This window comes from Nicotiana sylvestris, chromosome 10, assembly GCF_000393655.2.
Source record: "Nicotiana sylvestris chromosome 10, ASM39365v2, whole genome shotgun sequence".
Classification (NCBI taxonomy): domain Eukaryota; kingdom Viridiplantae; phylum Streptophyta; class Magnoliopsida; order Solanales; family Solanaceae; genus Nicotiana; species Nicotiana sylvestris.
The window spans coordinates 160,474,362-160,546,450 of record NC_091066.1 but is presented as its reverse complement, the minus strand read 5'-3'; the positions used below and the strand labels follow the sequence as shown (position 1 = coordinate 160,546,450).

Here is a 72,089-nt window from a genome sequence, read left to right as displayed (position 1 = left end):
AGTTCAGTTCTTTCATTAAACCAAACGACGCCGTGTGATTGTATTTAATCGGGACCGTTCATTGCTTTTGATCTAATGGCTCCCAGGCCTTCCCTCATGACCCGACCCACTCCCGTCTGAGACCGACCTAAACCCCCTGTTTAAACAAAATGACACTGTTCCCTTAAGTGAAGAGATCATGGCCATCAATCTCACATGATCCAACGGCCAGGATCCATCCCTCCCCTATGTATATAAGCCCCAATTCTCACCCCAAACCAAACACCCCCTTGCCCTATTCATCATCGTCTCAAAGACGAAGCCCCCCAAACCCTAGCCGCCTTAGCTCCCCTTCGCTTGAAACCCGGCGGCAACTACGCCGTCGGCCACCACCTTAACACCATAAGACCATCTGACCACCCCCGTTCCAAATATATTACTTGTTTGGTTCGAATCTTCCCCCATCTTCTCGAATCTTCATTTGAAGATTCGAGCCAAACGGAAACCTACACCAACCAACCCCAAATTCATACCAGGCAACCCCCAGACCTCCCTCATACCATAAATGACTTTGGTTCTGTTCAAATCTGTCTAGAAATGTCCGAACCTTAAATCAAAAACCAGGAACCCTAGAAATTCCAAATCATGGAATCCATCGAAATTAAGTGAGGATTTGGGGTCTGTTCGACCTTAATCGAAGTGTTCTCAGTTGAGAACACTTCGACTAAGGTCTATTCGACCTCAAAGTGTCCGAGTCCGAGTTTCGAGCCTGGGTCCGTATAGTTCTGGTATTCTGAGGTATTTTTCTTCTTTCCTTTGTCTGTGTTTATGTTTTTTATCTATGTATCTGTTTATTTGTTAGTTTAGTTTTATTGTTTTAAAATTCTTTTTGTCAATTGATTCTGTTCATCTTCAGTGGACTTTTTTATTTGGTCTGATTCTGTCATTTGTTTATGTTTGCTGTAATTATTATGTGTTATAAATTATGTAATCGATTAATAAGTTGCGTCGATTAATTAATTTCCTGTTAGTCTATGATTCTGTCAATAACACTGATTGCCTATTGCTTTGTTGTTGATTTGTTCAGTGTCAATTGTAATATATAATCGGTTAATTAAGCTTCGTTGATTAGGTCGTTCGTATAGTTTGAATCATTCGACATTCTGTTGTTTATAGTTTTCAAATTGTTAGTTATCCGATTAATTCAAATTTTGTTTTGATTATGAGCATTGTTCTGAATCCCTGGAACCTTTATATTTGATGTATTTTCTGCCTTAAAGTACTAGCTGAATTGGTTATAGCTGTAATCAAATCAGTTTTGGTTAATTGTTAGTTAAACAGATTTGAGAATTAAGATTTTAATACAATTGAATACTTGTACTGGGAGGCAATAATATTAAGGGGGGTTTTTAGGGCTGATTTAGTAATGAAATAGTTAGGATTATATTTTAGTATTAGTGCTTTGTTAGTGGGGTATTAATTGATACACTAATGGGGAAGAAAAGGGAATGGGGGGTTGAAAATAAGGAAAAGCTTCCTTAGTGGGATTTAAAGTGAAAAAAATCAGATATTTAGTGAAAAATTCTGATTTGAATAAGGAAAGGATCGGGCAGTATGTTTAAGGGGGGGGGGGGCAGATTTGTATAAAAGGGTGTTGGGGACTGATTTTTAAGGAGGGAGAATTTAAGAAAGAGAACTAAAAAAAAGGGCAAAAAGAGAATTAAGAAAAAGAGGGAAGAAGACTGAAAAGCCATCTTCTGAATAATATTAGAGGGGAATTTTGATGAGTTTAAGAGTGAATAAAAGCTGAACTTTGAAGAAACAAGAAACATTCATAGTTCAAGTTAAAAATTTGCTGGATTTTATCATCAAAATTCAGTAATTTTAGAGTTGAATAGGCTGAATTTTAAACACCTAAAAGTTCAGTAATTGGAGAAAGTTAAAAGAGAGGGTTGAGAGATAAAACAAAACAGAAAAGTGAAGTCTTTCTTCCACTATTAAAAATCAGTGCCAGTTTGCTACTATGTCATTAAAGCTTCAAGCTTCTTTTCTTTGAGTGTTTGAAAACCAGAAAATCTACTGTTCTATCGCATTCCTGAATACATTCTGTTTCTGCATGTGATTGCTGGTGGTGTTTCTGGTTTTATTCCTGGGTTTCTGGTGTATCTGTGTTGCTGTTTGGTACTTCTGAAATTGCAACTTGTGGTCCTGAACTTGCTGTTGGTTAAAACTGTTCCATTGGTTTTATTCCTGGAAAGTGCATGAGTTGATCCAGTCCTTGCAATTATTAAAAACAAATGTAGTGGTCCTATATGTAGCACATAAAAGCAGCAATCTAGACAACTAATCATCAAATATGAGAAATGAGAAGCAATTTTGTTTCTTTGCTACATATTGTTGAGGTCTGGTCATTCACTAAATGACAAGAGCTATTATATTAGCGGAAACCCATCGTGCATCAACTTTGGGCAAGAGAAGCAAGAGTTGACATGTCCATATAAATGACAAAAATAAGTTTGTGTCAGTTGCATTCTCTGCACAAAGAGTATATCCTACTTCTTTTTTAAGTGTCTTATGGGAAATCTGATAAACATGATAGGTTAATGCATCCCCAACACTATTGTTATCTTAGAAACTGTAAGCAATACAAAAAATAACCACAGTGAGGCCTAGATCAAGATGTGTGCATGTAAAATTCGATTCTGCATCAAAAAGATTGTACCATTTCTTCCAATTATTTCCTTCTCAACTAAGGCTAAATCATAATATGAGCAGTTGGAAATATCTAAAAAAAAAAAGAAGGGAGAGAATTGATATCCTTTCAAGTAGAATAAGTCATGTCCTCTTCAATTGAAACCAAGACAGATTCTAGGCACCTAATTTGGAAAATTAACATTAGGAAATTTCATAACTAGGCACCTAATTTGGAAAATTAACATTAGGAAATTTCATAACTTTAGGAGAAAGAGGCTAGATAACGTTCTTGACATCTAAAGTACTGAAAGAAAATTATTAACAGATTGCAGTTCCAAAAATAAGATATGGTTTCTTTAATTTAGAGAGCCTTGTTTCATATTTCCTGTAATTAATACCGAGGGAAATATACCATGTCCAATGCTCCAGTATTAAAACTTATCTTAGTAATTAAGGTAATTTTTAGTTTAATCAAATTAAAGTGCACAGTTGGGAAGATGAAATCATAGTCTGCAATTTTATAGCACATGAGAGTTCTTTGAGGGAGTCAACTACTTATCGTACCTGGAATTATTTCACTTCAATCCTTTTTACCTTTATGAGGCAAACAGAGTAGAACAACATTAAAACATGATTAATAAGAAAGTGCAATACTTGCCTTTTTTACTGTAACGAGGCAAACAAAGTAGAAAAATGAAATGCTTACATTAAAATGCAGCATGAAGTTAACCATACAGCAGGCATGAAAATTAAGATAACTGATATAATATGTTAATAATGCATTCTTGCTATTCATAGTGGCAGCAACATAAGCAAGTAAAGGATGAAAACGATAACCAAATGAACAGCTCAATTCAAGATGCATATCTATATCTTGCCTCTAGGTGAGCCTACAATAGTGCTATTATCTCCATTTTAATTAAAAAGGTAAAATATGAAGCAAAAAACAAACAAAAATACAAATGCAAATATAGAATAACGAAACTATAATAATCAAAGTATGAATTTAAGATGAAGACCATGAAGCTAATAGCTATTTCAGTGCTATCAGTATCAACAGTTGTCATAGTCATACATTGGGATATTCCTTGTCCCTTTTGTTTAGCTTCTAACTGCATTTATTTTCGTTATATATTTTTCACAAGTTAGCTTCTACGATTGTTATTCACGGCATATCGATCACAAATCGCAAATGTCCAATGTTCAATCACTAAACAAACTATTAAAAATTAAGGTCCCTTTGAATGTATCAGATATTAATAAAGTATTGATGAATTTTTGTGTGCCTGCACATCTATTTCTCTTTGACCCATATATTCTTTCTTTTAGGCTTTTTTAGAATGAAAGATCCATCTCACATGCAAAATTTATTTAACAGAGAAGATCTTCAATTAGTGCTGATCCACAAAACATAAAGCAGACTAAATGGAATAGTTCTGCATAGAGTTTAAAACAAGAAATTTTACCCTTCTCCACCAAATCAAGCAAAAAATTCAGCCAAAAAATCAAAGTAAACACAAAACAATATAACTCCAATGATCGTAAAAGAGATACAAGGAAAATACAGAAGAGACCAACTATACTAAAAAGTTAAGAAAAGCAAACAAACGGCAAGAAAGCTACAACACAACCAATAGTGAAATCGTAAAGCAGGTAATGCAGGAAAAAAGAAAACTAAAAGAAATATGAAATACGCATCACAAATAAAGGGGGAAAAAATAGAAGCAAAATTCCAGTGCAACAAACAACAAAAAAAGAAAAACAAATTAAAAAGAGAGTAAATACTAACCTGAACATTGTGAGACCCAACAGAGACGCTAGAGAATTCTAGATGAAGAAGAACGATAAAGAATTTGAGAGTTCGATGAGGTGCCGGGCTGCCAGCCAATAAAAGGACACGTCTATTATAAGTTATGAAAAGTCAAAACTGCCCTCAGATGGTTGACCATTCGCTTTTCTATATTATAGACTAGATGAATGTTGGCCCGGAGCAAGTGAGATTTGCGTTGCTTTGCATTGCATCAACTGAAACACAATTGAAATTCTTAAACAATACTAAGTGACACAATAAAATGACTATGCTTTCAAAAGAGATTCGACATCGGAGCATTCAAGCAGTGAACGGTCTTCTTTCTCTTCTCCAATTACATTAATAAAGATGTCCAACAAAATACTGTTGCGCTTAAATGTATATACATGCAGTTTAAAACACCCAACATGGGTGTGTTAGCCATGAACTTGATTTTAAAAAAAAGGCATAAATCCAGGTTATTTTCAAAGATATATCTGTCACCTTAATTATATGCACCACCCTTGAAGATATCTTTATTTAGAACAGGTCTTGAACTTTATGTTACAAGCTAGACGTGATTACATGAAATCAACACCACTTTCTTAGTAGAGACAGATGACATGTGTCATTTTAAGAAGGAAGAACTCTTTCAATGCTTTTTCATTGGTATTCATGGACATTCTCAACATATGCTCCAATTTTTTTTGCTCTAAATTGGTCTTTATTCCTTTCAAATTCATGTTCATCATAAACCTCTCAAATAATATTGTCCATTGTTTCTTCCACTTGTTTATGTGTGCTTTAAGTTAAGAAGGAAAAACTCTATTTTCAAATAAAATTTTCATTTTCTAACAAATAATTGACGTTAAAGATAACTTCAGACAATATTTTGCCTCTATTTAGGTGGCTCCTTCCACTTTGTATGAGTACTTCTCTCTTCACTTTATCTTTTGAATTAGAGATACTAAACCTATCAAGCTTCACATTCTTCTTTCATATAGACTGTTCTTGTTAACAGAAAGTTTCATCGTATCATCTTTATTAGTTTGTTGCCATAATTAACTCGTATTATTTGTGAATCTTGATGTAGCTATTTAAGAGACACAAGAGAATTAGCAGTTCACTAAGATAAGAATTAAAAAGACTAAATACTGTAGACATCTCCCTAAGACTAAAGATGAACAACACATTATTTTTATAAATGAAGTGAGTGATATCCCAAATAGCAGTTCATCTCAACCGGTTATAAAGTAAAAAGTCCTATTCAGTGGGAAATTCTTTATGTAAAGCTGTTTGATTTGAGCATGCGTGACCACGTATATAAAAAAGAACTTTTATGATATCACCATTTTACCATTGCATATTTGGATAAATATCTCTTTTGCCCTTGGTTGACCTACACTTGGCTGAAATTACCTTTCTAATCAATTGAAACAAAAAATTGAAATTCAAAAAGTAAGTCAAAAGCAAATGAAATTACTATATAATCTTTTTGTTCATCGTTTCTACCCCAATCTTCCAACTACATTTTGCGCATAGAAAACCATTCGAAACTCTACCTCTAACTCCGACGTGACAGGGATACCACCGGATGTGATGACTCACAAACTAAATGATGACCCATCCTTCACACCAGTAAAGCAAAAGAAAAGAAAGCAAGGAGCTTTCAAAAATCAAGTGATTCAAGATGAGGTCCAAAAGCTATTGAAAATTGGGTCAATCTGCGAGGTAAAGTATCCTAATTGGTTAGCAAACACAGTTGTTGTACCTAAGAAAAACGGTAAGTGGCGGGTTTGCGTGGATTATACAGATCTTAACAAAGTCTGCCCAAAAGATTCTTTCCCTTTACCGCATATAGATCAGTTAATTGATGCAACTGCACGACATGAACTTTTGAGTTTTTTAGATGCATATTCGGGGTACAACCAAATTAAAATGGACCCTAGTGATGAAGAAAAAACTTCTTTCATCACAGACATGGGGACTTACTGTTATAAAGTAATGCCCTTTGGTCTCAAAAATGCTGGAGCAACCTATCAAAGATTGGTCACCAAAATATTCCAAAAACATTTAGGAAAAACCATGGAGGTACACCAGCATTCTCATTATCATATTTCTCATTTATCTGTTACATTTGAAATTTTACGAAAATTTAATATGAAACTCAATCCAGAAAAATGTGCATTTGGGGTTGCCTCGGGCAAATTTTTGGGTTTTCTCGTTTCTAACCGTGGTATTGAGGTAAATCCTTCTCAGATCAAAGCAATAGAGGAGATCCCTGATATCCTTACGAGTAAAAAATAAGTCCAAAGGCTAACGGGAAGAATCGCAACCTTGGGGAGATTTATTCCCAATTCTTTAGAAAAATGTTTTAAATTTTTCTTCGCACTCAAAAAGCAAGATCATTTTGAATGGAACGAAGATTGCCAACAAGCCCTTAGAAATTTAAAAGCTTACTTGTCAAATCCACCACTTTTGGCAAAACCAAAGGAAGGAGAAAAGCTACTCATCTATTTGGCCGTGTCAGAAGTTGTGGTAATTGTTGTTTTAATCCGTGAGGACCGAGGTAAACAATATCCTATCTATTATGTAAGCAAGTCTTTACTAGATGCTGAAACACGATATCCACAACTAGAAAAATTAGCATTAGCTTTGATCATGGCATCTAGAAAATTAAGACCTTATTTTCAATGTCATCCCATTGTTGTAGTTACTGCTTTTCCATTACGAAACATTTTGCATAAACATGAATTGTCAGGGAGGTTAGCAAAATGATCTATAGAATTAAGTGAATACGAAATCATTTATCAACCTAGGACTGCTATAAAATCTCAAGTATTAGCCGATTTCGTAGCTGATTTTAGCCAGGGGATGCATTTAAAAGCAGAAAAAGAATTACAAGTTTTTAATGGTGCAAACCCGGGGATTTGGATTTTATTCACTAATGGTTCGTCTAATTTAAAAGGAGCAGGCCTAGGGATAGTTCTCATACCACCTACGGGTGAGATTATTAGACAAGCTATAAAATGTCATTCTATAACTAACAATGAAGCAGAGTATGAGGCTGTAATTGCAGGTCTAGAATTTGCACGAGAACTCGGCATAACACAGATTATAATCAAGAGTGATTCTCAACTCGTGGTCAATCAAATGCGGGGGACTTATATAGCCAGGGAGACACGAATGCAAGAATATCTCGAAAAAGTACGGGAACTAATAAAGTAATTCTAAACTTGGAAGGTAATGCAGATCCCAAGAGATGAGAATGTGGAGGCAGATGCTTTAGCTAATCTCGCATCTGCAACAGACGTAGCAAACGACGCAAATGCTTCAGTCGTACATTTATTTCATTCTGTTCTCGAACCTGATAAGAACGAGGTAAATTTTAATCATTTAACATGGGATTGGAGAAACGAAATTATTGCTTTTTTACAGCGCGGAACCGTGCCTGATGACAAAAGAAAAGCTTATGCACTTCGCAAAAAAGCTGCTCGTTATTGTTTACATCAAGGAAATCTTTATCGAAAGATGTTCGATGGACCATTAGCAAGGTGTCTCGGACCTTCCCAAACAAAATATGTGATGAGGAAGTATATGAAGGACATTGTGGAAATCACGCAGGAGGAAGGTCGCTGGTAAAAACGCTGATTCAAGCAGGGTATTATTGGCCTAAAATGGAAGAAGAAGCAAACGGTTTCGTGTCCAAGTGTGATAAATGTCAATGATACGGCAATAATATGAATTGACCAGCTGAGTTACTGCACCCTGTTATAGCCCTGTGGCCCTTTATGAAATAGGGAATGAATATCGTAGGTCCATTGCCACAAGCAAAAAGTCAGGTGAAATTTCTACTTGTACTTACAGATTATTTCACTAAATGGGTAGAAGCAGGAGCATTTAAACATGTACGAGAGAAAGAAGTTAAAGACTTCATTTGGAGGAATATAATATGCCGTTTTGGAGTACTTAAGGAAATCGTGTGTTATAATGGTCCGCAATTCATAGGAACCCAAATCACAGAATTTTTTCAAAGTTGGCAAATTAAAAGGATAACATCTACACCATACCATCCAGTAGGTAATGGACAAGCGGTATCCACAAACAAAGTCATTATCAATAATTTTAAAAAAAGGTTACAAGATTCAAAAGGTAACTGGCCTGAGGTATTGCCTGGGGTATTATGGGCTTATCGTACAACGACAAAAACAAGCACGGGAGAAACACCATTTTCAATGGTTTATGGTGAGGAGGCCTTAATACCAGTTGAAATAGGATAACCAAGCACACGGTACGTTCAAGCAACAGAGGAATCAAATGATGAGGAGATGCGGGTGAACCTTGATTTGCTCGAAGGAAGAAGAGAAGCTGCATTAATAAGGATGACAACACAAAAGCAAGTAATTGAACGGTATTATAATAGGAAAGCATGCCTCAGATTCTTTAAAATTGGGGACTTCGTGCTTAAAAAGGTGTTCCAATCTACAAAAGCTGCTAATTCAGGAAAGCTAAGTCCAACATGGGAAGGACCCTACAGAGTTCGTGACATTGCGGGAAAAGGAGAATACGAGTTGGACACAATGGATGGCAATGTTCTACCCTCACATTGGAATGCTGTCCACATAAAGAGATATTATTTCTGAGAAAGTACCTACGATCAGGTATTGCTATATTAGAATTTTTCTTTGAATTGTTAAAATTTTACTAACGATTTTAGATGCTAGGCAAAAACCATAACTCGTGCCAAATGATGAGTCACGACCTGCACGGCAAAATGGAAAATTCTAAAATTCCCAGCCCAGGGTTACAAATTAATCTGATGGAAATATACACGGGTTAGGCTGTCTTCATCTCTAATCGCACCTCCGAGTCCCGTATGTTTTTCTGTTCCAGGAAAAGGATCAAAATTGAGAGAAACAAACAAGTGCTCGAGACTTCATACTTTACCGCAAATACTTGGGGGACTACATATTATACACAGATACGTGCAAAAAAAAAACAGATACGAAAATCGAACAAGATTGAGCAAGATTTAAGAGAAAAATCAAGCTACAAAGTGACAAGTGTTGAGGAAAAGTTACGAAGTTTTCAGCATTCATCATTATGTTCTTTCCCATCAAAACAAATGAAGATATAAGACATTCATCATAGTGTTCTTTCCTATTAGAACAAAAGGAGATTTATATCATCATAGTGTTTTTTCCATGTGAACAACGGAGTCACCTCTCAAACCCTTCTTAATACATGAAGATAGGGTCATGACTATGTACTGAAACGGGTTATGAAGAAAAACCTTGTTTATTTTATATTTATTTTGTAAAAATTTGTTACAAGAAAAACAGTTACGAGAAAGTTATAGATGTATTTTAATACATGTAATATTCAAAAGCTTGTCCAAGTTCATGAATAAAAACTTGTCAAAGTTGTTTCAAACAAAACATGTGTATTCCTATTTATTTCATCGTATTGTAACACCATTATGAAGTTGAGACGTCTTCTTCATTAAGTGTCGATATATATAAAAGGGCCTTCTTTTATAAACCTCATGTTAATAATTCATGAGAAGAATCATAAAGCATTTTCAAAGGATAAAAATGCTAAGCTATTCTATAAGTCCTAAATAAATAAAAAGGCAAGAATAGAACATATAAAAGTACTGAGAAAATTTCTCAATATAATTAAAAAGACTAAGTAAAAACTTAGTCAGCAAAATATTTTTACAAGTGCACCATTATTATAACTGGGGACTTTTCCAAAAAATTCCTTAAAAACTGCCAAGGGATAAACCACCAATCAAACAAAACAAATAAAAACAAAGATCTGGAAACATAAACTGGTCACTGAGGGGCTGGAATGTCAGAAATTGCTATATAAGCTTCACTTTCAAGAACAACCATAGGTACGGTGGTAACCTTTGAAGAAGCAACAACATGAGCGGTTTCAGCTGGGCTTGAAGTGTTAGGTTCAACGAGGGGAGCAAGAGTCACGGAAGCTTCAACTTTCACAGACTGAGTCATAGAAGTTTCACCTTCGGGAGCTGGAATTGCAGCATTTTCAACTTCAACTGCCACAACAACGGCTTCGTCATTTAAAGGTTCTTCAGCCACGGGAGCTTCAATTGCTGGAGAGGGAAAGTCAAGTGGTTGTTGGGTTCTCTCAATGGTCTCTAAAACTTTGGCCAACTCTGAGTTTAAATCAAAGTTTTCTTGACTGGCCTCCATTAAAGCATCACGACGAGAGTTTAGAAAAAGCCCAACTCACCTCTATATTAAAATTCTCCTCAAGAAGTTCGTACTCCCTTTCCCACATAGCAAGATCATTCTTTAACACTTGATGTTCAGCTAAATGATAATCAAGAAAAGCTTCAAGGGAGGCATGAGAACTCTCTAAGGCACGCACTTTGTTAGAGGAGATCCTTAAATCAACTTGAACTTGAGTCAAGTTTTGCACTAATTCTCCTGCATATTCTTCTTTCTTGTCCAAGAGTGCCTTAAGTTCTCTGATTTCTTCACTTGATTTTGATAACTGTTCTGAAAAGCAACATTCAAGGCGCTCCTTGTCTTTTTCAAATTGACTTGAAGAAGCTTTGGCAACTGCTAACTCAGAAGTCAGACCTCGCTTTTGTTGCTCCAGATGATTTCTACTCTCTTGCAATTCTTCTATAGTTCCCTGAGCATTCTCAAACTGCTCTTTCCAATTAGCTGCTTCTATCTGGGCTCCCTTGGCTATTTCCTCAGCCTCGTGGATAGACTTTTCAGACTCACGGGCTTTCTTTTCCAGAAGGGAAATTCTTCCCATCAATTCTGTACCAATGAGGTTAGCCTACAGTGACAATTCATAGAAATAAGGATTTGGAGATAAAAAAACTTGTTAGTAAGTAAAGGAAAAATACCTTCAAAGTAGAATGAACTATGTCATTCATCAGAGTTAAGCAACTGTGAATGCTCATCTTCTTCTTCTCAATATCTCCAATCAAAGGCCCAAGCCAGGCATATGCTCCACCAGACTTCCTTAAAAGACTGTTATTAGCAGGAACTTCAAGTGTAACGCTCCTCATAGCCAAGCTTCTGCTACTGGAACCCTCTTCTGTATGTTGAACAGAGGAAGGGGGAGCTATAGAAGGAGGAGCGGTAGAAGAAGGTAAGGGAAACAGAAATAGGTAAGGGAGAAGAAACAGATAGAATGGTCAAGGAAGCACTTGAAACCAACAGAGGAATAGAAGGAATGTGAACAGAGAAAGAGGAACTTCATCTAAACTGGACCTAGTTCTCCACTTTCAAAACCACCAACGAAGAGACGTTGAATAGACTCATTGGAGTCCCTTGGAGTGGTTTCATCATCAGAAGGAATGTGAACAGGTTCGGTAAGAGAGGCACGGACAGGGGTAACTTCAGCTTCATCCTCGGAAAAGATGTGTCTCCTAGATCTTGGTCTAGCTATCAAAGAGGTGTCTTCATCTTCTTCATCCTCAGAATCCTCTTCTACAACTTTCCTCTTTGACAGCGTGGCTTGAGTTCTCTCCAAAGAGAGAGAAGTACCAGAAGAGGCTCGAATCAGCTGTCATTCCTCGAATAGCAAATCCTGACAAAAAGAGGGATAAAAAAGTTAGAAACAAGAAAGGACTTAACATACGAAAAAGCATAAAGAGATACATACCGTGAGTTTTTACTTTCCAACTATGTAAATTGGAAATGGATTTTCAAGTTCTTGCCTCCATAGGCACGACTTTCAAGATTGAATCTACCTAACCACGGAAATTAGGAACGGGTTCCACATCTCCCATGGTTGCCATAGAAAAGAAAAAAAGGATGAAATTAGAAAAGAAGTTGAAATTCTTAAAGATAGGAACTGTAAGTAAAAAAAACTTACGTGAAAAGTTCCACTTCTCAGGGAAGGGGATATTTGTTTCACCCACCAAATCAACTGTGCGTACCACAATATAACGAGTATACCACCCACGATCCTTTTCATCTTTAGGGCTTACCAAGACCCTTTTACTTATTGCAGTTAAAGTAAAAACTCCATGGCAGAATAATTTGGGGTGGTAAAGATGATTAAGGTGGGGAAAGGTAAAGCTAACATTGGCTTTTACGGATAAATACCTTAAACAAGCCACTACTCTCCATACAAGAGGGCCAACTTGTGCTAAATAAATTTTGAAAAAATGACAAAAATCAAATATAACTAGGTCAATAGCAGGAGTAAATCCCAAAGTAAAGGGGTAAGTATAAACAAAAGAAAATCCAATCCTAAAATAAGAAATTCTCTGATTTGGATTAGGGATCATCATACGAAGATCATCTTTCCAGCGACAATCTTTTCGAACAATAGCAATCAAAGGTTCAGTAATTAGAGAAGGAAAAGTGTCAGCTTTCTCTAAATTAACAACTTGTTCATGAAGAGATTTTCTATCATTCTCAAAGGATAAGTCATTGAGTACTATTTCCTCAACTAAAGGCTCTTGAAGAGGCTCAGAAAGTTCTTTACCTTTAGAAGAGGATTTCTTAGTGATAGAACCTCTAGAAATAGTGCCAAAATTAGAAGAAGGAGTGATGAAACCAGAGGAACCACCACGAACGGATCCTAGGCTACAAAGCCTGCCACCTCTACCCCTTCTATGTTTTACAGGGGCTTTGGGGAAGCTATCAAGAATTGGGACTGTCTTAGGGTTAGGATTCGAAGACGCCATTGCAGAGAAAGGATGACTAAAGGAGAGAGGAACAAAAGTAAAGAGTAAAGTATCTGTTAAGGGTTATGAAGAAGAAGACTAAGGAAAAAAGGTTAAATATGTATATAATAGCAACCGTCAAACAAAGAAGTGTAATGATGAATAGCCTATAATAAGGGCAACTATCACTTCGTGGATAGAGGGGATGAAGAAGCCTTGAAAAAAGGCTGCAGAATTACAGAGCCAATCAGAAGGTGACATGTATGCAGAGTGTCACACCTCCTTTTTCCGCACCCGCGAGGGTACAAGGGAGTTTTTTATATTAAAGGACAATCGAGACGGGATTGGTTTATTTATTTCAGAGTCGCCACTTGGGAGATTTAGGGTGTCCCAAGTCACCAATTTTAATCCCGAATCGAGGAAAAGAATGACTCCATATTACAGTCTGCGTACCAGAAATCCGGATAAGGAATTCTGTTAACCCGGGAGAAGGTGTTAGGCATTCCCGAGTTCCGTGGTTCTAGCACGGTCGCTCAACTGTTATATTCGGCTTGATTATCTGATTTTATACAAATATGAACTTATGTGCAAATTTTATCTTTTAACCGCTTTATTATTATTGTTTTTAAAAGAAATGTGAACATCGCTTAAAACACGTCTTTGGACTGCGTCACATGAAATGCACCCACAATCCGGAACACGTTTTATTTGATGTTTTGGGATTTGGATTCGGGTCGCATGAAATGCACACCCAGGCTTAAGAAAGTAAAATATTAAACACGCGCCTAAAGAGATTATCGCGTTATTATTTTGGGGAAGACCGTGAAATTCGCTAAACGGTCCTTCCGAATTCTAATTAAACCATACATTTTGTGAGGGCCCCGCAATCTATACGTTTTATTTGGCGAGGCTCGTCTCATTTTTATTTTTAAAGGATAAACCTACAATGACTATATTTTCTATTAAGTTCGTCTCTAAAATAAAAGAAAATCTCTTAATTATTTACATGCTGAAAAACGTAACTTATTAGTTATTAGTTTACGGCTAATGCGAATGGAAAATTGCGATCGAGTTTGTACAAAAAAAACTGCTTTCATTTTATATTCTGTTATTCAATAATACTAGAACATGAGATTGACCATAATATCAAAACAGATTAATTATTCTCCGATTAATTTAAACTAACATTATTAGATGAAGAAAGTATACATATGCAACCTCATTATTCATTAATCATTCAACTACATCTTTATACGAAGAAAGAAAAATTATATTCAACCACAAATCTAAACAGGAGGAATTCAACAGGAACAAAGCCTGATTAATATTTCATTTTTTGCTTCAAGCCGAGATTGTACAAATGTGTACCTGGAAACAGCAGTACAAGAACAAAAGAAGGAGAAGTCAGCAGCAGTAATAACACAGCAACAACAGATTCAGCAACACCGCAAACCAGTACAGTAGGAATAGCAGAAAACCCAGGAGACTATAAACGACTCCAAGTATAGAGAAGAAGTAAAAGGCAGGAAGGTTCTGACTATTTCAGATCTTAAGCGAGGCAATGAAGCAGTAACTATTCTTTTTCAACTTCAAAACTCTCCAAAATGAATTCTGCCCCTGTATATTCAGTGTATCCAGAATGTATATCGGGTGTATACTTCTCACTCCGCCCCCTCTTTTTTTCTTCTCTCTATCTAGTTTTTCCTCTCTTTTTTTCCACCCTTCTTCCTAAATTTTCTCTTCTATTTATAGCAAAATTTTCGAAATTTTCAGATTTGTTTTTTATTATTTTATTATTTTTTTAATTAAAAGAAATATATATATATATATATATATATTTTAAAATAAAAATAATAAATAAAATAAAATATTTTCGGATTTTTTTATATATAAAAAAAACAAAAAATAAAACTATTAATAGTGATAATTCACTTTTTATTTTTTATTTTTTCGGTTTTGTTTTGTGTTGGACAAAAATGAAGAAGGGGTGTTGGGTTAATGGAGCGGACCGGATCGACCCGGTTTGAAACGGACCGGGTCATGGGGAAAGTTGGGCAATTATTTGGGCCTGTGGTTTGAAATTGAAGAAGTGGCCCAATCCGATTTTTCTTTGTATTTTTGTTCTCTTTTCTTCTTTTATTTTTCTAAAACTAAATTATAAAAGTACTTAAATTATTATTAAGAACTAAATTAAGTTATAAAAGCGCAAATTAACTTCCAATAATAATTAACGCACAATTAAGTAATAATTAAGCATAAAATTGTTCATTTGGACATTAAATGCTAAAAATACAAAAGATGCCTATTTTTGTATTTTTTATTAATTTAACAAATAAACATGCATAGACAAACATACAAATAGTTACACAAAATATCACAAAAATTGCACACCAAGAAAAATTATTTTATTTTTGAATTTTTTGGGAGTAATTCTCATATAGGGCAAAAATCACGTGCTTACAGCTGCCCCTCTTTGCCCGAAGACACGAAGGGTTTTCGTGCAAAGATAAAGCGAGCGATTTTTGCCCATCCGAGTACTCCGTGTGAAGCATTTTTTTGAAAAAGATTTGACCGAACCTTTGCTTCAAAGGTTTCCTACATATCCTGGGCTAAACAGGAATCAGGTTAATGTAGTTCAGGAAGTTTTGGTAGCTGGGACTACCGTGGGACTGCGATGTTACTGCTGTTGCATGATGTTATCACTGCTTACCAATCTCCTTGTTACACCGTGTTTAAAAGAAAACAAGAAGCTAGGCTAGACTGAAATTTGTTCTTGTTGCCTTGCTTTCTTGTTGGCTTGTGCTTCCTCCAATGTTTTTCTTCCTTGAACTTGGGAATGATAATGGCCCTTTGCTTTTCTGAATACCAGTTTTCATCATTTTGCTTGGTCCGCTAGGGACATGGCTTTCTTCATCAAGCTTTTCGGCGGTTCCTCTGGTGGGTACGACTTTCTTCATCAGACTTGTAATGCTGGGCATGATTTAATGTTCACCAGCTGCTTCTTTCAAGACGCGTCCTTTCTTCCTTTTGACTCATGCGCCTGAATTTGTGCTGGGACCTCTTGTTGCAACCTTCTGCTTCCCGGTGCTGGGGATTTTATTGTTTACTGCTGGGGATTCCTGTTGTAACCTTCCGCCTTCTGGTGGGGTTACTGATTCCAAAATCTGTAGTACAAGACTAAAAAGTTGCTTAAATGCAAAATTATGAAATGTATGCCCGCATTATACTGGTGGGCGACCTAGAGCTGAAAGTATTCCCGCATTTTACTGGTGGGCGACCTAGAACATGAATGTATTCCCGCATTTTACTGGTGGGCGACCTAGAACTGAAAGTATTCCCGCATTTTACTGGTGGGTGACCTAGAACTGAAATGTATTCCCGCATTTTACTGGTGGGCGACCTAGAACTGAAAGTATTCCCGCATTTTACTGGTGGGCGACCTAGAACAGAAAGTATTCCCGCATTTTACTGGTGGGCGAACCTAGAACAGAATGTATTCCCGCATTTTACTGGTGGGCGACCTAGAACAGAAAGTATTCCCGCATTTTACTGGTGGGCGACCTAGAACAGAATGTATTCCCGCATTTTACTGGTGGGCGACCTAGAACAGAAAGTATTCCCGCATTTTACTGGTGGGCGACCTAGAACATAATTTATTCCCGCATTTTACTGGTGGGCGACCTAGAACAGAATGTATTCCTGCATTTTACTGGTGGGCGACCTAGAACTGAAATGTATTCCCGCATTTTACTGGTGGGCGACCTAGAACATAATGTGAAAGGACAGAAATGTATGCCTCTGTTATATGGGCGGGCTCCCAACTTCAATACTAACCTAGGAGGAAATGCCTCTCCTATGGGAAAAACTAAACTTAGGAGGAAATGCATCTCTTATGGGTAAAACAAACTTAGGAGGAAATGCATCTCCTATGGGTGAAACTAAAACAAACTTAGGAGGAAATGCATCTCCTATGGGTAAAATAAACTTTAGGAAAGTATTCCACTCATTATTCAGGTGGGCGCCTGGTTTCAAAAACAACTTTTAAAATAAACGCCATTCCTCTCTTCAGGCGGGCTCCTGATTTCAACAACTTTGAAAATAAAATGTCATTCCTTTCTTTAGGTTGGCGAGGTTTAAACAACTTTAAAAATAAACGCCACTCCTCTCTTCAGGCGGGCTCCTGATTTCAACAACTTTTAACAGTAAACGTCATTCCTCTCTTTAGGCGGGCTCCTAATTTTAACAAAAACTTTTTAAAGTAAACGCCATTCCTTTCTTCAGGCGGGCTCCTGATTTTAAGAACAACTTTAAAAATAAACGTCATTCCTCTCTTCAGGCGGGCTCCTGATTTTAACAACAACTTAGGATGAAATGCCTCTCCTATGGGTAAAACTAAAACAAACTTAGGAGGAAATGCATCTCCTATGGGTAGAACTCTAAAATTAACTTAGGAGGAAATGCATCTCCTATGGGTAAAAACTAACTTAGGAGGAAATGTGTCTCCTATGGATAAAACTAAACTTAGGAGGAAATGCGTCTCCTATGGGTGAAAGTAAACTTTTAGGAGGAAATGCATCTCCTATGGGTAAAACTTAGGAAGTGCGTCTCCTATTGGTAAAGGCATGGAATGTATCCCCTTGTTATACAGGTGGGCACCTAAAATATGCAATGGACAGACAAGAAAAGTATTCCTCTCGTTATTCAGGTGGGCGCCTGGTTTCAACAACAACTTTGAAAATAAAATCCTATTCGAGGGCGGATGAACCCAAAATATCTTATTCGAGGGCGGATGAACCCAAAATATCCTATTCGAGGGCGGATGAACCCAAAATATCCTATTCGAGGGCGGATGAACCCAAAATATCCTATTCGAGGGCGGATGAACCCAAAATATCCTATTCGGGGGCGGATGAACCCAAAATATCCTATTCGAGGGCGGATGAACCCAAAATATCCTATTCGAGGGCGGATGAACCCAAAATATCCTATTCGAGGGCGGATGAACCCAAAATATCCTATTCGAGGGCGGACGAACCCAAAATATCCTATTCGAGGGCGGACGAACCCAAAATATCCTATTCGAGGGCGGACGAACCCAAAAGATCCTATTCGAGGGCGGACGAACCCAAAAGATCCTATTCGAGGGCGGACGAACCCAAAAGATCCTATTCGAGGGCGGACGAACCCAAAAGATCCTATTCGAGGGCGGACGAACCCAAAATATCCTATTCGAGGGCGGACGAACCCAAAATATCCTATTCGAGGGCGGACGAACCCAAAATATCCTATTCGAGGGCGGACGAACCCAAAAGATCCTATTCGAGGGCGGACGAACCCAAAAGATCCTATTCGAGGGCGGACGAACCCAAAAGATCCTATTCGAGGGCGGACGAACCCAAAAGATCCTATTCGAGGGCGGACGAACCCAAAAGATCCTATTCGAGGGCGGACGAACCCAAAATATCCTATTCGAGGGCGGACGAACCCAAAATATCCTATTCGAGGGCGGACGAACCCAAAAGATCCTATTCGAGGGCGGACGAACCCAAAAGATCCTATTCGAGGGCGGATGACCCCAAAAGATCCTATTCGAGGGCGGATGAACCCAAAAGATCCTATTCGAGGGCGGATGAACCCAAAAGATCCTATTCGAGGGCGGATGAACCCAAAAGATCCTATTCGAGGGCGGACGAACCCAAAAGATCCTATTCGAGGGCGGACGAACCCAAAAGATCCTATTCGAGGGCGGACGAACCCAAAAGATCCTATTCGAGGGCGGACGAACCCAAAAGATCCTATTCGAGGGCGGACGAACCCAAAAGATCCTATTCGAGGGCGGACGAACCCAAAAGATCCTATTCGAGGGCGGACGAACCCAAAAGATCCTATTCGAGGGCGGACGAACCCAAAATATCCTATTCGAGGGCGGACGAACCCAAAATATCCTATTCGAGGGCGGATGAACCCATAAGATCCTATTCGAGGGCGGATGAACCCAAAAGATCCTATTCGAGGGCGGATGAACCCAAAAGATCCTATTCGAGGGCGGACGAACCCAAAAGATCCTATTCGAGGGCGGACGAACCCAAAAGCAAAATATCCTATTCGAGGGCGGACGAACCCAAAATATCCTATTCGAGGGCGGACGAACCCAAAAGATCCTATTCGAGGGCGGATGAACCCAAAATATCCTATTCGAGGGCGGATGAACCCAAAATATCCTATTCGAGGGCGGATGAACCCAAAATATCCTATTCGAGGGCGGATGAACCCAAAATATCCTATTCGAGGGCGGATGAACCCAAAATATCCTATTCGAGGGCGGATGAACCCAAAATATCCTATTCGAGGGCGGATGAACCCAAAATATCCTATTCGAGGGCGGATGAACCCAAAAGATCCTATTCGAGGGCGGATGAACCCAAAATATCCTATTCGAGGGCGGATGAACCCAAAATATCCTATTCGAGGGCGGATGAACCCAAAAGATCCTATTCGAGGGCGGATGAACCCAAAATATCCTATTCGAGGGCGGATGAACCTAAAATATCCTTAAGACTTGAAAATATCTTATCTCGAATACTTGCTGGGGATTATTTTGCTTGGGTTGAATTTTCCCTTTCTACCTTCCCCAATTTTTTTTTTTAATTTTTTAATTTTTTATTATTAGCTTCTTTCTTTGAAGACTAACTCCCTTGAGACTCGTTTTGCCTTTCCCCGAAAGGAACCGCTGAGGATACCGATTTTCACCAAACTCGTGTTGGACTCCTCGAAACTGCTAGGGATAACACTGTTGGGGAATTATTTACTTACCTGTTGGGGGTAAAATGTTATCAGCTGGGGATAACGCTGTCGTGGATAACACTACTGGGGGATTCTGATTCCTTTGCTGGGGAACAACTTCCTCCATTGAAACTTATTATGTTGGGGCAACACTAGTTCTAAGACCACTTCCCTTGAGACTGGTGTTATATTTATTTTTCCCCGCATGGGTACCTGACTTACAGAAAATTTTCTAAATGGAAGGAAAATGTTCTTCCCCAGTTTGGTAATATCCCTTGTGGCATGCATTTCTGGCGTCAATGCCCATTCCTTTACCTGTTTCAAATCAAACAAAATTTGTTAGTTTAAAACATGGTGGTTGGTTGTGATACTCCTACTGGGATGGTTTTCCCTTTCTCCTTCCTTGCTTTGCGCTCCACAACTTGTTGGGGATGATATTATTTGCTGGGGATAATTCCTTTCTGGGGATATCCCTCTTCTTTTGTGGCATAGCTCGGAAACTGGCATTTCCCCGACCTTTTAGTCTAGTATGAATTTCCCAAATCATGCTCATTGCTCTCCTTGATTTGCCCACGGGCTTTGGCCTTGAGGTTTATAACCTTTGATAAAGGCAATGGTATCCCTCTTGACACTTGTCAGTCCTTCTGTCAATTCCCTTCTGTTGGGGATATCTTTTGACACTGGCCTCGCGTTTGTTCCCTGCTGACTATACCACTTGGATGTACTAGTCAGATCTCATTTTGGAAAGCTGATGGCCTATTTTGAAGTCAGTTCACACTTGTTCTGACCAAACAGACTCTATTGGGGATTTTTCTATGAAAGGAAAAAGATAAAAGGGAACAGAATAAAGACAAAAGAAAAGATGACTCTTTAACAAAAGAAACTATAAATGAAAATCTATCAAATGGAGATACCAGCTCTAATGGTCATGACATGCACATGTGGCCTATCCTCTACCGTCAATCATCTTTCAAGATCTTCAATTGGCGATTCCCCATCTGATTCTCAATCTTATTCGACTTGTAGTGCCCGAAGGGTTTTCACTATCAAGTCTCTCTCATTTTTGGTTTTCTCTCAGCTTTCATCGCCTTATGGTGCCTGTGAAGGTTTTCACCGATACGACTCTTTCATTTGTATCACTTTCCAGCTGGGGATTTGGAGTGTCGCCGGTATGACTCTTTCTGCTGGGGATTAGAGTCCTTTCTACTGTGGAACAGAATGTTATGCTCACCGGGGAGACTCTCATTTGTCTGACTTGGCATCTTTTGAAGACTGATCAGAAGGTCTTTCTTTGGACCGTAATGTGGGTTTTGGATAGGGCTAGAAAAAAGGTATTAAAGGCTCAAAAAATGCATTAATTTTGGGTTATTAATTACAACCTTCAGAATTAGATTTATTTACAACAAACGCAACTTTTGCCCCAGTTTCTTGCTTGGGGATATTTTAATTGATTTTTCTTTATATTTTGTTTTCAAAACTATGACCGAGCCGTGAAGCGCCCACGTATCCTCTTTGAGGAATCAGGTCAAACGTAGTTCCCAATTCCTCTTTTTCATTTGACTTTCTTTTGTTTTTTTTTGTTTTTTTTGTTATCATTTTTCTTTTTTCTTTTTTTTTTCTTTTCTCCCTTTTTTTTTGTTGTGTTGTTTTCTTTTCTTTCTCCTTTTTTTTTCTATTGTTTACCTGCCGCGCTTGCGTTTTCTATTCATTGCTACTAATTCCGAACGAGGGGTATGAAGGAAAATAAATAAGGCTCAAAAGGGGTAACGAAGGGTAAAGTGTTTAGGTAGCAGAACAAAATGCCTTCGTCATTCCAGTCTTCAAAACATGCCAAGTGCAAACAACACAATAAAGATTTATAGTCTCTTCCGATGATGCTGGACTTGACAATTATATTCACACGTTTGCTTTTTCATTTGCCATTTCTAAAGCACCGTTGGGCGACACTCTCACTTCTCATTATCATGAAGACCCTTATGTCAATTTGGCGAATCTTGCCTTTAACGGTTTTCTTTATGTTTTACTTGCCCCAGTTCCACATGACTCGAGCTCCGAATAATCTCAAACCGTTCTTATTTCCTTTAAATGTTCTGATCACCTTTTCGGGGTTTTATGATTAACTTTAAAGATTAGGCCCAAACTGTGTGCGCATGTCATGTCACTAGAATCGGCGCTGAACAAAATGATAAAAAGACTAAACAAAAAGATGAATGGAAATAATAAAAGACTGGATTTTGTGCTAGACTACCGGTGAAATGGTTTGAATAACAAAACAAACGAAATAAAATCCTAAACAACCTGGACAAAACTTAAACAAACCGCTATGACAAAACGGAAAGATAAGCGGAAAGATATTGACACAAAACAAAATCCGAATTACAATCCTAATAATCCGAACAAACAGAAATGACAACAAAATAAGCCACCAACTGCTTCTTTCTTGTTAACCAAGGAACGGAGCGTCCTCCCACTTAGCGAAACTGGCATCTTAGCCATTTTGCTTTGCATCAGTATTGCCAGACCGTTGCCAACTTCAATATCATCACCCGTCAACAAGTTCCCAATAGGATTCTTCGCGATGTTCTGGGTGTCATTGTCCGGCTTACCACAAACCAACCACCTTAACTTTGTGATTCAAAACAAAACAGGTTAGAATGGACTCAGTCGGTCCTCATTATTGACAACATCTTTTTTTCTTCAAATTTTTTCATTTTTCTTTTTTTTCTATTTTTCATTTTTCATTTTTTCATTTTTTTTTCGTTTTTTTTTCATTCTCTTTTTTCTGTCTTTTTTTTTCATTTTTTTTTGTTGTGGTCGAATCTTATGGAGATTGCCTACGTATCATGACCCCGCATGAATCAGACCTTGCGTAGTTCGGACAAAATGAAAGGTAAAAGCAATGAAACATTTTTTCTTTATCAATTTTCATAATAAAACAAATTGGGTTTCGAAGGTTTAAAGATGACCTACAAACTTGAAAATCAAACAACCCGCATATTCTAATCAAAAGATTTACAAAAACAACGGCCAGCTTCCTTTCCCCGTTTGTCAAATGCAACCAAACGATTATTTTTGCAAATGTGGCCCTGTCAAACTTCACATGAATTTTGATGCAGGGAAGGATTATTTTGACACTTTACCAACTTGTCCATTCTTTTACGAAAACAACCTTTCGACAACTGAAAGATACTCTAAGGCTATTTCGGCAAGAACGGTTTAAGACGCGGCCGAAGCTGGCTCGGCTTATTATGACAAAATTCAAACGGTATTCACCTGACCGCCGACTCTTTGTTTTTTTTTTCAAATTATAATAAAAACCTAATGTTGCAAACACGACCCTTCAGCACCTCGGGGACGAAGATTTTTAAGGCTGTGTGGGTCCATATCTCAAAATGACCCAAAGGTGGCTGTTTATGCCAGGTCAGCCTTCCGGCGTCCCTTTCGGGAACATTCGGCTATTTATGACAAAACAGCATCACCTGACTTATTTATAACTCTTTTTATCGTTTTTCAAATTAGAAAAGTCAATATTGCAAACACGGTCTTTCAACGTCTCGGGGACGAAGATTTTTAGGCTATGAGGGTCAACTGGACCAAGTCTTAAAAAATGACCCAAAGGTGACTGTTTATGCAAAGTCAGCCTTCCGGCGTCCCATTCGGGAACATTCGGCTATTTATGACAAAACAACATCACCAAAATTAAAATTTGACATATATTTTTTGTTATTTATTTATTTTTAGCTTTTTTAGCAAAAGGTGGGGTTGGACCCGATGAGGGTTGCCTACGTATCTCACATCCGGTGAGAATCAAACCCGCGTAGTTCGGGCAATCAAGAATAAGTAGATGAACTAACTTCCTTTTTTGAATTTGTGAAAGAACTACTTTAAAAGGAGAAAGGAAATATTTTTGATTGATTTTCTTTTTAAAAGAAAGACTTCTAAGATATATATATATATTTTTTTTAAATTTCCATTTGTTTTTTTTTCTTATTCTAAAGGAAGAAGAAAATATTTTTCGGAATTTTACCTTTAATAAAAGAAATGCTTCTAAAAAATATATTTTTTTTGAATTTTGAATTTTCTTTTCAATTTTGAAAGAAGAAAAATATTTTCGGATTTTTTTCTATCTTATTATACATTTTTTTAAAAAAAAATAGTTAAAAGACTTTCTAAAGAAGTTAATAATGGAAAATATTTTTGGATTTTTTTTTTGTTTTTGAAAATTGGGGGTCTAAAAACCTTTCTAGACTTTTTGGCAAGACAAATATTTTTGCAACAAATAAAGACATATATATATTTTTTGGAAATAAAAACTTTTGGATATATATATATATATATATATATATATATATATATATATATATATATATATATACATGTATATATTTGTGACAAATAATGAAAGACTCTTTTTTTATTATTATTGTTATTATTTTTTGAATTTTCATAAAAAACCCATTTTAAAAAAGTAAGACTCTTTTTAATTTTTATTTTTATGACAAGACAAACTATATATTTCTATATATTTTTTTTGAAAAACAAAACAGAACAACGATTTTTTTTTCTATTTTTCCTTTGCTTTTAATAAAACAAACTAATAAGACGTTTTTTTTCTTTCCAAAATTTCGGCAGAGTTTTGACAGTATTTGGGTATTGGGTTTTTTCAAAAATAAACAATCAATTCCCTAACCGCTTTTCCTTTTTTTCAATTTCACAATATTCATAATATTCAAACACCGGTCAGCATGCGGGCACGAGACAAATAAATGCACGGAAAACAAATAGGATGCATCAGGATGACCTTTTCATATCAGGTTGCTAGTCCTAGACGGACCCAACCCCTGTGTTGAGTCCCCTAAGTCAAATGCAACGTGATGCAAATAAGCGTTCCTACTAGGGATCCGGCATGAAGTCACGTTATTCTATGTTCAAAACCTGGGTCGGTGTTCTAGACAGTGTACCCGAGCGGACCACTCGAGTTGAGGAAGGAGCTCCTGTCCGGGAACCAAAAGGCCAGCCGGCTTAGAAACTTTCCGAGCCTCTTTTATTTAGGGTATGACACTAATAGAATAGGGAGTCTTAACCAGTAAGCACATCCCCGGAGGTAAGAAGAGTAGGTTTCGGCACAGTTTATATACAGTTCAGATAATATCAAAGCGGTAAAGGCAACATTTAGCACATTAGGCTCAAAACATGTAAAAATCAGATAAAGCCAAACATAACAATTTATCTAAGCTCGAATTTCTAACCCTGAACCAGTGGTTCTGGGTTAAAGTATTCCCCAGCAGAGTCGCCAGAGCTGTCACACCTCCTTTTTCCGCACCCGCGAGGGTGCAAGGGAGTTTTTCCAATTAAAGGACAATCGAGACGGGATTGGTTTATTTATTTCAGAGTCGCCACTTGGGAGATTTAGGGTGTCCCAAGTCACCAATTTTAATCCCGAATCGAGGAAAAGAATGACTCCATATTACAGTCTGCGTACCAGAAATTCGGATAAGGAATTCTGTTAACCCGGGAGAAGGTGTTAGGCATTCCCGAGTTCCGTGGTTCTAGCACGGTCGCTCAACTGTTATATTCGGCTTGATTATCTGATTTTATACAAATATGAACTTATGTGCAAATTTTATCTTTTAACCGCTTTATTATTATTGTTTTTAAAAGAAATGTGAACATCGCTTAAAACACGTCTTTGGACTGCGTCACATGAAATGCACCCACAATCCGGAACACGTTTTATTTGATGTTTTGGGATTTGGATTCGGGTCGCATGAAATGCACACCCAGGCTTAAGAAAGTAAAATATTAAACACGCGCCTAAAGAGATTATCGCGTTATTATTTTGGGGAAGACCGTGAAATTCGCTAAACGGTCCTTCCGAATTCTAATTAAACCATACATTTTGTGAGGGCCCCGCAATCTATACGTTTTATTTGGCGAGGCTCGTCTCATTTTTATTTTTAAAGGATAAACCTACAATGACTATATTTTCTATTAAGTTCGTCTCTAAAATAAAAGAAAATCTCTTAATTATTTACATGCTGAAAAAACGTAACTTATTAGTTATTAGTTTACGGCTAATGCGAATGGAAAATTGCGATCGAGTTTGTACAAAAAAAACTGCTTTCATTTTATATTCTGTTATTCAATAATACTAGAACATGAGATTGACCATAATATCAAAACAGATTAATTATTCTCCGATTAATTTAAACTAACATTATTAGATGAAGAAAGTATACATATGCAACCTCATTATTCATTAATCATTCAACTACATCTTTATACGAAGAAAGAAAAATTATATTCAACCACAAATCTAAACAGGAGGAATTCAACAGGAACAAAGCCTGATTAATATTTCATTTTTTGCTTCAAGCCGAGATTGTACAAATGTGTACCTGGAAACAACAGTACAAGAACAAAAGAAGAAGAAGTCAACAGCAGTAATAACACAGCAACAGCAGATTCAGCAACACCGCAAACCAGTACAGTAGGAATAGCAGAAAACCCAGGAGACTATAAACGACTCCAAGTATAGAGAAGAAGTAAAAGGCAGGAAGGTTCTGACTATTTCAGATCTTAAGCGAGGCAATGAAGCAGTAACTATTCTTTTTCAACTTCAAAACTCTCCAAAATGAATTCTGCCCCTGTATATTCAGTGTATCCAGAATGTATATCGGGTGTATACTTCTCACTCCGCCCCCTCTTTTTTTCTTCTCTCTATCTAGTTTTTCCTCTCTTTTTTTCCACCCTTCTTCCTAAATTTTCTCTTCTATTTATAGCAAAATTTTCGAAATTTTCAGATTTGTTTTTTTATTATTTTATTATTTTTTTAATTAAAAGAAATCTCACTTACAAATTGCTTTTATTTTTTAGAAAAAGAAATCCCACATTTATTTACTTTTATTTTTAAAATTCCAACTTTAATTACTTTATCTTATTTAAAATCCCACTTTTTATTTTTTTAAAAGAGAATCTCACTTTATTTAACTTTTCTTTAAAAAAACAAACCACTATCTTTTCTTTTTCTTTTAAAAATGCTACTTTCAATTACTTTAAATTTTTTAAATTTTTAGATACCTTTATATTTATTTTTTAATTCCAACCTTATTTTACTTTTAAATTTTTTAAAACTTTTTACTTTTTTTAAATTTTCTACATTCTTTTACTTTTTTTATTTTTTTATTTTTTATTTTTTTAAAATCATTTCCGAAATTACTATATATATATATATTTTAAAATAAAAATAATAAATAAAATAAAATATTTTCGGATTTTATTTTATATATATAAAAAACAAAAAAATTAAAACTATTAATAGTGATAATTCACTTTTTATTTTTTATTTTTTCGGTTTTGTTTTGTGTTGGACAAAAATGAAGAAGGGGTGTTGGGTTAATGGAGCGGACCGGATCGACCCGGTTTGAAACGGACCGGGTCATGGGGAAAGTTGGGCAATTATTTGGGCCTGTGGTTTGAAATTGAAGAAGTGGCCCAATCCGATTTTTCTTTGTATTTTTGTTCTCTTTTCTTCTTTTATTTTTCTAAAACTAAATTATAAAAGTACTTAAATTATTATTAAGAACTAAATTAAGTTATAAAAGCGCAAATTAACTTCCAATAACAATTAACGCACAATTAAGTAATAATTAAGCATAAAATTGTTCATTTGGACATTAAATGCTAAAAATGCAAAAGATGCCTATTTTTGTATTTTTTATTAATTTAACAAATAAACATGCATAGACAAACATACAAATAGTTACACAAAATATCACAAAAATTGCACACCAAGAAAAATTATTTTATTTTTTTGAATTTTTTGGGAGTAACTCTCATATAGGGCAAAAATCACGTGGGGGGAACATAAATAATGTATGTTTTTATGAAGATAAACATACAAATTTTTTTATTGCGTTTATTAATTTAACAAATAAACATGCATAGACAAACATGAATTTTTTTGAAGCGTCAGTACTGTCATAATATTGATTACGGCAAAAATTCCCTTTTTGTGAAGATCCACTTCCCAAATATTTAATTGATAAATAAATTAAAAGTGGGGGGACTATTTGTATTGGGAAAAAACTGAGTCTGTATATTGAAGATGACGTGTCATGACACATGGACTGGTCAAAAGGTCAAAACGCAATAAATAGCCAAGAGGCACGGGCGACAACAGATATGGGGAGAAGAAAGCAACATAGGTGTGGACCGTTACTCAAATGGCACGAGTCTCGTACCTATTCGAGTCGTTTAAAGACCGAAGATCGGGAGAAGTTGAAGATACAAATCTGATGACGTAAAAGAGTCTAAATACAACATTAAATATCAAATACGTTAGAGAATTTGAATTAAATAGAAATAATTGTGTAACGTTTCTTTTAATATCATTTATTGCTCATAATTGCCTCATTAAAATAAAGGCATTACACTTTCTCCTAGAATCAACTATAAAGGAGAAGGACTCAACATCTGTAGGAACACGAAATATTATTGAGATTACACTGAAATACAAAACTACTTATTACTTTATTATTCTCAGAAGTTTTCTATTATTTTCATCTCCAGATTATCAGTAACCCGAATTTCTCTTTATTTCTAGCTTTGACAAAGACTCAGATTTTTGGTTAAACACTTACTAAAGTTACAAATCAGTAATCAAGTATTTTTAAAGCAACACATAATAACATAGATGAAACCTAAAAGTTATAAATTCGAAAACTCTTCCATGGCAAAGGAATTCTCAAGATATCTATTTCTATCTTAGCATTAAACTTTAGAATTTGAGACTTTAGGTCTAAACAAATTAATAACATGCAAAAAACGCATCAATTTTTTCAACAACATATTTAAAAATTACGGATATACCATGGTAATACACATATATTATTCAAGATAATAATCATTCAGTGTGTGCAACCAAGCATAAATCATTTGCGGCTTTATTTATTTATTTATTTGATATTCTGCTCTGAATGTCACACCAAAAACAACAATTCTTTTTCTTTTTCACCTCGACATGAAATTAGAATTTGACAACATCCAATGCTAAAGAAAAGAAACTCTTTGATTCTACTACATGTAGTCACACAGCTACAAGACATAGTAAAATTGCATACGGTCGAACATAGTAGCCAATGTGCACGCGACAACTAAGAGCACAAGCTAGATAAACATTTTATTCTTAAAGAACGGAATCTTCCCACCACCCGAGCTACCAGAATACTCTTCTTTCACGTAAATCATTCCACATAAACTTTCATAATTCAAAATATAAAATAAAATAAAAAGGAATTTTGACTCTTCAAGAACTGAATTTCCTCAATTTCTGAGCTGCCAAAACAATTTTGTTTAACATAAGTGGAGCCACATAGAATTACAAGAGCAAATGCTCATTAAAAAATATATTTTTAAGAAAATTAAACATAGACAGAGAATCTTTGTCAAGAATAAATCTTTTCCAAAGTTTTGAGATGCCATAAAACAACCTTGTTTCACATAAATGACCCATCTAAAATAATAATAACAAATAACCACTAAAAATTATATAAAAAAAAATACTGGAACAATGAAATGAATAAAGAGGAAAAATAATGGAAAACTCACCGGCTACAAGGGCGAAGCTAACCGAGAGAAGGGCACAAATTTGTTTCCTTTTTGAAGAATAAATCTGCAACTATAAAGAAAATATTGCAGTTATGCGAGGATGACAATTGAAAAACCTTCCACGGAACCTCACTCGACTTCTCAACTTATCATTCCACAATTCTCCTTGAACTACATGCGATCTGATTCCCTTATAACCCGGGATATGTAGGTTGTCCAAAACTAGGACTCGGTTGCACCTTTTTTTTTTCTTATCCTTATTTCTTTCTTTTTTGAATTAAGATATGTTCAAAAATTAGTCACGGCTCACATTATCTTTGCTTGAAAGCTCTTCATGTTTCCAAGCAAAGAGGGGCATGCTGTGAGTACCTAATTTTTGACCATGCTTGAATTATTCCCAATTCCCTCACATCATTTAGCACATACCTTACCATCAACACAATTATTCCCTCACAACTCACATTCAACCCTTACACTTTCCAACTCACATTCCACCTTTATACTTTAACTCCCATGATCCCCTCCACCATATGAGAAAACAACTCACACTCCACAAATAAAAAAGGGGTTGAAAAATCAAGAAAAGTGACATCCATGAACTCCATTTTCGGCCAGCCAAAAAACAGCCATAAAAAGCCCCTCAAATCTATCACCAAAGGGCAAAAGAGAGGTCCTAAAATCAGCTTCTAACATCATTAAAGGAGCTACAACTTCAGCTCCATTTTAAAACCCAAAAAAGAGCTGAAAATCTACCCCAAAACCAGCCCTCTTCTCTGTCCAAAAAACCACCTCTGAAACTACTGGAGCTTGGTCGATTTTCTTGAGTCGGGTTCGAGTTCGGGGCGACAAGCGGGTTTCGCTAGAACTGTAGTCGATTGCCTGAGGTTTCCAGTTCGAGTGTTTGTCGAGTAGCTCGATCTAAGTTATTGTTTTGGAGCTTCTCTTTCATTGTACCCGCTGTATAATTCGAACAACAAAAGGTATGTTTCATTTTTTTTACTGGTTATTTCATATGTGCGTATGGTATTTTCTTGCGTAGATGAATAGATGGCATGAAATTTTAGTTGTTTGATTGACGTTGTTCATCTAATTTGATTATTGTTTTTGTTGTTAATTGTTAATTGTTAATTGGGTCTAAGGTTGAAGTTAATCTTATTTTAGTTGTATGAAATCTCAAATGGGATCTTATATTGAATAAAAATTAGCAATGTCAACAACAGTGAATATTGAGCTATATAGATTTGTGGTTAAACTTTTATCTTGGTTATAAGACTCACTGACAGAATTGATCTAACAATTTTGCATTTAAATGGTCTGTGTGTGTTTGTATAGATTTTGATTTTTTTGGGTTAAGAGTTAGTCTTTGTTGGTAAACTCAAATGAAAAGAACTGCAGCTTTAGATAAAACCAACATACACAGGTTTTCCCCTTTTCTAGAATTGATTTTTCTGTAGACAAAATACTAGTACATGTATATTTTTTTATTGTTCGTATGCCATTTTTGTTAAATCAAGCAAATGATACATTTAATCTCTTTCTTAAACTTTTAATGCTAAAAGGACTATTTGAACACTAGTTAGCAATTCTCATCCTAGCAGAAGCATATCGAGCGTTAAAATGTTCTCTTTGATTTTCTTTATTAACCATCAGTTGCAAATTTTAGTATTTTATGAACTATAGGCTTCTACAGAAGGATTAGACTTAAGCGTGAGTGACAATTTGGATTTGAAACATTTTATTACTGTACATTGTTGCTTATTACTAGGGGCATGCTTAGGCCGCCAACACCCAGATAAGCAATCTTTAGAATTTTCGATGTTCGCGTGACGTAATTATGGTTTCTAAATATAAGTCAAAGTATGCGTTTGCGCAACTTTGAGCGACACAATGTTAATAATAATAAAATGTTATTAATTCAATTGTGTACACAGTTGCGTGACACGATTACGATTTTTAAAAAATGAACACTCGTAGTTTGCTTTAGGCTCAATTTAGACTAGTATTGTGATTACGTATACGTTCGCGTAACATAATTGCTAATTTGATTCTAAAAAGTGACTTGAGGGATGTGTTCACGCAACTTCAACCAAATATTTCTTAATAAATCAACAAAAACGTTATTAATCGTGGACATGTTCGAGTGACACGATTTTGACGCGCCAAAAGAATAGAGTATATGTACGCATAACTCAATTCTTTAATTACGAATAATTCAAGTGATTTTAAAGCTGTAAAAAGATAATTGCACATAGGCTTTAAAAATGAGTAGTTAAATAATTAAACCAAGTATAAATTTCTAAGCGACCATGCTAGAACCACGGAACTCGGGAATGCCTAACACCTTCTCCCAGGTTAACAGAATTCCTTATCTAAAATTTCTGGTTCGCAGACTTTAGAAATAAAAACTTCCTCGATTTGGGATTTAAAATAAACCGGTGACTTGGGACATCATAAATTATTCCAAGTGGCGACTCTGAAAATGAATAAAATAATCCCATTTTGAATAATGTCACTTAAATTGGAAAAACTCCCTTATATACCCCTCGGGGTGGGTAAAAAGGAGGTGTGACACTTGGCATTCGAATTGATGCCACAAAGAGCGTGACGTATCGCCGGGTAGCTTGGGCATTTGACAAATTTTTGTAATCTCCGTGAGATAGAGTTATCGACTCCCAAAAAGTCACTTAAAGACTTCCTATACATGGGAACCTCCTTTCCACAGACCCATGACGTGAACAAGTCTCGCATTCTAATTGGCATACAGTTCTCACACCATGCTCAAATTTGCATGGCCGGGACACTCTAGGAATTTATCCATCTTTATTTCTCGCAACCAGGCAAGCATGTCCGCAAAGTTTTTTCCAATGTTTTCACATTAATACCCATCTCGGAGACGTACTACCCATATGGCACGAAGTCCCTATGCCATTGTATGGTATCATCACGAACGATATCCAAATGAGGCCTTGGTCCCAATGGTGCTTTCTTCAATCCGTCGACAATTTGTTTCCTTTTCGCTTAGCTAGATGATCCTTCCCTTTGCTTGCGCTTTTTGGGAGTGGGAGCAGTGGCTGAGGACTTCCCCTCTCCTTTGCCTTTGTTCGCACTATCACGAGCCATAGCAGCCTACAACACAAATAAACATGAATGTGAAAATGAATCAAGAAATCCACCTAAGGTTATCGTGAGAGTCAAAGATAACCCCATACTTAAAATCGAAGGCTCAATGTATTATACTCATAATCATGGTTTAAAACGCACAGGTGTTACACTATAAAACAATGGGTACTCAAGACTTCCCCATGCCGCTCAATTATAATTCACTAACTATGCTACACAAATCAAGTGGTTGATCATGAGAAGTGATTTAGCCTTAATGCAAGCAAATGACACATGGTCTGTAATCTCTACAACTAATACATTACACTAGCTAATTCTAACAAAGTGCTACAACATACGTAATACAAGATACATGGTGTGGGTGACATGTGCACATTAAATCCAAGATCCGAATTATGTAAAACCACCCCCAAAACACCCCACACTTAGCCTGATATCACATACAACTATACTCGGTTACTCAGACTTCACCGATGCACAAAATACTCATTCAAATATTTTATCAAACATATGGTGGGCATTAAATGTGTGCAACTAATTCAACAATTGTGTTACATGGTGTCCCTACCAAATTTTAACAAAGTAGAAGGAATTTTAGTTTACTACTCCATATACAATACAACAACCAAATTGTTTCAACCAATTTCAGTGCACAATAGACCACCCACTATAGAAAAGAGTTCGAAAGAACCACTAATGGGGAATTGGGGTTTGGGACGTTTGGGAGGGGGAATGGGGAACTTATTTACAAAATAAAAATAATGGAGAAGAGGAAACATTGGGGCGGTGTCCATCTTCTAGAAAGATTTTATGCATGCAAAATGATGGACTGATTCCTTTGATGTCAACAATTGTCGACCCAATAGCCTTTTTATGCTCACGAAGCATTGTGAGCAATTTTTCTTTTTGCACATCGGTCAAGCTAGATGAGATAATCACCGGGAATGTCTCAGAGTTTCCCAAATAAGCATAGCACAACGCTGGAAGGGGATTAAGATCTAGCTTTAGAGCTTCTTCAATAGATGACTTATGAGGGGTCAAAGTAACAGACCTGTCCAACTCCTCAAATCTCCAAAACCCATAGACATAATTGCAAGACATATTAAGTACTTGCTCAATTTCTTCCGTCATCTCATCTTCACTGTCTTCTTCATCCCCAACCAAGGCTCGTTCAAGAGGATCTATAAGGCTCATATAAGGTACCAATGACTTCATATCACCTTCCACCACAGAAATCATGGATATCTCTTCATAGGGGGCTGACAATCTGAGTGATTTATATACATTGAATACCTCCACTCGATTACCCACTCTTATTGTCATCTTTCCTTTACATACATCAATAATAGCTCGGAACGTGGCTAAGAATGGACGCCTTAAAAAAATGGGACTTCCTGATTAGGCTCATATTCCAAGATAATTTAATCAGCAGGGAATATGAAAGAATCCACTTGAACTAACACATCTTCAATCACTCCTTTAGGATGTGCAATGGAGAGATCAACCAACTATAAAATCACCGTGGGTGGGAGGCTCACCCAATCTCAACTGTCTGAACACAGATAGCGGCATCAAGCTGATGCACCATTTTGTTTCTCAATAGCTTCATCGGAAGCTTCATCCACAGACTTTTGAGCTTTTATAGATTGTTTCACTGAGGAACCAGGTTCCTTTAGAGCATTTTTGTCAACCCCACCTACTGGAACGCTCTTGCCAGTAACAAATTCCCATTGATTCATCAACCTCTTTTTCCTTGTCTTGACACTCCTCCTACTTTTCTGCAATGTAGACTCGAAGCCCTATTTTTGTTGGGACCTAATAATGGGTGACTTGGAGGAGGATTCTAAGAGCTTAGGATGATAAGGAGATGCCTGAGTGGGTTTTCTTGGAAGAGAATTAGGTTTTTTAGTAGGTTTGTCTGGGAACGTCTCATGAGCCAAAGACTCGGGGAGTACTATGGTTCTTACATTGCCTAGGAATGGAGTTTCTTCTCCCTGATACTCAGACAAGAGATATGCTTTTTCATTCATCAGACTCTCAGCAGTGATAACCATGATGTTGTGTGCTGCTTCCTTTTCTAGTGACTCTATGAGAGTCACTGAGTCCAAAATGGAGGAGTTCAGATATTGATCAGGATCTTCCTCAGAGACCTCTGACACTTGAGAGGTAAAACCTCATGAGTGTTCTTTGATGAGATCAGAGGAATGACAAGACATAGGGTTTTCAATACATGGAATGGAAACATGGTTTGTCAGAAAAACGAAAAACTATAGGAAAAAAAAAGGAACCAGGTGTGGATACAGTAGTATTGGAATGAGTGGAATAATGAATTTCTGGGGATGATTTTAAGGATGATAGGGAAGTGGGAGTGGTGTTAATGGTGGGAGAAGGAAGCGATCGTTCGATTGCCATTATAGGAGTATTTGGTAGGTAAGTAAAGTGAGAGAGAGAGAGAGAGAGAGAGAGATGAAGAGGATCACAGATATACAAAAGAGATGAAGGTCCATGACTTGCTGTGAGGGAGAAAGAAAGTTTTATTGGAAGAAGGGCTAATGATGAGAAGAGAGAGAAACGGGTCCTGAACAGTTCTGAAAACGACGGTAGATTTGTGGGAAAATATTATCGTGTAGAGGGGATGAAGGGATTTGAAAGACAAGACATGACATGCAGACTTTGAAAAGTCGGATGATGTGGCAGTTGAGTTAATTTTGTTAACATTTTTGAGAAGGCATGCAGAACAAGCACATTACTACTAACCTGATGCCTGAACATTTTTTTGAAAAAGATTTTAGCAGCTTTTCTTTCGCAGTTCATAACTGTACCTTTAGCTTCTATGGTTGTCATGCGCGTTTACCTGCAATGGTATCGATGTGAGTTAGGCTTGGCCAGAAAACACTTTAGCTAATTTTACCTGAAGGTGTTTTACATAGCCAACAAATGGAGAATCAGGTTCGCCATTAGATTTTAATAACCCCAGCTTCACATTGTTTCTTCCAAAATGTTCCCTACTCAAGGCTTTGGTGAAGATATCTGAAATTTGGTCTTTTGTGTTGCAGGACTTTCCACAAATCAACCCTTTCTCCATATTGACCTTCAATAGATAATGCTTCACCCCAATATACTTGGTCCTCTTGTCTTGAACTGGATAGAGAAGGTGTACCATCAGAAAATACCCCAAAATCTTTCATTTGCTACTTAATTCATAGGATTTAAGCACAGTAGGATGCTGCCGCTACATATTCTGCTTTAGTTGTTGACGAAGCCATTGAGTTTTGCTTCCTTATGCCCCAAGATATGAGACATGATCATGGCAAGTGACCCATTGCAGAAATGCTTTTCCTGTCCACAAGATAACCTGCATGGTTAACATCAGGATACCCAATAAGGTTAAAACTGTCACCTGAGGGGTAATACAGGACCAGGTCTTGTGTTCACTTAAGGTATCTCAAACTTCTTTTGGCAGCCTTCAAGTAGGATTCCTTGGGACTTGATTTTGGATTCTATTCTGGAGTGGAAATACAGAAGGGACTAGGGAATTTTTGAATTTTTGATTCTTGTCTAAATCCAGAATGAAGGGGAGTGATTATATTATCAGGCAGATGAGAGCTTTTGTGTTTCCAATTTGGGACGTAGGTTTGATTGGTAGAGGAACTTGGTAGGTTAATTGGATTTCCCTGCACTCCTTGTTCTATTACTTGGAGTGCCTTACACTGCATCTCTACTCTTTCTTCATCTTTAGTGGTAGTAATTGAAGTACCACGTTCCTTGTGAGAAGTGGAAGAGGATGTTGCATTGTCTTTCACCTATCTCCTTCATCTTACTCATCATATCAGCCTTCCCATTTGAAACCTCATTTATTTCCCAGGGACCAGAGATGGTTCATTATATTGATTATCATTGTTTCCTCCTTTGTTAGAGGAATGTGTCTTGTTGAATAGCACATGAACACTTCCTTCCACTAGTGTGCCCTTTTGTCGTAGACTTTGTGGACTTTTCTTTGTGGGGAGTATCCCAGAAGGATTACTTCATCGCCTTTTGCATTAAAATCCCCAAGCTGGTCCTTCTCATTGTTGATAACATGGCATTTTTATTCAAAAGACTCTCAGATGAGTTGTCTTTGGTTTTTTTCCATTTGGCAGCTCATAGTGGGGTTTGTTCAGGAGGGACCTGATCATACACCTATTCACCAAGTAGCAAGCAGTGTTTATTACTTTTGCCCAGAAATTTTTGGCGATTCCATTGTCGATGAGCATTGTCCATGCCATGCCTTCCATAGTTCTATTCTTTCTTTTAGCAACACCATTTTGCTGTGGAGTCCTTGGTGCTGAGAAGTTGTGTGTGATTCCATTTTTGTTACAAGCTCATCAAATTTGGCGTTGTCAAATTCTGTCCCATGGTCATATCTGATGCATACTACTTTCAATTTTATCTTCATTTGTATCTTCTTGACAAATGCCATAAATACCTCGAAAGTCTCATCCTCTGTTCTAAGAACTAGTGTCCAGGTGAATCTTGAATTTGGCAAATTAATTTATTCAGAAGTGAGAAGCTTGCATTCCCCAATCTTCCATGCAAAAGCTTTGCGTCATCATCAACCGACTTCAAGCATCTCATATCACCAGCTTGTAGAGATTCAAAGTCAGCAACGTAGATGTTCTTGTTTCTTTTTGCCACTAAGACCACTTTGCATTACCTTTATCATATATTTGAGAAACACTTAGGAGATTGTACTTCAAGTCATCCACATAGTACACGTTCTCAATTGAGTGTCAAGTAGACTTTCCAACCTTTCCAACACTGAGAATGTACCCCTCATTTTTTTAAAGGATACATTCCCTTCCTGTAGGGCTTTCAGTGAGAAGAAATCCATGGTGCTTCCAGTCACGTGATTTGAGCATCCACTGTCCATGGTCCATTGCAGTCTGCTTCCTCTCACTGTTCCCTGCACATGCAAATTATGGGTTAGATTTAGGAACCCAAACTAGTTTGGGTCCCTTGTTATGATAAAAGGGATGTATAAGGTCTTTTCTAGTCCATGCAGGCAATATTCGTTTCTTGAGAGCGGTACTTGGTCCCTTGTTAGTAGTCACTTTGTCAGTAAACACTTTGTTTTTCTGAACAGATTGAACCCCGGCTTGGCAATTTTCTTTAAAGTGCCCATTGTTCCCACAGTGGGTACACAACTAATTATCAGGAACAGTGACGTACTTGCTGTGAGGGTTGTAAGGCGTTTTCTCCCTTTGGAACCCGATTCCCTGCCTATTTCCACTATTGTTGAAATACATGGCAATGACAACATCTGAGGACCATGTCCACTTTAGAGATTTCTCAAGATCAAATTTTACTTTCTCCAATTCAGCTTGAAGTTGCCAATTTTTCTCAAGTTCATCACATAGACTAGTTTTCACATAAGTTAATTCCTTTTCAAGCTTGATGTGTGTCTCACTAGCTACTTCCTTCCCTTACCCAGGACTCACAGTCATATGTTCTCTATTGAGTCCCTCAATGGTTTCCTCTAGGTCAGTGATTATTACTAAAAAATCACCCCTCTCTTGCTCAGTAGCTGCAATTTTTTCTTCTAGAGTGTGTTTCTCATTGCTAAGACCTTCTATTGTTTCCTTCAAGTCAACAACCACTACCATCAGGTCATCTCTCTCATTTTCTACTCTAGTTATTTTTCCATTCAGAACTTCCTTTTTTTCAAGATTAGCTATGGTCTCATTTAGGTCCACTACACAGACCACCAGATCATCTCTAGATTGTTTAGCTTCTCCTAGTTCTATGGTCAGGATCTCCTTATTATTATCAAGGTTATAGTAAGCATCAATTGGAACATTTGTTAATGACTTTAACTTCTTAGAAGAGTAGGATTTCAGATTTCTCTGAACATCCCTAAAATTTACCTCATCATCTTCATCTTCTTCTTCTTCATCATCATCAGACTTATCCATTAGCGCGAACAGTGAGTCATACTTTGTTGCTTCAGCTTTCACTGCCATCATGGAGCTATTTTCTACATCTGGTTCCCTTTCTGATTCACTGGAGGAGTATCCCCAAGCAACAAAAGCCTGCTTCACAATATTGTCAGCTGCACTTTTTCGACTGAATCGTTTGTGTGGAACCAGGTTCCTTTTTGCTGCTTTGTTAGGGTTTTGTTTGTATTGCTCCTGTTTCACAAGTGGACAGTCTTTGATGAAATCCTCTGGATTTCCGCACCTGTGACAAAGATCATTGTTCCTTGCCTTACTTGAACTGCACCTCTTTGGTATACCACTATTCCTTCAAACTATCTTTTGAATTTTTTTAGTAAGATAGGCCATATCACTATCTTTTTCACTTGAGTCACTGCTTTCAGCCTTGAGTACCAGGTTCTTTTCCTTCTTTGGCTTTCTCATTTCTCTGTCTTTCTTTCTTTTCATCTCGTATGTCTTCAGATTACCAATCAGGTCATCCATGGTTAGAGTTTGTAGATCTTTAGCTTCAATGATGGCATTTACATTACTTTCCTATGAACCAGGTAGAATACTGAGGATTTTCCTTACAAGCTTATTTCTGGGAATAACATCTCCAAGGGAATGAAGCTCATTTATGATGGATGTGAATCTGGTGTGCATATCTTGTATAGACTCATCATCCTTCATCCTGAAGAGCTCATATTCTGTGGTGATCATGTCAATCTTGGACTGTTTAACCTGAGTAGTTCCTTCATGTGCGGTTTGCAACGCTTCCCATATTTCTTTGGCAGTATCACAAACTGAGACTCTGTTATACTCATCGGGTCCTATACCACATACTAAGATTTTCTTGGCGCGATAGTTCTTTTCTACGGCTATTCTGTCAATATCACTGTACTCCTTTCTTTCTTTCGGCACCATTGGTCCAGTTTCTTCAAGCTTCTTTAGAGGAACATGTGGACTATCACAAATGATATCCCGTAATTCTGAATCTTCGGCCATTATAAAATCATGCATGCGAGTCTTCCATCAGCCGTAGTACTGACTATTGAATCTAGGAGGTCTGTAGGTTGATTGTCCTTCCTCAAAGTTGGATGGAGCAGCCATTGAGATTTTTTCTAGGTGTTAACCTTTTAGAAATAACCTGCTTTGATACCAATATCAAAGCAGTAAGTAAAAGAGACAAGGAATTTTTACGTGGAAAAATTCCACACAAGAGGACAAAAAGCACGACCAACACTTGTAGGCTTTCAACTTCACTAACTTGTAATATCACTATTACAAGCCACTTTGTCATAACTCTATTACAAAAGCTGTGAGCACATGATTTTTGCCCTATATATGAATTATTCCCAAAATTCAAACAAAATGATTTCTTTCATTATTTTACACTTTTGTGAATGTTGTGTTATTTTCTGTTAATTGTTTGTATTTTTATTTGTGCATTTAATTCACATGAAAAATATAAAAAAAATGCACGACATTTGCATTTAGGATCAAATTTCATATTTTAGGATTATTTAGTGATTAAGTTGTTTGTAGAGCAAAATATGAAGAAAATAACAAAAAATCCCACTTTTGCATTTTTTATGGCTAAATGTTGAATTTGTCGCGAAATAGATTCTTTTAATTAGCTTAATTTTGGAAATATATTAAGACTTTATTTTAATTTTTGCATTTTTATAAAATCAGAGGAAAAAGTATAAAAAAATACAAAATGAAATACAAAAAATAAATAAAGGAGATAAAAGAAAAACAATTAAAAAGAGAAGAAAATAAGCTATCCAGAATTGGGCCAAAGTGTCTCAGCCCAAACCTAACCCCCCCCAGTCTGACCCGAAAATGTCCACCCGGTCTGCCTCAGTAGGACACCAAACAACATCGTTTCCTGTAAGTAATCGTGGCCCTTGATTGTTGATCGAACAGACGTGAGGATCCTAGGTTTGCTAATATAAAAATGTCCTAAAGACCCCCCCCCCCCCCCGCCCCCGCAGCTTCGTCTCCAAGCACCCCAAGACCAAACCTGTAACGCCGCCGCCAGAAGTCGTCCACGGCGGCGGCCTATCTCCGATTGACCCCAAAATCACACCCTGAACCCCCTTCCTTTCCTCTGTCCAAATCCACCATTAATTTCCTTCATAACCCACCCCAGGCCTTCGAATCTTTGACCAAAGAAATTCCGGCCATGACGCCACCAGTCCCAAACTCCACCAAATTTATACCCTAGAACCGTCTTAATCTCCTCTACCCAACCCCCTTAACCTCGTCCCTCGAATCCCGCCGGAACTATTAGAATATCGGTTTAAACTTTTTCAGGCCAAAACCCTAGTCGCACCACCTTTCCCCAAAATGATACCATGGGGTCCTCGGGCTTCCCTCATAAGGATTTCATCATCAATAGAGCCTAAATATCACCCGAAATGGGCGAATTGAAAAATGTTGACTGGCCGGAGTTTCTTTATCAGTGAGTTTTTTTTTGTGTTCTTACGAGTTTAATTCATTTTTTGGTGCTAATAATTCAGTATTGTCTAATATAACTTTGATTTGTGTTCTTTTAGTTCAATCATAGGTAATGGTTGTTGTTAGAGCAAATGTTTAGGTTAGTTCATGATTTTAGTAATTGTCTCTCCCCTGGTATCGTAATTTTCTTAATTAAATTGTTGCTCACTGATTTTGCTCTAAATTCAGTATTGTTTGAGTGTGATTAGTAGTTTGTGTTAATGTTTAGCATAAGTGTTAGAATTGATTATTGTTTGTTAACTGATGGAATAATAAGAGTTGGTTAAGGATTATATGGTTACTACTGAAATTCATGTTTTGTTAGTTGACCATGGATTAATCAGAGTGGGAGGTAGTTTAGTGATTCTAAAGATGTTCAGGGGTATACGGATAATTGGAACTGGATAGGAAGATAACAGACTATACCAGAACCTCTTAGATTATTCTAGAATGTGGTTTTAGTGTATGTTTCAGCAAAAATAGAGGTAGTTACTTGTGTAACAAGTTTAAAAATGAGGGACTAAACTGAAATGAAAGAAGGACTAATATGAAAAAGGAAAATCTGAAGTTGCACTTCTTAGTGCCTATAAAAGGATACTCAAATACCTTGGTTAGGGTTTTTTTTCAGCCATAAAATATCCCCAAAAAAGGCATATGCTAATTTTCAGATCCAGAATTTAAAATTCAAATTCTAAAAACCAAAAACAAGAGAAAATCCAATAAAAAAACAAAAACAGTTACTGCTCCATTGGGATTTTCAGTCTAATTTCAAGCTTTCCTAGTTCAAAGTCTGGTGTTTGAGGTTTCAGAGACATATGAATGGATTTCGAATGGTTTTAGGTCCAACTAAGCTAGGTTTTGATTGAGCTTGAGATTTACTGAAGGTGATAAGTGCATCCCGGGTAGTTTTCAAAGTCATTTGGCCTGTTTGGCACTGATTCGAATTGATCTATCATTTTCTGCTGATTTCAAACTATTTTCTGGGTTGTGTTTCAATTCCCTATGCTGTGTATTGTTGTTGTTTGATCATCTCTTGGTATGCTGTTGCATTGCTGTGGCTGACTTCTTCTTTTTCTTCTACTTATATTTCGATCTCCAGGTACACTTCCTCGATTTGCTTCCATGTAACTCCAAGTTGAAGTTGAAATGAAAATTGCTACCAGATCTCTGCACTTTGGATGCTATCTGATATAGTTTAAGTTGTTTAAATTGTTACTTGTTGCTAGTTGATTAAGATGGTATTGATTTGAGCAATAAACTGGGTTGTAATAATGTGGACCGTTAATTGGGATTGCCCTAGGTTAATCTGAGCTATATACTGCAACTGACTGTCAGTCAGCTTAAGGATCTCGTGTTTGTTAATTGGTTAGATTGATGAGTGCGGAATGAAATTAGCTGTAGCTAACTTAGTTTGTATGTTTAGTATAGAGTTCTCGAACTATAGTAGTATGAGCTGAAATTATCCTTCAGTTTAGCTAGTTAATTTTTTTCTTGTTAATTTGATTATTAAAGTCAGAAGGAAGTTGAAATAGAAAATGATTTCGAGTCCTTGAATTCTCATGTGTACTGACAGTAAACTTGCATGAGACCCTGAATCATTTGAGTATTGATTTGATATTCTCAATATATGTTTTCCTTCACCTTAATAGTATCCAATAGCTCATCAAAATATAAGTAGAAATAATCTGAGCTTTAAGCTGAAATCAGAAAGGTTTAGTTGTTTCATCAATCTGAATAGGTGAATCGCGTTTTTCCTTTGTTGTATATGGTGAAATACGAGTAACTTGAAGCTGTCCATGAATACTTGAAATTCATTTTGAATGGGCGATCAGGGCTTAACAGCCTATCTTGGATGGATTGGGCTCTGATGCATTTCAGGCGGCCCAAGTTTGGTTTTAATTAAACGCCCGTGTAAACCTGGGCTCAGGCTTAAGACTGTCTTGCTCTCGTGTGTGCCTGGATTTTGGTCCATTTAAACAGGCTGTGCTTCAGGCCCAAGCTGGCTGACAGTTTAAGTAGCGCGAATCCATTGACCTCAAATATAGTCATTATTAATTAGGATTTCTTTTCTTTATTTTAGAGACAAGAATAATTAGAAAAATCATAGTCGCTTTAGGGTCAGCCTTCAAATAAAATGAGATGAGCCTCACCAAATAAAAATGCAAATTCTAGGGCCCTCAATAAATGGCTATAATAAAATACGTAGAATTCGGGATGGGCTGTTTAGCGAATTTCACGGCCTTCCCCAAAATAATAACGCATTAGTCTCTTTAGGCGCGATCTTAATAAAATTACCTTCTTAAACTCGGGTGTGCATTTCATGTAACCCAAACCAAATCCAAATATCAACAATGTTAGATAAAATATGTCAGGGACCGCGGGTGCATTTATGTGACGTGGTTCAAGACGTGTTTTAAATAACGTTGAAATCTTCCTAAAAAAATAAAATAAATAAAAGCGGTTATAAAGTTAAAGATTGTACCAAAGGCTAAAACATGTATTAGAATTAGATAATAGGCCAATTATAACAGTTGAGCGACCATGCTAGAACCACGGAATCCGGGAATGCCTAACACCTTCTCCCGTGTAAACAGAATTCCTTACCCGGATTTTTATGTTCGCGGACTGTAAAATAGAGTCAATCTTTTCCTCGATTCGAGATTTGAACTGGTGACTTGGGACACCATAAAATTATCTCAAGTGGCGACTCTAAATTCAATAAAAATAATCCTATTTCGATTGTCATTTAAATTGAAAAAAACTCTCTTATACACCCCTGTACGAGGGTGTAGGTAAAAAAGGAGGAGTGACAACTCTGGCGACTCTGCTGGAGAGAGGAACGTAGAATCTCTAGTTCAGGGTTCAGAATTTGAGCTTAGATAAATTGTTATATTTGGCTTTATCTGATTTCGTTACATGTTTGGGCCTAATGTGCTAATTGTTGCTTTTACCACTTTGATATTATCTGAACTGTATATATAAACTGCTACGAAATCCCTCTCTTCTCTCTCCTGAGGAGTGCACGCTGGTCGTGACTTCTTTCTGTTAGTGTCAAATCCCAAATAGAACGAGGCTCGGATAAGTTGCAAAGTCGGATGATCTTTTGGTTACCGGTACGCAGCCCCGTCCTCGGCTCGAGTTGTCTGCTCGGGTAAGCCAGGTCTAGAACAAATAAACTCAGGGTTTTAAACTTAGTATAACAATACCTCATGCCGGATCCTTAGTGGGAGCGTTTGTTTGCATCATATGCATATTTGACTTTGGAGACTCAACACAGGGGTTGGGTCAGCCTAGGACAAGTGCACCCGAAATAAAAAGACCATCCTGATGCATCTTACTTGCTACTTGTGCATTTATTTGCTTCGGATTTGCATGCTGACCGACTTTTTAATAAAAGGAGAGAATTTGGAAAGAATTGGCAGTACGAGGGGTAAAGAGAGTTAATCGCCTGTTTTGGAAAAAAACTAATGTCCAAATGATGTCGAAACTCTACCGAATTTTTGAGAAATTAGTTTGTTTGGAATAATAAAAAAAAGGAGTTTTGTTTTCAAAAAAAAATGTTTGTTTTATTTGTCAATGGAGTGAAAAAAAGAGGAAAAAAAGAAGAAGCTTTGTTTTCAAAAATAGTTTGTTTTATTTGCCCGAACTACGCCAATTTGATTCTCACAGGGTGTGGGATACGTAGGCAACCCCCATCGGGTCCAACTTTCCTTTTAAAAAAAACTTTTACTTTTATTTGAAAATAATTAAGGTGATGTCATTCTTGTCAGAAATAGCCGAATGTCCTAAAAGGGCACCAGAAGGTTGTTTTTGCAAGAACAGCCACATGTAGTCATTTGTCAAGGTTTTCACCGGTTAGCCAACACAGCCTTAAAATCTTCGTCTTCGAGGTGCTGAAAGGCCGTATTTGCAAAACCGGATTTTATTTTTGAAAAAAAAGAGAGGAAAAGAAAAAGTGTGTGAATTTTGTCTTTGAGTCAAATTAGTCTTGATTTTTGCTTAATCACCCTAATAAATGTGCAGAATGAGCACGAGTTCAAGTTTGCCGATAACAGTCATGAACAAGATCCCTTTGGAGTTGCATATGTGGTGGGAAGATCTGGGAAAATCGGAGCAAGATAAGGTCAATATACATTTGGGAGATCTCACCAAGTTGTTAAAAATCAGGCCTACAGAAGATGTCATAAAGGCTTTGGTTACGTTTTGGGACGCAACCCATAACGTGTTTCACTTTTCGGATTTTGAACTCACCCCAACCTTGGAAGAGATAGCAGGTTATATGGGAAGTACTGAAGGGCTAAGGCATAAGTATTTGATCGCTCCAAGAGCCGTTAACTCTCACAAGTTCATAGATTTGCTAAAGATAAGCAAGGGAGTCCCGTATTCCGAGTTGGAGGATGGTTTTGCTACTCTATGTTTTATATACCAGAAATACGAGCATGTATGGGGGTTCAATGATCCAGCAAGCGGGGTTTGTAGCAAAGGAAATCGAACAAAATGGGATGAGCATCAGCGTTTTGCCTTCATGGTAGCTTTTTTAGGCCTCGTGGTATTTCCCCGAAAAGACGGGAATATCGATTTGTGGGTGGCCGGAGTCGTCAAGGTCCTGATCACCAATGCCAAGAGCACTCTCGCCCCTATGATTGTGTCCGAGATATAGCAAGCTCTCACAGCCTGTAAAGCTGGGGCAAATTTCTTCGAGGGGTGCAATTTGTTATTTCAGATGTGGATGACCGAGCATCTATGCCATCGCCCTCAGTATATAAGTTATGGATCCACAGAGAAAAGTTGTATTGAAGAGTTTGACACAAGAATTGCAAGGTTTAAGCTGCCAGAGGGTTTTGAAGATTGGGTATCCTGCCTTCGCTCCATTACTGCAGGGCAAATCGAGTGGACATTGGGTTGGCTTCCTGTTGAAGAAATTGTGTATATGCCTGCCACTGGTCCTTACTTCCTCCTTATAGGTCTGCGAGGTATTCAGCCTTACGCTCCTTATCGGGCGATGAGACAGTTGGGAAGGTGTTAGGTGATGCACCCAGATGAAGATCTTAGTGTGCATGCGGTCGAGGTTAGTTCTGACGGTCAATTTCATGAAGAGACAATTCGCTCTATTTGGAATGAATGCCAGTACTTGACAGTAAACACTCGAGTGCGTGATTTATCTAGAGGTGAAGTCTTACTCGCCTATATTGCTTGGTATAGAAAGAAGAACACTGCAAGGGTTGAACCAGAAAGACCAACCAAAAAGCCTCATGTTCAGAAATTCATTGAAGCGTCACAAGAACAGTGGGTTTGGGTGGCTAAGGAGAATGAGTACAGGGCCACAATAGGAAAACTGGAAAAGCAAATCAGGGAGCTTCAATTCGAGAGTAGCTTACAGGTTGCGACGGATTAAGGGGAAAGGAAAAGGCTAGCCAAAGAAAATAAAGCCCTTCTAGCTCAAATTCAGAAGATGAAAGTAGCAGCAGAAAATCCAGCCCGGAGTGACAGGGATGAAAAGCTCATAGCTAATCTAAGGCAGAAAGTGAGTGACTGTAGTTTTGATTTGAACAAAGCAGAAAGTGAACTAGCCAAAGCTCAAAAACAATTTGCTAAAAACGCAGATGATTGGGTACGCCTGGTTAAGCAGCTGAGAGAAAGGTACGACGATGAGGTCGCAGGGTTGAAGAAAAGGGTCATCGCCACGGAAAACAAAATGATCAAGCAAGCAAAAGACTTCAAGGTTGAAAGGGAACACTGTTATACGGCATTAGCACAATTAGAAATAAACTTGCAACAACTTCAGGAATAAAATCATGTGGCTGAGCAAACTTTGGAGGCCAGGGTCCAGCAGATTGGGCGTTTGTTACAAGAAAAGGGTGTCATAGGAGAGAGAATTAGAAACATCGCCGACTACATCGTTATGAAGTGCCACATCTTTGAAGATATGACTCGTATTACATTCTTTGTAGCAATGATGACCTTTGTTAAACAGATAATGAATGATTTGGACCAACTTCAAAGGGATCTTGCACATAGGCCCGCGGCGAGACCGAATGATGTCCCGCGGGCACCAGGAGCATTGATGTACTCATGATTTTCGTTTGAATCTGTATTTCCTTTTCTGTCAGAGTCTGTAAGTCATGTTGGGTTTGTATTTTCTTTCTGTTTTTGAGTCTGTATTTCTTTGGAGTATGATAGTCTTATTTTCGGAGTTTGTATTTCGTTTTTGCGTCAAAGTCTGTTAATCTTTTGGAATTTGTCAGTTTTGAGTTTTTCAATGGAAGCATTTATTTTTTATAAAAACTAAAAATCCCAAAAAATATTTTATTTCACATCTATCTCCCAGAACTACGCTCGGTCTGATTCATGCGGGGTCATGATACGTAGGCAATATCCATAGGATTCGACCATAAACAAAAGAGAGAGAAAAAAAGAAAAAGAGGACAAACAAAAGAAAAGAAAAGAAAAAGAAAGAAAATAAGAGAAAAGAAACAATAGCAAAACAAGAGGGGAATGAGAGGTTGAAAACAGAACAGAGAAAAGCAAAGGTCAGAATAAAAAAGAAAGGAAGAAAAGAAAGAAAGTTGCAAATGGACAAGCCGAGATGACGCAAGCAGTCGAACGAATGCATGATAGAAACAGTTAACTGCTTAGGTGCATTCATTCCCTAAATGTGAGATTACCAATTTGTTAAAGCCCTAACCACTAACAAGGTTGTTGATGTATTGAGTCCAGACAGGTGATTAGTTGATTGGCATTCTGGCAACTCACTCATACAATACCCGATCAAAAGACAGGCTGAATATGGCCAACCAAGAATTGGAAGCAAGTATTGTTGACCCGTCAAACAAGGTGGAAGAATTGGATGTTAATACGATGAGGAAAGAGATGTATAAGTTGAAACATCAGATGGCAGAAATTTACCAAGCCTGGGCAAAGGGGCATCTACCACCGGCTTATCCCGCAAACCCTGCTTATATCACACCATTGGCTCAACCTCAGGAACCTCCTACTGTGAACTCATCTCCAGCCTTTCCCCTCTACCAACAATGCCACAGCACCAGTTCGCATTCATCATAAGCTCCTCCACCCAAACAAGTCCCATACCCTCCTCCACCAGTCACTCATGTTTTTGTGGCACCTCCAGCTGCTACATTACACCGATCCTCCAGTGAACCTCTGTTCCAGACCCACGACAACCAGTACTATCCCCTTTAACCTACCTTCAAAGTTCCAGAACCCTATTCATACACCCCTCATCTTGATCTCGCGGCAGAAACCAAGAAGCCGCCCAAAAACCCTGAGCAGGAAGAGATGATCAGAAAGGACAAAAGCTTAGAACAATCATTCCGAGACATGAGGGGGTTAAAGGGGCCAAGTAAGTGTGGCTTATAAAGATTTATGTATGTTCCCAGACGTTCAGTTACCAGCCGAGTTCAAAATGCCCAAGTTTGATCTGTACGACGGGAATGGCGACTAAGTAGCACATTTAAGGGGATTTTGTAGCAAGATGAGAGGAGCAAGCGGAAGAGATGAATTGCTGATGGCGTATTTCAGCCAAAGTTTGAGTGGATCGGCATTAGAATGGTACACCAGACAGGATCACAGTAGGTGGTACACATGGGACGATTTGGCCCAAGCCTTCGCCTGTCATTTTTAGTACAATCTCGAAATCATCCCAGACCGTCTGTCATTGACAAAGATCGAGAAGAAGCCCGGTGAGAGTTTCTGAGAATATTGGTTCTGTTGGAGAGAGCAAGCAGCGAGGGTTGACCCTCAGATGAAAGAGAGTGAGATGGTTGATTATTTTTTGCAGGCTTTAAAGCCCACTTATTTTGGTCATTTGGTGTCAGCAGTGGGCAAGTCCTTTAATGAAGTTGTGAAAATGGGTGTTATGGTTGAGGATGGACTCAAGTCCAACAAGATCATGAGTTATTCAGTAATCAAAGTGACCACTCAGGCCATTCAAAATGGTACCGGGGGTGTGCTCGGGAAGAAGAAGAAAGAGGAAGTTGCGACGATCGAGTCGGCAGCTTGGGGTGGATCCAGGAACCTTCCACATTACTACAATCAACCTCGACCCTATCCCAAAACCTACCCCCACACTCCATATAACCCACCACAACACTATTACCCACCGCCAGATCCCCATTTTTCTGTCCATCATGCACAAACCTACACCCAACCTCCCGCTCACGCTCAATGGCGTGTGCCAGCCCCCCAAAATCCATACCAAGCTCCACAAAATAACTATCCACCCCCAAAAGCCTATAGAAACCCTCCTGGAGCAGGTTTTCGACCCAATCAAGCTTTTAAGAATGAGAGGTTACAGAAGCAGAAGACTTTCACTCCATTGGGAGAATCCTATACTAGTCTATTCCATAGGCTGAGACAGCTGGGTATGTTGAATCCAATCGAGGCCAAATTGCTGAATCCCTTTCCCAGAAATCTTGACCGCTCATTGAGTTGTGAGTATTGTTCGGGGGCCCTGGGCCATGACACAGAGAAGTGTTGGAAATTGAAAATGGTTGTGCAAGAGCTTATTGATACTCATCGGATCAAGGTTCAGGCCTCAGAAGCACAAAATATCAACCATAATCCGTTGCCAGTTCACCATGAGACCCATTTGATTAAGTTGATACACAAGGGATAGGAGCCTAAGAAACCTTCGCAGACGGTGATGATGATCCGTTCCAGTGAAACCAGTCCCAAGGAAAAGATAATCAGTGGAAAATCAGCGGTCCAGTCGAAAGGGGTAGACAGTAAGCCAGCTGTGATAGCCAAGAAAGGGTCGTCAAGCACTGTTGCAGTGAAACCAGAGAAAGCTAAAGTGGTGGTAACAGGGGTTGCAAGTAAACCTGTTGTAGTCGTGAAGGGTGCTCGCACAGAGCCTGTTATTATAAAACCAGTAACTCAACTTTCAGTGATCAGCAGTAAGGCGGTCCCGTGGAACTATGAACGAGTGATAGTAACTTACCAGGGGAAAGAGGTTAGAGAAGAAGTGTGTGAAACCCATGGTTTGACTCGATCGGGGAGATGCTTTGCCCCCGAAGGGTTGAGGAAAGCTAAGACTTCAAAGGATAGTCCAGTGTTGTTGAAGAAAGCTGTGTCCGAGGAAGAAGCAGAGGAATTTTTGAAAAAGATGAAAGTGCAAGACTATTCCATTGTGGAATAGTTGAGGAAAACACCGGTTCAGATTTTATTATTATCATTGTTTATCCATTCCGATGAGCACCGCTGGGCTTTGATGAAGATCTTGAACGAGGCCCACGTTGCTGATAAAATCTCGGTAAACCACTTGGAAAAGATAGCTAACAAGATATTTGAGGTAAATAGACTCACTTTTTCTGATGATGAGTTGCCCGTGGAGGGTACCGAGCACAATAGAGCCCTCTATCTGACGGTGAAATGCGAAGATTCCGTGGTTACTCGTGTATTGGTTGATAATGGGTCTAGTGCAAACATTTGTCCTCTCTCCACTCTGAACAAGTTGAAGGTGGATGATGAAAGAATTTACAAGAATAGTATCAGCGTTCGGGGACTCGACGGTGGAGGGAAAGATTCAGTCGGGGACATAGTGCTTGAGCTCACCATAGGGCCAGTTGAATTTACTATGGAATTCCAGGTGCTCTATGTGGCTATTTCTTATAACCTGTTGTTGGGACGACCTTGGATTCATGCTGCCAAGGCAGTCCCGTATACTCTGCATCATGTTGTCAAGTTTGAGTGGGATCGACAGGAAATTATTGTACATGGTGAAGATAATTTGTGTGTGCCCAATGATGCCATTGTTCTGCTCATAGAGGTTGGAGACGACAATGGGCCGTGGGTTTATTAGGTTTTCGACACAGTATCGATAGAGAAAATTCCAGAAGGAAAGTGCGTTCCAACTCCAAATATGGCTGCGACATCAGTCATGGTAGCCGTTGACATGATAAAAAATGGTTTTGTACTGGCCAAGGGTTTGGGTGCATCTCTGCAAGGTATTGTGCAGCCGGTTTCTCTTCCAAGGAATCTGGATACTTTTGGTCTAGGGTTCAAGCCCACAGTTGCAGATGTGAGACAAGCCCGCAAAATGAAGAAGAAGGCATGGGCCTTGCCAAAGCCAATCCCGCGTCTGTCCCGATCATTCGTCAGGCCGAGTATCAAAAAGCAGTTATTGTCAAAAGTTTCTAGGTCATTGATTGATGCTGATGGTGACTTGGAGAAGGGACTCACAAGGTTGTTTGCCAAGGTTAACATGGTTGAGGCTAGGGAAGGGTCGAGCAAGGCAGATGTGCAATTCGTGGGACCACGTGCAAAAGTCAACAACTGGAAAGCTACTCATCTTCCTATCCGGAGGGAGTCTTGGTAGTGGGTTTTGATTTTCTTTTAGTTGTCTGGATTATTTCGGGGTCTGTAATTCAGATATTATATTCCGTCCAGTTGGATGTGTTAAAACCCTTTTATCTTTAAATTCAATGAAATACAATTGTCCCTTTTTCTTCATTTCTTCTAATTTTATTTTTGTTTTCTTCTTTTGGACAGTTCTTTTTATGCTAATATCAATGACATGACATGCATGAGGAATTTTCGGCCCAGTTTTAAAAGTCAATCTAACTCTGAAATAATAATACAAGAAATCGAGTGTGATGACGAGTTGGAATTTGATGATGATGAGGCCTATGAAGAAATTAGTAAAGAGATAAGTCATTTTGAGGAAAAACCCAAACCTAATTTGAACGATACAGAAGTAGTTAATCTAGGGGACCAAGATAATGTACGCGAAACTAAAATAAGTGTCCATCTGGAACCTCAACTCAGGGAGGAGATAATTGTTACAACCCATATCCACATGTGTTAGTTCATGCCATATATTAGTTAACATAAATCCAAGAAGGAATTATCTTTGAGATGATAAGAAGTCAATCCTATTGGTCTTAAGTGATACAAGAGTGTATAAGGGTGATTAACCAGTATTAGAAGTTAAACGAATCAAGGATGTTGTAACTCGTATTTTCAGGTAATCTAGCGGTGCTTAATACACTCAAGAGGTCATTTATTAAGGTATTTTAATCATATAATATCCGTATCATAAGTCTTGAAGTCAAACGAGTTATGAAACAAAAGTCGACAAAAGTTGTCGCAACTTAGGTTCATAATTTTACTTAAACATTAGGTCAAATGTTTCTAATCTTTTCTCATAACTTATAAGGAATTACGGGGTGATCTACCAACTAAATTAAATATCTATGAGTCTAGTTTCCAACACATTAAACCGTTCATCGATACGATCTTGGAGTAGAGAGATATTCACGTTTTCGCGAGACTGCGCCAAGCACCTCTCTATGGGGCCCACTAAGGCGGTTTAAGATATTTGGACCTATATAGGATGCCTCCAACCCGTTTTAAGTCATTTATTCTCACTATTTTCAGACCTTAGAACCCTAGGAACATCCTCTCAAGGTTCTCTCAAGATTCAAGACCCAAAAAAGGGGCAAACAACACAAATCAAGTATCGGGAATTCCGTGGCGCTAGTAAGTCTCTTATTCTTCTTGTTGTTGCTCATTTTTGTGTCGTTCCAGCTCATGTGGGAGGTTGTTTTAAAGGGTTTATGTTCTGTAAATACTCCCTCATATTCTTAATATCAATCCTAGGTGATTTCAAGCCTTCTAAAGTGATTCTAGTGCCGAAAAACACTAATTGATCGCTAGTTTCGCTTTTTTGTTGTTGTGGCAGCATTGGAGGGATATTTCATGGAAATTTAAGGTCAAATTGGAGTTGTTATTTCTGTATAAAGGTAAGTAACCTCTTACTCTATATGTATTTAAGATTATCCAAGTTGCGGCTAAGCCATTGAAGCTAGAACTTGTGAAATATATATCGAAAGGCTTGGTAGTAATGTTATTGTTTTGTGGACTGTTTTGCGTTGTTGTTGGGCTGCGTATTTTACTACTATCTTGTGGAGTTTTGGAGGAGGAAGGGTGTGGAGAAACACCATATATATGTAGGGTTATGGGCTGATAGTTATTCGTAACATTTCCAGGTTGTTTGACACGACTACGGTGGTCGTCGTATGTATGGAGTGATTAGGCTGTGTGTGGACTATTTTGGGAGGCTCAATATGTTTATTATTGATGTTGTTTGGGCTGTTTGGTGACTGTTTTGAATGGTGTGAGGTCATATATATAGGGGAGGTGCTGTCCGTTTCATCGTAAAATAGGTTGTGGTCGATACATAATAGTTATGACGCTTAAATGATAACGATAGTATCGTTTCTCTTATTGTAGACTAAGGAGTTTTGACAATTGCATAGCTTGAGATTGGGGCAGTATATACAAGGTATGTGAGGCTATCCCTTTCCTTCTTTTTCACGACTCCGATTGTACATAATGTAATGAACGAGCTTCCAAGATACTCTACTCTTAGAAGCTAGCAGTACTTACATTGTTTTCCCTCTTATGGAACGATTGATGTTAATGTTGCTTCTCTTATTCTTATGTTATCAATGTTGTTCGTACTTCCTAAATCTTATAAGGTTCATAGTGAAGAGTTAGTCCTAATAACGTGTACAGAGGATACCGACCTTACGTCACTCCGAAAGGTTTAGAATGTGATTCTATGAGTCGAGCATGCATTATATATATGTATCTATTTTACTCTACCGAGCCACGCTATAGTTGGCCGGGTACGACACCTATTGTGCAACCACTGATCAGTTGGGTTTTACCGAGCTCCACGTGGCCGGGTACGATTCTACCGAGCCTATTATGGCCGGGTACGATATGATGATGATGATGCCCACAGAGGCGAATGCTTTAAAGGTTTATGTATTTATACATATGTATCATGCATTTCATGTAAGTAGCCCTCAGAGGTACTAAGATGTTACAGGTTGTATATTCTCTATCCTTGCTTACATTACTGATCGTATTTATGGTTCCTTGCCTTACATACTCAGTACTTTATTCGTACTGACGTCCTTTTATTTGTGGACGCTGCATGTCGTGCTGCAGGTCCTGATAGACAGGCAGGTGCAGCTCCCCCACCACAGTAGACTGTCCAGTTCAGCGGTGATTGGCGAGATCCCTTCTCCGGACTTGCCTTGGTCTTGGTATGCAATTTTTGTTATAGACATTATGGGTATGTCGGGGCCCTATTCCGGCTATGTTGCAACACTTATGTTCTTTTAGAGGCTCATAGACAGGTGTCGGCTCATGTATAGTTTGGTATGCCTTGTCGGCTAGTTTTTGTTGTATAGTCTTTCATAGTAGCGTGGTAGCTCATACCTTATATGTAGTTTCTTGATTGTCTGGTCATCCCCTGCTATGTATGTTCATGCCGTCATATTTTATTGCTGGTTGTCCATGATCTAGGTCTACCATTTATATTGATCTCGTCAGCCCTAAAAGATAATAATGAAGGTTAGATGAAATGTACGTTGGTGCTCGGCAAGTGTGGTCGGGTGCTAGTCATGGCCCTTCAGTTTGGGTCGTGACAAACTTGGTATTAGAGCAAGTCTGTCCTAGGGGTTGTCTATGAGCCGTGTCTAGTAGAGTCTTGATTATGGATGTGTAGCGCGCCACATTTATAATCAGGAGGCTACATGACATCTAGGGTTGTTACCTTCTTCCTGAATCTAGATCGTGCGTAGAGTTGAGTCGTAAGTGTTCGTCTCTAATATTCACCTTGTTTTTTTTCAGTGATGCCTTCGACTAGGAAGCAAACGATTAGTAGACGGCTTGATACAGCAGCGGGAGAGGGTACCAGTCAGGTGCCCCAAGTCAGAGCAGGACAAAGTGAGGCTCAGAGTGAGATGCCCTCTCATACCTCATCTACTCCATCTCCTCCAGAGGATATTAGAAGGCACCCAGCGCCTCCAGTTCCTCCGTCTGGCACTCCAGACCAGGATATGCGGAGTGCTTTGCAGTTATTGACTAGCTTGGTAGCTGCTCAGGCTCAGAGGCAGAATACAGGTGCTGCTGAGAAACCAGTTAGTACAAGAGTTCGTGATTTTATTAATTTAGACCCTCCAGTGTTTACCGGATCAGACCCCAAGGAGGACCCACAGACTTTTATTGACCAGGTTCATCGTACACTTCGGGTTATGCATGTTAGTGATACAGAGGCAGTAGAGTTGGCTTCTTATCGGCTACGGGATTTAGCGGTTCTCTGGTATGATAGTTGGGAGAGATCCAGGGGTCCGAACCCTCCTCCAGCTGTGTGGAAGGAATTTTCTGAGGCCTTTCTTCGTCACTACTTGCCAGTTGAGATACGACGAGCTAGAGCTGATAAGTTCTTGAACCTTAGACAAGGTAATATGAGTGTGCGAGAGTACAGTATGCAGTTTGATTCTTTGGCAAGGTATGCTCCCCATATGGTGGCCGAGATGAGTGATAGGGTGCATATGTTCGTGAATGGGTTGGGACCACATCTGATAAATGAGTGTACGACAGCCTCCTTGGTGGAGGGCATGGATATTTCCCGTATTCAAGCTTATGCCCAGACCCTAGAGGATCGTAAGCGCCAGCAGAGGGCAGTTAGGGAGCAGGATAGAGGCCAGCATAAGAGGGCGAGATTTGCAGGGTATTCTGATGACTTCAGAGGCCGCATCAGGCCACAGTTTTCGAGGAGTTCGGCGCCACCTGTAGCTAGTGCTCCTCCACAGTTTTAGAGGCCTCGATATGATCGATCCTATTCTGGTCCAGGTTAGAGTTCGCGGGCATCTGGCTCGCAACATCACAGGGATACTAGTCAGATGAGACCCCCAACACCACATTGTGATCAGTGCGGCAAGGCCCACTTTGGACTGTGTCGTCGAGGTTCTGATGCATGCTATTCGTGCGGGCAGCCTGGCCATATGATGCGGGATTGTCCTAATAGAGGAGGTGATGGTATGGCTCAGCCGACTGGATCTGTGTCTGGTTCTTCCTCATCAGTTCGACCTCCAGCACGGGGTTTTCAGCAGTCGACAGGTCGTGGTAGGGGTAGAGGTGCAGTGCCGAGTTCGAGTGGTGCTCAAAATCGAACCTATGCTCTAGTAGGTCGACAGGATCTCGAGTCGTCTCCAGATGTTGTTACAGGTATTATATCTGTGTTTTCTTATGATGTATATGCGCTGATTGATCCGGGATCTACATTATCATATGTTACACCCTTTGTGGCTAATAAGTTTGGCATTGAACCTGAATTGATAAGTAAACCCCTCGCGGTATCTACTCCGATAGGAGATTCTGTGATTGCTAGAAGGGTATATAGAGGTTGCACTGTGATGATTTGTAGTCGTCAAACCTCGGCAAATTTATTTGAGTTAGAAATGGTTGATTTTGATGTGATAATGGGAATGGACTGGTTGGCCTCATGCTATGCAAATGTTGACTGTCGTACGAAGATGGTTAGGTTCCAATTTCCGGGTGAACCCGTCATTGAATGGAAAGGGAACATTGCTACACCGAAAGGTAGGTTTATTTCCTATCTTAAGGCAAGGAAAATGATCTCAAAAGGTTACATTTATCATCTCGTTCGCGTTAGGGATGCGGAGGCGAAACCGCCTACTTTACAATCAATCCCTGTGGTCAACGAATTCCCAGATGTTTTCCCAGATGAACTCCCAGGCCTTCCTCCTGAAAGGGAGATTGAGTTTAGCATTGATGTGTTGCCTGACACTCAACCGATCTCTATTCCTCCATACAGAATGGCCCCGGCAGAGTTGCGAGAGTTGAAGGTGCAGTTGAAGGACTTGCTGGATAAGGGCTTTATTAGGCCTAGCACTTCACCTTGGGGTGCACCAGTCCTATTCGTGCGGAAGAAAGACGGGTCGTTACGGATGTGTATCGACTATCGACAGTTGAATAAGTCTACTATAAAGAACAAGTATCCACTTCCAAGAATTGATGACCTGTTTGACCAACTCCAGGGTGCCAAGTATTTCTCTAAGATTGATTTACGTTCAGGGTATCATCAGGTGAGGGTTAGGGAGAAGGATATTCCAAAGACGGCCTTCCGGACAAGATATGGGCACTTTGAGTTCTTGGTGATGTCGTTCGGGCTAACAAATGCCCCAGCAGCTTTTATGGATCTCATGAATACTATATTCAGGCCCTATCTTGATGTGTTCGTGATTGTATTCATTGATGACATTCTAGTATATTCTCGTTCGGAGGCGGAACATGCGGGCCACTTGCGGATAGTATTACAGACGCTTCAGGATCGTAAGTTATATGCTAAGCTCTCCAAATGTGAATTCTGGCTGAACTCAGTAGCATTCCTTGGCCATGTGATATCTGATGAGGGTATTAGTGTCGACACTCAGAAGATCGATGCAGTAAAGAATTGGCCGAGACCTACAACACCATCAGAAGTCCGCAGCTTCCTAGGGCTAGCAGGATATTATAGGCGGTTTGTAGAAGGATTTTCCTCTATATCATCACCATTGACTAAGTTAACACAAAAAGCTACCAAATTCCAGTGGTCTGACACTTGTGAACGTAGTTTTCAGGAGTTGAAGAATCGATTGACATCTGCACCAGTGCTCACTCTTCCTGAAGGAACAGAAGGTTATGTGGTATATTGTGATGCCTCAGGTATAGGTTTGGGGTGCGTATTGATGCAGCGTGGGAATGTGATTGCTTATGCATCAAGACAATTGAAGAAGCATGAAAAGAATTATCCAACCCATGATTTGGAATTGGCTGCAGTAATATATGCTTTGAAGATATGGCGGCACTACTTATACGGCGTCCATGTTGACATCTACACAGATCACAAGAGTTTACAATACATCTTCAAGCAGAAAGAGTTGAATTTGAGGCAGCGTAGGTGGCTTGAATTATTGAAAGACTACGACGTCGAGATATTGTATCATCCCGGTAAAGCCAATGTTGTGGCAGACGCTCTCAGCCGTAAATCAATGGGAAGCTTAGTACATATTGAGGCAGGTAGATGGGGGTTGATTAAAGAGCTTCATCAGCTAGCCAATATGAGAATCAGATTGTTAGACTCTGATGACGGAGGTGTTACTGTACAGAATACATCAGAATCATCTTTGGTAGCCGAGGTAAAAGCACGACAATATGAAGATCCTATCTTAGTACGATTAAGAGAAAGCATTCAACAGTGTAAAAGTATGGCTTTTGGGATCGGAAAAGACGGGGCACTGAGATACCAGAGCCGATTGTGTGTGCCTAATGTGGCAGGGTTGCGAGAGAAGATTATGAATGAGATTCATCAATCCCGATATTCCATCCATCCCGGCTCGACAAAGATGTATCATGATGTCAAGGAGCAGTATTGGTGGGATAATATGAAGAAGTCTATTGCAGAATTTGTAGCCCAGTGTCCCAATTGTCAACAAGTAAAGATAGAACATCAGAAACCCGGTGGATTGCTTCAAAATATAGAGATTCCGACCTGGAAGTGGGAGGTGATTAATATGGACTTCATTATTGGATTACCTCGCTCTTATCATAAGTTTGACTCCATCTAGGTGATAATTGATCGACTTACAAAATGTGCCCATTTTCTGCCAGTGAAGACAACTTACACGGCTGAAGATTATGCGAAGTTGTATATCAAGGAGATTGTTAGGCTTCATGGTGTGCCCATATCTATTATATCAGACCGAGGAGCTCAATTTACGGCTAACTTTTGGAGGTCTTTCCAGAAGGGTTTAGGCACACAGGTAAATCTCAGCACTGCATTTCATCCGCAGACTGACGGACAGGCTGAACGTACCATTCAGACACTGGAAGATATGCTACGAGCATGTGTTCTAGATTTTAAGGGGAATTGGGATGATCATCTTCCACTCATAGAATTCGCCTATAATAATAGCTACCATTCCAGTATTAAAATGGCCCCATACGAGGCACTATACGGGAGGAGATGTAGATCACCAGTTGGATGGTTCGAAGTCGGTGAAACAGAATTATATGGGCCAGATTTGATTCACCAAGCTATTAAGAAGGTGAAAGTGATACAGGAGCGATTGAGGACGGCACAAAGCAGGCAAAAATCTTATTCTGATGTCCGACGTCGTGATCTAGAGTTTGAGGTTGGTGATTGGGTTTTCCTGAGGATCTCACCAATGAAGGGTATTATGCATTTTGGGAAGAAAGGTAAGCTGAGTCCAAGGTATATCGGGCCGTATAAAATTCTTCGACGAATTGGATAGGTTGCTTATGAGTTAGAATTGCCATCCGAATTGGAATTTGTCCACCCGGTATTCCATGTATCTATGTTGAGAAAATGTATTGGAGACCCTTCTCGAGTCGTCCCTATCAAAGATGTACAAGTTACAAAGGACCTATCATATGAAGAAGTGCCAGTGGCGATATTAGATCGGCAAGTCCGCAAGCTGAGAACAAAAGATGTAGCTTCCGTCAAAGTATTGTGGAGGAACAAAAATATGGAAGAAATGACATGGGAAGCAGAAGAGGAGATGAAGTCTAAATACCCTTACTTATTCCAGAATGAAGATAACAAGGATGCTGGTGGAAGACAGGATACATTGGAAGGTGAAACGGCTCTATGAGGTAAGCAATAATTTGAGAATACTCCTCCTTAATACAAAATGGTGATATGTAGATAATGTAAATACGCATAATGCTTTGTGTAGCCTTGTGAAGCCATATGTTGGGCTTAATTACTTGCAAGTTTTGCTAGTGACCATTTTATAGGGGAAAATTGATCGGAAATTTCCATTGGAATCCACGATGATTTAAACTCCCCATAAACCCTTACATTCGAGGACGAATGTTCCTAAGGGGGGAGGGTGTTACAACCCATATCCACATGTGTTAGTTCATGCCATATATTAGTTAACATAAATCCAAGAAGGAATTATCTTTGAGATGATAAGAAGTCAATCCTATTGGTCTTAAGTGATACAAGAGTGTATAAGGGTGATTAACCAGTATTAGAAGTTAAACGAATCAAGGATGTTGTAACTCGTATTTTCAGGTAATCTAGCAGTGCTTAATACACTCAAGAGGTCATTTATTAAGGTATTTTAATCATATAATATCCGTATCATAAGTCTTGAAGTCAAACGAGTTATGAAACAAAAGTCGACAAAAGTTGTCGCAACTTAGGTTCATAATTTTACTTAAACATTAGGTCAAATGTTTCTAATCTTTTCTCATAATTTACAAGGAATTACGGGGTGATCTACCAACCAAATTAAATATCTATGAGTCTAGTTTCCAACGCATTAAACCGTTCATTGATACGATCTCGTAGTAGAGAGATATTCACATTTTCGCGAGATTGCGCCAAGCACCTCTCTATGGGGCCCACTAAGGCAGTTTAAGATATTTGAACCTATATAGGATGCCTCCAACCCGTTTTAAGTCATTTCTTCTCACTATTTTCAGACCTTAGAACCCTAGGAACATCCTCTCAAGGTTCTCTCAAGATTCAAGACCCAAAAAAGGGCAAACAACACAAATCAAGTGTCGGGAATTCCGTGGCGCTAGTAAGTCTCTTGTTCTTCTTGTTGTTGCTCATTTTTGTGTCGTTCCAGCTCGTGTGGGAGGTTGTTTTAAAGGGTTTATGTTCTGTAAATACTCCCTCATGTTCTTAATATCAATCCTAGGTGAGGCTAAGCCATTGAAGCTAGAACTTGTGAGATATATATCGAAAGGCTTGGTAGTAATGTTATTGTTTTGTGGACTGTTTTGCGTTGTTGTTGGGCTGCGTATTTTACTACTATCTTGTGGAGTTTTGGAGGAGGAAGGGTGTGGAGAAACACCATATATATGTAGGGTTATGGGCTGATAGTTATTCGTAACATTTCCAGGTTGTTTGACACGACTACGGTGGTCGTCGTATGTATGGAGTGATTAGGCTGTGTGTGGACTATTTTGGGAGGCTCAATATGTTTATTATTGATGTTGTTTGGGCTGTTTGGTGACTGTTTTGAATGGTGTGAGGTCATATATATAGGGGAGGTGCTGTCCGTTTCATCGTAAAATAGGTTGTGGTCGATACATAATAGTTATGACGCTTAAATGATAACGATAGTATCGTTTCTCTTATTATAGACTAAGGAGTTTTGACAATTGCATAGCTTGAGATTGGGGAAGTATATACAAGGTATGTGAGGCTATCCCTTTCCTTCTTTTGCACGACTCCGATTGTACATAATGTAATGAACGAGCTTCCAAGATACTCTACTCTTAGAAGCTAGCAGTACTTACATTGTTTTCCCTCTTATGGAACGATTGATGTTAATGTTGCTTCTCTTATTCTTATGTTATCAATGTTGTTCGTACTTCCTAAATCTTATAAGGTTCATAGTGAAGAGTTAGTCCTAATAACGTGTACAGAGGATACCGACCTTACGTCACTCCGAAAGGTTTAGAATGTGATTCCATGAGTCGAGCATGCATTATATATATGTATCTATTTTACTCTACCGAGCCACGCTATAGTTGGCCGGGTACGACACCTATTGTGCAACCACTGATCAGTTGGGTTTTACCGAGCTCCACGTGGCCGGGTACGATTCTACCGAGCCTATTATGGCCGGGTACGATATGATGATGATGATGCCCACAGAGGCGAATGCTTTAAAGGTTTATGTATTTATACATATGTATCATGCATTTCATGTAAGTAGCCCTCAGAGGTACTAAGATGTTACAGGTTGTATATTCTCTATCCTTGCTTACATTACTGATCGTATTTATGGTTCCTTGCCTTACATACTCAGTACTTTATTCGTACTGACGTCCTTTTATTTGTGGACGCTGCATGTCGTGCTGCAGGTCCTGATAGACAGGCAGGTGCAGCTCCCCCACCACAGTAGACTGTCCAGTTCAGCGGTGATTGGCGAGATCCCTTCTCCGGACTTGCCTTGGTCTTGGTATGCAATTTTTGTTATAGACATTATGGGTATGTCGGGGCCCTGTTCCGGCTATGTTGCAACACTTATGTTCTTTTAGAGGCTCATAGACAGGTGTCGGCTCATGTATAGTTTGGTATGCCTTGTCGGCTAGTTTTTGTTGTATAGTCTTTCATAGTAGCGTGGTAGCTCATACCTTATACGTAGTTTCTTGATTGTCTGGTCATCCCCTGCTATGTATGTTCATGCCGTCATATTTTATTGCTGGTTGTCCATGATCTAGGTCTACCATTTATATTGATCTCGTCAGCCTTAAAAGATAATAATGAAGGTTAGATGAAATGTACGTTGGTGCTCGGCAAGTGTGGTCGGGTGCTAGTCATGGCCCTTCAGTTTGGGTCGTGACAAACTTGGTATCAGAGCAAGTCTGTCCTAGCATGGTCCTATGACGACATGCCGGGTCTATGCACTGATTTAGTGGTTCACAAATTGCCCACTGACCCGGCATTCCCTCTTGTCAAACAGAAGTTGAGAAAGTTCAAAACAGATATGAGTATAAAGATCAAAGAAGAGGTTACCAAGCAGTTTGATGCAAAAGTCATTCCGGCCACCAGGTATCCCACCTGGTTAGCCAATGTTGTGCCTGTGCCGAAGAAGGATGGCAAGACCAGGGTATGTGTTGACTATCGGGATCTCAACAAGGCAAGCCCAAAAGCCAATTTCCCATTGCCGAACATCCATATCTTGATTGATAATTGTGCCAAGCATGAGATTGGTTCTTTTGTGGATTGTTATACGGGTTATCATCAGATTTTAATGGATAATGCAAAAACGCATAATTGCATATAGAATAATTAATTCGCGTCACACAGGTAAATTTATAGCTAACACTGTTGCAGATATTTGTAGATATTTTTGCTTTAGCGATAAAATAATGGCAATTTCAATGGATAATGCTTCTAGTAACACCAGTGCTATAGGCATGCTTACAACAACACTAAATCCTGCATTTACTAATATTTTCCATGTTAGATGTATTTGTCATATTTATCATTTAATTGTCGGTGATGGTATGCGAATATTAAACATAGAAATTGAAAAGGTTAGAATGGCTCTTAATTGGCTTTTTTATTCAAACCGTAGAAGTAGACTTAGAGAGTATTTTAAAAAATGTGATGAATATGGCCTTAGAGAAAGAAAGGTTCCTAAACCTTGCCCGACTAGATGGAATTGTATGTACGAAAGTTTAGTAGTTGCATATGAATATAGAAACCCAATTAATGCAACGTTTAATTCTCGGGTAGGTGGTGAGGATGATGATGAAATGCTTACTACTCAAGATTGGACGAATGTTAAAATTCTTTTAGATTTTTTAGAACATTTTCAAATTGCTACAAATGCATTTTCTGGGCAATATTATCCTACTATTTCAAACTGTTTAGTTTATATTGCAGCACTATCTGATTTGTTTGTTGAATTTGGTGAGGGTGGGGACATTTATGAACTTGCTATAAATGAAATGAAACAAAAGTTTAAAAAATATTTTTTTCCTATCCCTCCTATTTATGGTCTTGCTGCAATGCTAAATCCTACAATGAAATTGGGAGGTCCTCATTTTTGGTATTCAAATATTTATAAGGCTTTAGATCTTTCAAATGAGGAAATTGCTACACTTGCAGATGCAAAAGCTTCAATTAAAATTAATGCTCAAACAGTTTATAATGCTTATCAACTTGCCTTAGAGCATGCTAGGCCAACTATTCCAACCCCTACTTCGTCTAGCTCACAATCGTCTAAAAGAGTTGCGGGCTTAAAAGCTCTTAAATCTTGGACGGAGTTCAGGGGGTCTCAAGGTGAAAATTATGATGAAACTTCACATCTAAATGAGCTTCAAGTTTATTTGTCTCAGGGACTTGAAAAGGAGAATCCAGACGGCTCTTTTGATCTTTTGGAATGGTGGAAGGCAAGGGAAAAACATTTTCCGGTTCTTGCAAGGATGGCTCGGGATATTTTATCAATTCAAGCTTCAACTGTTGCATCAGAGAGCGCTTTCAGTCAAGCAAGACTGCAAATAGGTGATCATAGAGCGTCTATGAGGGATAGCTTGGAAAAATCAGTACTGTTTAGAGATTGGATCCGCTCGGAAAGAAGAAACTTTGGAATTGCAGAAGCACAACCGGCGATAGATGAAGCTTATGAAGAAATGATAGCGGAACTTGCGGAGGATTCGGCTTCGCCCGGAAGTGGTGATGAACAAGCTTCTTTTCCACCACCACCAACGCAACCTCCTCCGAACCTTGAAGGATTTATGAGATTTGTTAGAGATAATACATAGACTAATATGTAACTTGTATTTTGGCACATCTTCCTTAGTTTTTTTCCCTTCTAATGGTGGTATTAGTACCTTGTTGTGCTCATTCCATTGGGGGAAGGATGACTAAGAAAGATATGCCATTTTTGGTAATAAAATTTATTGCTTCTACCCATGAATATCTTTTCGCAATATTTCTTTGTCTATACTTAGAATTATTTATAAGCTACAATATATACATAAGATACAATATATATACTACAAGAAAATATATTATGCGAATATATATACATAAGATACAATATATATACTACAATAAAATATATAAGAGAATATATATACATAAGATACAATATATATACTACAAGACAATATATTATGCGAATATATATACATAAGATACAATATATATACTACAAGAAAATATATTATGCGAATATATATACATAAGATACAATATATATACTACAAGAAAATATATAAGAGAATATATATACATAAGATACAATATATATACTACAAGACAATATATTATGCGAATATATATACATAAGATACAATATATATACTACAAGAAAATATATTATGCGAATATATATACATAAGTATATATATTGTATCATATGTATATATATTCGCAGAAAATATATTATGCGAATATATATACATAAGATACAATATATATACTACAAGAAAATATATTAGAGAATATATATACATAAGATACAATATATATACTACAAGACAATATATTATGCGAATATATATACATAAGATACAATATATATACTACAAGAAAATATATTATGCGAATATATATACATAAGATACAATATATATACTACAAGAAAATATATAAGGAATATATATACATAAGATACAATATATATACTACAAGACAATATATTATGCATGACAATTTAGTGTTTTACTATTGTTTTGTTATTTTCTTTTTCGTCAAGCACTTTAATAATTAGATCTACATATATACTACATATATATTTTTAGTATAGCCATGATACTACAAGAAATTGCCTTAAAAAAAACCCGCTAGGCCCGCGAAGCCCACGAGCCCGGCCCGTTAAGCACAGGACCATGTGGGCTTAGGCCCGTCACGGGCCGGTTCCACCCATTGAGCCCACGAAGCCCGGGACCTCCAGGCCCGGGACCGCCAGAGCCCAGGCCCACGAAGCCCGGGACCACGAAACCCGGCCCGTTAGGCCCACGAAGGCCTGGGCCTGGGCCAGAATACAACATTAGCTGATATCAATGACATGACATGCATGAGGAATTTTCGGCCCAGTTTTAAAAATCAATCTAAATCTGAAATAATAATACAAGAAATCGAGTGTGATGACGAGTTGGAATTTGATGATGATGAGGCCTATGAAGAAATTAGTAAAGAGATAAGTCATTTTGAGGAAAAGCCCAAACCTAATTTGAACGATACAGAAGTAGTTAATCTAGGGGACCAAGATAATGTCCGCGAAATTAAAATAAGTGTCCATCTGGAACCTCAACTCAGGGAGGAGATAATTAAGGCATTGTTCGAATACAAAGATGTTTTTGCATGGTCCTATGATGACATGCCGGGTCTAAGCACTGATTTAGTGGTTCACAAATTGCCCACTGACCCGGCATTCCCTCTTGTCAAACAGAAGCTGAGAAAGTTCAAAACAGATATGAGTATAAAGATCAAAGAAGAGGTTACCAAGCAGTTTGATGCAAAAGTCATTCGGGCCACCAGGTATCCCACCTGGTTAGCCAATGTTGTGCTTGTGCCGAAGAAGGATGGCAAGACCAGGGTGTGTGTTGACTATCGGGATCTCAACAAGGCAAGCCCAAAAGACAATTTCCCATTGCCGAACATCCATATCTTGATTGATAATTGTGCCAAGCATGAGATTGGTTCTTTTGTGGATTGTTATGCGGGTTATCATCAGATTTTAATGGACGAGGAAGATGCAGAAAAGACAACATTCATCACTCCGTGTTTTCACTCCGTGGGGAACGTACTGCTATCGGGTCATGCCATTTGGTTTGAAGAATGCTGGGGCAACCTACATGAGGGCGATGACAACAATATTCCATGATATGATACACCAGGAAATCGAGGTGTACGTGGATGATGTGATCGTGAAGTCTAGAAAGCAATCTGACCATGTAAGAGATCTGAGAAAGTTCTTCCAAAGGCTTCACAGGTATAATCTCAAGCTTAATCCTGCAAATGCTCGTTCGGGGTGCCGTCTGGAAAGTTGTTGGGGTTCGTAGTCAGCCGTCAGGGTATTGAGACGGATCCATCGAAAGTCAAGGCCATCCAGGAATTTCCACCTCTGAGGAACAAGACCCAGGTGATGAGTTTGTTGGGGAGATTGAATTATATCAGCAGGTTCATCGCTCAGCTCACGACAACTTGTGAGCCTATTTTCAAGCTGTTAAAGAAAGACGTTGCGGTCAAGTGGACAAATGAATGTCAGGAGGCATTTGATAAGATAAAGGGGTATTTGTCAAATCCACTCGTGTTGGTCCCGCCAGAACCAGGGCGACCTTTGATTATATATTTAACGGTATTGGACAATTCATTCGGCTATGTATTGGGTCAACATGATATTACTGGTAGGAAGGAGCAGGCCATCTATTACCTCAACAAGAAGTTCACGCCCCACGAGGTTAAGTATACTCATATTGAAAGGACATGTTGCGCCCTAACTTGGGTGGCACAGAAGCTGAAACACTATTTGTCATCTTATACTACTTACCTCATATCTCGCTTGGATCCATTGAAGTATATCTTTCAGAAGCCTATGCCCACAGGGAGGCTTGAAAAATGGAAGATCCTGCTCACAGAGTTTGACATTGTCTACGTGACTCGGACTGCAATGAAATCACAGTCCTTGGCGGACCATCTGGCCTAGAATCCAGTTGATGATGATTATGAACCTTTGAACCCTGATGAAGAGGTGATGCACATTGATAAGTTGGAGCAAGTTGAGAAGCTGGGATGGAAGCTTTTCTTTAATGGGGCTGCAAACACGAACGACATGGGGATAGGAGTGGTACTTATTTCTGAAACAGGGCAACACTATCCTGTTATGGCTCAACTTCGTTTTTACTGTACCAACAACATGGCTGAGTACGAGGCGTGCATTCTGGGTTTAAGGTTAGCTGTGGATATAGGTGTCCAGGAAGTCTTGGTCTTGGGAGACTCGGACCTCCTGGTGCACCAAATTTAGGGAGAATGGGAAACACGGGATTTGAAACTCATACCATACAGACAATGTTTGCATGACCTTTGCCAACAGTTTCAGTCGATAGAATTCAAGCATATCCCGAGGATCCATAATGAAGTTGCAGACGCTTTGGCTACTTTGGCGTCAATGCTACATCATCCAGATAAGGTTCATGTGGAACCTCTGCAGATTCAGGTCCGTGACCAGCATGCTTACTGTAATATGATAGAAGAGGAACTTGATGGGGAGCCATGGTTCCATGATATCAAAGAATACATCAGGATAAGAGTATATCCGTTGCAGGCCACAGGTGATCAGAAAAGAATGATCCGACGATTGGCCAGTAGATTTTTCTTCAGTGGAGGGGTGTTGTATAAAAGAACTCCAGATCTGAGATTGCTAAGATGCATAGATGCAAGACAGGCCACAACTATCATGGCCGAGGTACATTTCGGAGTTTGTGAACCGCATATAAGTGGGTACGTTCTGGCAAAGAAGATTCTCCGAGCAGGTTACTACTGGCTCACTATGGAGCGGGATAGCATCAGTTTTGTGCGTAAATGTCATCAGTGTCAAGTGCGTGGATATTTGATTCATTCTCCACCATCTGAATTACATACAATGTCTGCACCATGGCTTTTTGTTGCTTGGGGCATGGATGTCATTGGGCCAATCGAGCCAGCAATCATCGAATGGACACAGGTTTATTCTAGTAGCCATTGATTATTTCACCAAGTGGGTTGAAGCGAAAACTTTCAAATCTGTGACCAAGAAAGCGGTGGTCGATTTTGTGCATTCAAACATCATCTGTCGGTTTGGTATTTCGAAGGTAATCATCACGGATAATGGCGCTAATCTCAACAGTCATTTGATGACAGAGACATGTCAACAGTTTAAGATCATACATCACAATTCCACCCCGTATCGCCCTAAGGCGAATGGAGCAGTCGAGGCAGCCAACCAGAATATAAACAAGATACTTCGAAAAATGGTGGAAGGTTCTAGACAGTGGCATGAAAAGCTACCGTTTGCATTGTTGGGTTATCGCACTACTATCCGTACTTTAGTGGGAGCCACTCCTTATTTGTTGATGTATGTCACGGAGGCAGTAATACCCGCGGAAATTGAGATCCCATCCCTTCGAATTGTCACTGAGGTAGAGATTGATGACGTTGAGTGGGTCAAAACCCGCTTGGAACAATTGAGTCTGATTGATGAAAAGAGATTGGCAGTAGTGTGTCACGGCCAATTGTACTAATAGAGAATGGCGAGAGCGTATAACAAGAAGGTATATCCACAAAAGTTTGGGGTGGGTCAGTTAGTGTTGAGACATATTTTGCCTCACCAGGCTGAAGCAAAAGGAAAGTTCGTCGCAAACTGGCAGGTGCCATTTGTTGTATCCAGAGAATTGTCCAATGGCGCATTGTATTTGACAGATGTAGAAGGCAAATGTGTAGAAATGGCTATTAATTTCGATGCAGTCAAGAGATATTATGTATGATTTCTTTCTTTGATTGTGCTTATTTGTATTTCGCTTATTTTGAAGATTGAAATTACGAAGGCGTTTTATTCTGCTATCTAAACACTTTATCCCTTGTCATCCCTTTTGAGCCTTACTTATTTTCTTTCATACCCCTTTTTCGGGATCAACGACATGATGCTGAAAAACAAGTGTGGAGGATAAGTAAGGGAAAAGAAAAGGAAGAATGAACAAGAAAGGAAAAGGAGAAGGAAAAAGAAAAGAGAAAAGCAAAGAAAAAAGGAGAGAAAAGAAAAGGAAAATAAGAAAAGAAGAACAACAGAAGAAAAAGAGAGAAAGACAAGAAAGAGAGGAAAGAAAATCACAACAACTAAGTAATTTCTATGGCATGAACTACGTTCGACCTGATTCCTTTTAAGGATATATAGGCAGACTCACGGTTCGGTCTCACCAAAATAATAATCCAAAAGTCCCCAAGCAAGAAACTGGGGCAGAAGTTGTGGTTGTTGCAAGAAGTTTGATTCTGAAAGTTGTAATTTTGAACCTATTTTAATTGTTTTGAGCCTTTTATACCCTTTCTTTCTAACCTTGTCTAAAAGGTCACATTACGGTCCAAAGAAAGACCTTCTGATCAGTCTTTGAGAAATGCCAAGTCAAGCAGGTAAAAGTAATTCATGTCAAGGGCAACACTCTGGTTCAAGCAAGGAGAGAAATTAAAATGAGAGAGTCTTATTGGTGAAAACCCTCACGGGCACCGTAAAGAGAAAGTGAGTTGAGAGATGAACGAATGAAAGAGGTATGTTGGTGAAAATCTTTCCAGGAGCCGTAAGATGAATAAGGTCAAGGTTTGGGTAAAGTAATCAGGTCACGGAAATTTTGAGGCAACGCAGTACGACAACTGAAAATTGATTGGTTGGACAGATTGGGCTGATTAATCCGAAATGCATGTCATGACCATTGGTACCAGATGTTCCAGTCAGATAAGTTTCTTTCCTTTTCTTTTCAGCCGTCATCCGATTTTGGATTATTCCTATCCTTAACTCGTAAAATCATTGCATTTCATTTCTTTTGGGGGTTTTATGTATATAAGATGTTCAATGTCAGTTCTGTGCAAAGCAAGCGGGAATGGATTTCAAAGCTCACTACCAGCTTCCGAAAATGGTAAAACACAATGTGGTTAGAATATATCAGCAACAACCTGATGTAAAGTGGAGTATGGGGAATCACCAGAAGTGTCATCGGTGAGATGATTGGAAAATGTCGTGGGAAGTGAAAAGGTTCAGATAAAAGGTTCAGAGGTGTGAAACAACAATATGGGTACAGAACACTCGGTTTGTTAGAGTCAGGGGTTTAAAAGTCAAGAAGAAAGGCAAGCGATTCGGGGCCAGTTCGGGGAAGCTGGTCAAAATAAAGCAATACAGTGGAAGGATTCTCAGCAAGAATGCCATCAACTAACCAACATTTTAAACTGATGAAATTTTCTTTGATTGAAACAGGGGCAGAAAAGTCGGTTGTTTCGGAGAGACCCTCCAGGAGGGAAAGACAAGCAGTAATTAGGTTTGACCGCAAAGTGTGGTTTGATTAAATACAAAATAATCATGAATAGCATAGGGGAATGTTAGTTGGTTGCGAAGTTTGCATGTTTAGGATAAAGTTCAAGTAGAAGTTGTCAGGACCTTCCTGGATAATAGGAAGTAGTTCAAAAACCCTTGTAGATAACATGATATAGCGAGAGTAATACCTTAGGCTTGTAATTGTTAGGAGTTGTCAGGACCTTCCTGGATAATAGGATGTAGTTTAAAAACCCTTGTAAATGGCATAATGTAGTGGGAGTAATGCTTTTAGAAAATATAAATTAGGTTCATAATTGTTAGGAATTGTCAGGACCTTCCTGGGTAATAGGACTTAGTTTTCCAATTCTTCGTAATAGTTGGTATATGATTCAGTAACACTCACCCATGGGCCCAGTTAACAAACTGGGGCAGAAAATTTTCTTTGTTTTTGTATGTTTTGTTGAAGTCAGGAGCCCGTCTGGAGAGCAGGGAATACATTCAATCGCAGCAGCCAGGAGCCCGTCTGGAGAACAAGGGAGTACAATTTAAAGTTTTAGCTTTCAAAATTCTTTGTTTTGTCTATTTTGTGAAGTCAGGAGCCCGCTTGGACAACAGGGAATACATTTCAAGTTCAGAAGTCAGCAGCCCGCCTGGACAGCATGAGAATACTTTCAATCGCAATAGTCAGGAGCCCGCATGGAGAGCAAGGGAATACAATTTAAAGTTTTAGCTTTTAAAATTTTTTGTTTTGTCTATTTTGTGAAGTTAGGAGCCCGCCTGGATAGCAGGGAATACATTTCAAGTTCAGAAGTCAGGAGCCCGCCTGGAGAGCATGGGAATACATTCAATCGCAGCAGTCATTAGCCCGCCTGGAGAGCAAGGGAGTACAATTTAAAGTTTTAGCTTTCAAAATTTTTTGTTTTGTCTATTTTGTGAAGTCAGGAGCCCGCCTGGATAGCAGGGAATACATTTCAAGTTCAGAAGTCAGGAGCCTGCCTGGAGAGCATGGGAATACATTCAATCGCAGCAGTCATGAGCCCGGATGGAGAACAAGGGAGTACAATTTAAAGTTTTAGCCTTCAAAATTCTTTGTTTTGTCTATTTTTGGAAGTCAGGAGCCCGCCTGGAGAACAGAGAAAGTTTTCTTTGTTTTGTCTATTTTTATGAAGTCAGGAGTCCACCTAGAGAATAGGAGAATTCATTTCGAGCTTTGAAGTCGGGAGCCCATCCGTACAACAAGGGAATACATTCAAGTTCAGCAATTTGAAGAAAGGAACAACACCTCAGTTTGTAGTTTGCAATGACAACAAGGGATTTTACCAAGAGAACACAAGACAACAAGGCAACAAGGAAGTACAAAAACAAGTTTGAAGAATTTAGATAGGATTTTGTAATTCATAGGTCATAGCTTAGTTTAGCTTCTTTTATTTTTGACATGGTGTAATAAGGAAGGTCAGCGAGCAGTAGCAGCAACAATCGCAGTGAAATCACAGCTCCTGGTAGTCCCAGCTACCAGACACTCCCGAACTACACTGACGTGATTCCTGTTTAACCCAGGATATGTAGGCAACCTCTGAAGCAGGGTGCGGTCAAATTTTCCAAAAAATGCATCA

At 38.6% G+C, this 72,089-nt stretch overlaps 2 long non-coding RNA genes across 2 annotated transcripts; one reads left to right on the top strand and one right to left on the bottom strand.

Moving 5' to 3' along the window:
* Window positions 1–1,949: 1,949 nt before the first annotated feature.
* Window positions 1,950–4,547, bottom strand: LOC104214532 (uncharacterized). Its single transcript, XR_707931.2, has 2 exons — window positions 4,463–4,547; window positions 1,950–2,229 (listed from the first exon to the last, which is right to left on the bottom strand). It is a non-coding gene; the product is annotated as an uncharacterized lncRNA (long non-coding RNA).
* A 25,636-nt stretch (window positions 4,548–30,183) lies between these two features.
* On the top strand, window positions 30,184–42,436 carry LOC138880336 (uncharacterized). Its single transcript, XR_011402932.1, has 2 exons — window positions 30,184–30,502; window positions 42,195–42,436. It is a non-coding gene; the product is annotated as an uncharacterized lncRNA (long non-coding RNA).
* The last annotated feature ends 29,653 nt before the right edge of the window (window positions 42,437–72,089 follow it).